This window comes from Onychomys torridus, chromosome 23, assembly GCF_903995425.1.
Source record: "Onychomys torridus chromosome 23, mOncTor1.1, whole genome shotgun sequence".
Taxonomy (NCBI): domain Eukaryota; kingdom Metazoa; phylum Chordata; class Mammalia; order Rodentia; family Cricetidae; genus Onychomys; species Onychomys torridus.
This window is the reverse complement of record NC_050465.1, coordinates 43,684,843-43,750,697: the sequence shown is the minus strand read 5'-3', so window position 1 is coordinate 43,750,697 and position 65,855 is coordinate 43,684,843. Positions and strand designations below refer to the sequence as shown.

Genomic DNA, 65,855 nt, shown 5'->3' with positions numbered 1-65,855 from the left:
ATATCACTTCCTGTCTCCACCTCCCTAGTGCTGGGGTTAAAGGTGTGTGCCACTACTGCCTGGCCTCTATGATTAACCAGTGGCTAGCTCTGCCCTCTGATCTCTAGATAAGCTTTATTTGTTAGAACACAAACAAAATATCACCACAAGGCTGTGGATTCATTTAAGTTTAAAGAGGATCAGGTTTGATCAGGTAATATCCCGTGGCTACAGACATAAAGAAATAAACTTAGAAAAACTACAAAACATGTAACATTTATTTTACCTGCTCAAACATAAAACAAACCAAAAAAAAATCATCTTTGGCTAACTTGTGTACAGTGTACAGGCCATACTTCTGTTAATGCAGATATGTATGTTACCTTTGAAAGTTTATGTGTTTTCAGAGCAAGGGGACTGGATACCAATGAAAACGAATGGCCCAGGTGACCCAGCCTCTCAGAGTGCCTCTGTTGTCATTTCCTTGGAGTTCTGCATCCAGAACAAATTAAAGGTTGCTGGCTGAGATGGTCCAGCCTCAAAGGCTACTCCAGCCAGGACTACAGATAAGCCTTGCCCTTTCCCACTGCATAGAGACTGGACAGCAAATGTTATGGCTGGTGTTTCCAAGACTTACCATTATCTCAATTTTCCCAGCGACCCCTAGAGATGCCATTGCCCCCTGCCCCAGACAACAGGAAGCCGTCTAGAGAACATGACACCCTCATTCCAAGAGGTGGAGTAGGTGATTTTTGGTCATCCAGGGGGTTTTGGATATTTGTCATCATTTAAGGGGATTGGTTACAAATTGTTACTGGTCATGGTCAGGGAAAAAGCTAAACAAAGGGGATTAGATTCAGGGATCTCTTTATGAAGGGAAAGTTTATGAAAGGGGGGATATAGTATAGAAATAATGGGATAAAAGGGTGGATTGTTGATTCTACTTTTGAACAACCACTAGTCTCAAATATTTTTACATTGGTATGGAATTTTGTATATTAATTTAAGATTATTTTTATTAGAACATACTGTACATATGTTTCTACTCTTGTTACCTCTGAGGCTCATTTAACAATGTACTATAAATTTCTAGTCCTTGAGAGTTATTATTACAAACTATTTAGGATAATAGAGAAATGCAGGTTGGCGGTCACCCCTTGTTGAGCAGACTCAAGCCCAATTAGAGAGTTGTTGGTTACCACCAAGGCATGTGTACCACTGCTGCACCTTTAGGGTTATTGTGTCCTGCTGGTTGTTGTAATTCATGTGCATCATAGCTGAGTAGGCATTTCCCCAGGCACTACCTCAGACTGTTAGATAAACTACTTACATTGTGCTTGTGGGTTCAAAGCTGTATGTCCACCTGGCAAATGAGCTGGGATGTGGCTATAAGTACAACCAGCCTGTGTGGTATAGCAGCATGTTCTGAACCACTTTTAGTCCAGGCTGCTGCCCAGTTCTAGAATTATGAATAAATCCAATTAAGACCTGAAAGAAAATAAGCTAAGACATTTATTTTTTCCATAGCTTGTCACTGCCTCAATAACAGAAAAATTTGTGTGTTTAAATTGACTATACATTTGTTTTTGTTACTTATTAAGTGAAATACAGCATTGACCTTTTCATGCATGGGGATTTTCATCACTTTGATACTCAACTACTTGTGTGTGAGTATTTTGTTGTTGTTTTGTTTTGGGTTTTGAGACAGGGTTTCTTTGTGTAGCTTTGGGGCCTTTCCTAGAACTCACTCTATAGCCCAGGCTGGCCTCAAACTCACATAGATCCACCTGGCTCTTCCTCCCAAATGCTGGTCTTAAAGGCATGCACCACCACCACCTGGCTTTGTGTGAGTATTTTTATTGTGTGTGGTGTATGAGGTGGGTGCCAGGTCCCACCTGACTTTCAAACAGTCCTTGAATGGAGGAATGAGGATTAAGAGACAATGGATATGAAAAATAGAGATGTAGATGATGTAAAAGAAAAAAGACATGGGCTGGAGAGATGGCTCAGCAGTTAAGAGCACTGGCTGCTCTTCCAGAGGTCCGGAGTTCAATTCCCAGCAACCACATGTGGCTCACAACCATCTGTAATGAGATCTGGCGCCCCCTTCTGGCCTGCAGGGATGCATGCAGGCAGAATACTGTGTACACAATAAATAAATCTTTAAAAAAAGAAAGAAAAGAAAAGAAAGAAAAAGACAGAGACACAATAGCATCGGAGGACTCTGGGTCAATTCCACAGTTGCCCCGAGTTTGGTCCTCATGGGCTTTTTATACACCAGCAAGGGGAGACGCAAAAGACTTCCCTCTCTCAAGGACACAATGGTTCAAGGTATCAAAGTACAGACAAGCGTAAACACTTCTTTAATTCCCAAAACATCTAGTAGCCATGGCTTACAGTAAAACATTCTGTCCTTAGGCCTTGAACTATAAGATACCTGGTAACCACGCCTTAGGCCAAAACATCCTATTATGCAGCCTTGCAGGGCAAAACAAGCTCTCTGACCTTGAGTGAGGATGGAATAAGGCCACACTATGGAGTCTCTGTGGACCCCCACAGGTGGGGGTGCACACACCTGTGCTTGCACACAGAAGCCAAGGAAGATGTCCCATGTTTCCTTTTATCACTCTGACTGTTCCTTTGAGGTAGGGTTTTCCCTGAACCTGGAGCTTGGGTTTTCTGAACTAGGCTGGCAGGCAGAAAGCCCCAGAAATTCCCCTATCTCTGTGCTGTTGGAGCTGAGATTGTAGTCATAGATAGGATGCCAGGTTGTGATGTAGATCCTGGGATCAGAGTCTCACACTTGCACAGCAAATACTCTTCACCCCTAAGCCATCACTGTTAGAATTCCTAGCCTCTCCTCCCCCAGCTACATGACCACGCATGCGCTGTCCAGTAGCCAGGCAAGATGCTTAGCCACCCCAGGGCCTTATGTCCTACATAATCTATGCACTGCGTGATCATGTAATTTGCGTGATCATGTAATCTATGTGCCTGCATGGCGTAGCTACATAAGCCCATATGCGCATGTGCAGGCTGAACCTATAAAAGTGGGTTCCACTGATCCCTCTGCCCTTTGTCCTGCACGACCATTTCCATGGGCCTATACATGTTCTTTCTGTTCCCATCCCTTAATAAACTCTTACAGTGGGTCTGGTTGTAACTCGTGGCTTTTCTCCCATGGTAAACAGCGCTGCTTAATGAATAACATTGTGTCGCTTAATAAATAACATTGTGTCGCTTAGTGAATGACATTGGTTCGGAGAGAAACAGGCCCTCTTAACGCTCTGCACCTGGGACTCTATACTGAGGTGTACTCTATTTGTGACTGACCCTATACTGAGGTGTACTCTATTTGTGACTGACCCTATACTGAGGTGTACTCTATTTGTGACTGACCCTATACTGAGGTGTACTCTATTTGTGACTGACCCTGTACTGAGGTGTACTCTATTTGTGACTGACCCTGTACTGAGGTGTACTCTATTTGTGACTGACCCTGTACTGAGGTGTACTCTATTTGTGACTGACCCTGTACTGAGGTGTACTCTATTTGTGACTGACCCTGTACTGAGGTGTACTCTATTTGTGACTGACCCTGTACTGAGGTGTTCTCTATTTGTGACTGACCCTGTACTGAGGTGTACTCTATTTGTGACAGCCGGCTTTTCCATTTCCCCGGCCGCTGGAAGGCTTTGCACAACACCAGCTGCTTCGATTGGTGAGTTTTCCCTTTCCAGCCAGTGTAAACAGTCCCCTGGACCCATGGGAAGGATCATCGATCATCCAGCATCCTTCTGGTGTCCCCAGGATTGGGGGAACCTCGTCCACCGCCTTCATTGGCTACGGCCAGCCCCTATCACAGGCTTAAATCTCTAGCCATTTCCCACCGCTGCGGTCTGAGATATCATTCTTGCTGTTGGGCCCTGTCCTCTGCTGCCTGCTCCGGCTGTGTACACCCCACCCTCATTCTCTGGCTTGATGAAGCACTGAATGACTTGTGCCAATAGTCGATCCTTATTTGATCTCTGGGATGCCTGAGATTGCAGTCTTGGCTCACGTTTGGTTTTTTGTTTTGGTTTTTTTTCTCTCTCTGCCGCAGCCATGGGAAATTAGGCTTCCACCCTATTAGTCCCACCTCACCACTGAGAAATGGCCTAAATACCCCTTAGATAACAATAGAAAATGGCCATCTAGCCGGGCGGTGGTGATGCACGCCTTTAATCCCAGCACTCAGGAGGCAGAGGCAGGCGGGTCTCTGTGAGTTCGAGGCCAGCCTGGTCTACAGAGTGAGATCTAGGAAAGGTGCAAAGCTACACAGAGAAAGCCTGTCTCAAAAAAACAAAAAACAAACAAACAAACAAACAAACAAACAAAAGCCATCAATGGCTTATTGGATCCCAATATTTTGTGGGAATTATCTAATTTCTGCCAGTGAACAGACAAATGGAAAGAGTTACCATATCCCAGAGCTTTTTTCACCTCAGCTCCAAACCCTGCCTTCTTGATTCCTCTCTCCTGCCCACATGCTCTGATATTTCCTAATAACCTACTTCCTGAGGAGTGCAGACAAGTTTGGGAGCAGGCTAGGACACATGCAGATGAGGTTCATCAAATTATGCTGCCCATCCACCCGGGGCTGAGGTGGTTCCCGGTAAGGGCCCACATTGGCATTATAATACCTGAGTGGCTCTCTGGCTATTGATCAGTTTATAACTTGCCTCCTGGCAGGTCTTCATAAGGCTGCTCCCAAACTGGTAAACTATGAAAAGCTAAAAAACGTAATTCAAGATAAGGAAGAAAATCTGTCTCATTTTTTAGAACGGCTTACAAAGGCTCTCTTACAATAAACTAGCCTAGATCCTGAGAGCCCAGAGGGCAGACAGCTCCTTATGACCCACTTTGTCTCACCGACCTTCTCCGACATCAGGGCTAAACTTAAGCATCTGCAGAGAGGTCCCCTGACCCCACAGGCAGAAGTCTTAACACTGGCATTTAAGGTACCATGGGAGAAATGAGAAAGCCCATAAACAGAACTGCCAAATGCTGGCACACACTATCTGACCAGCCTCCCGGAGGCCTCCAGGTCTGCGTTTTAAGTGTGGGAGAAAAGGCCACTGGGCTCATGCCTGCCCTGCCCCATGTGGGACACCATCTGGGCCTTGTCCAAAGTTTCACCAAGGGACACTGGTCAGCTGACTGCCCCTGTACAACTTGTGGTGTGGGGACATCAAACAAAGACCAGCCTCCAGCTGATCTCCTAGGCCTGGTGATGGACAATTGAAGGTGCCATCTGTCACAGGGAGCCCAGAGAGCCATTACAGTATCGGGGTAATCCATTTCCTTCCTTTTGGACACTAGAGCCACTTACTCAGTCCTCTCCTTGTCTCCCTATTGTCGGGGTAGGGAGATAGCCTTACCTACGTCACCAGACCCCACCACTTAACTGTATTTTCAGGGGTACCCCTCTCACCCACACATTTCAGTTGTGCCAACCTGCCCTGTACTCCTAATGGGAAGAGATTTTCTAGCTAAGGTAGGAGCTTTTATTTTGCTTGCTCCCCCTATGTGCCTCACCCCAGATTCATCAGCAGCCCCTCTCCTCCTCCTCCTAGCCACCCAGTCTACTAACTCTAACATTTTATTTCCCTTGCCAGCCTCTCAGGTGGACCCCGAAGTCTGGGACACCCAGAACCCTTTTATTGCTAGGCACCATCCCCCTATTATTATCCAGTTGTAGGACCCTACCAGGTACATTACCCAATCTCAGTACCCTCTCTCACTCCAGAGTCTTAGAGGACTTAAGTCTATCATTTATGACCTTCTCAGGAAAAAGCTGCTCCACCCAACCTCTTCGCCTTTTAACACCCCCAAACTCAAAAGAGTCTGGACTCTGCAAAAAACAGACTTTAATATAACAATCTATTACTGTTAAATGTTCCCAGCAATTGATCACCTGTGTCTCCCGGATGCTAAACTAATAAAGAAAACAGGTGTCTTGAGGTTTGTCTCAGATAAGGCTTAACTCAGGTGAAAATTAAAAGCGTGTTCCAGTTCCCTTCCCTTTCTCTCTCTCTCTCTCTCTCTCTCTCTCTCTCTCTCTCCCTCTCCCTCTCCCTCTCCCTCTCCCCCCTCCCCCCTCCCCCTCCCCCTTCCCCCTCCCTCCCTCTCCCTTTCCCTTCCCCCCTCCCTCCCTCTCCCCTTCCTCTCCCTCTCTCCCTCTCTCCCCTCTCCCTCACTAACCAATAAAATTCTGATAACAGAGTACTAAACATTACAATATCATAGCTACCAGCTCAAGATTTTAAATTCCCTGTGGGCTGCTTCTTAGTATGTTTAAAATTTTTTCCAAGCTCCAGAGCCAGCTTGAATCCTCCTGGACAGGTCAGATACACTTCAGATAAGTATAATTCAAACTTTCCTGGTCCCAGGACCCCCCTCCCTCATCCTGAGACCCCTTGGGAACCCCCCCCCAGGTAAAATTTTTTCTAAACTCCCTCTTCTACCTCACCAGCACCTTGTCAGACCCAAACAGTCACAGAGCCCAAAGCAGTGAAAGGTGATGGACAATTTCCAAAGCAGTGGAGGACAATCCACTACCTCAGGATGTATAGCTATCCCAAAAGCCCCCTTCCCTACCCCCAAAAGTTAACCATTGCCCACTGAGTCAGCTGGAAGCAGTTTTGGGAGACACAGCATCCCCATTCCTATTCACCTGCCATTTTTATAGTAAATAAAGACTCTGGAATGTTAGAATTCCTAGCCACTCCCCCAGCTACATGACTGTACATGTACTGTCCAGTAGCCATGCAAGATGCTTAGTCATCCCAGGGCCTTACATCCTACATAATCCATGTGCTGCATGAACACTTAATCTATGTGCATGTGTGGTGTAGCTATGTAAGCCCATATGCGCATGTGCAGGTGGAACTTATAAAAGCGGGTTCCACTTATCCCTCTGCCCTTTTTCCTGCATGACCATTCCCATAGGCCTAAGCACACCTCTTCTGTTCCCATCCCTTAATAAACTCTCTTTTTGTTTGTTAGGGTTTTTTTGTTTTGTTTTGGTTTGGTTTTTGGTTTTTGTTTTGTTTTGTTTTGTTTCCAAGACAAGGTTTCTCTGTGTAGATAAGGTTGGCCTGGAACTCATAGAGATCCACCTGGCTCTGCCTCTGGAGTGCTGGGATTAAAGGCATGTGCCACAACCACCCGGCTTAATAAACTCTTATAGTGAGTTTTGTCGAACCTCTTGGCTTTTCTCGCACGGTAAACAGCGCCGCTTAATGAAAACCATTGCACCGCTTAATAAATAACAATCACTCCAGTCCCCATTTCATCATTTCATCCGTCTTATCGTGCTGTAGAATATTATTTCAAGCCAGGCAGTAGTGGCGCCACGCCTGTAATCCCAGCACTCGGGAGGCAGAGGCAGGCGGATCTCTGTGAGTTCGAGGCCAGCCTGGGCTACCAAGTGAGCTCCAGGAAAGGCGCAAAGCTACACAGAGAAACCCTGTCTGGAAAAACTAAAACAACAACAACAACAACAACAAAAAGAATATTATTTCAAGGTGTATTATATTTGTTTATGCTCTGGGACATGTTTAATGATGCAAAGATGTGTTTGATTAAGTAAAATTCACCTGTGGTCAGCAGGCTGCGTCAGCAACTGGCTGACAGGAAGTGATAGGGAGGAGCCAGGTGGAGAAAGGGCTTTAAGGAGGGGCGAGGGGTGAGGAGAAACCTGAGGCCAGCACGAAGAGGAGGTGAGCTACTTTCTATTCAGCCTCTGAAGAGCAAAATTCCACCTTAACCTTTGACTCTTGAGTTCTTTGGAGGGACAGAGGCTTAGTTAAGTTCCCTTTGTAGCTTTGTGAGAGTTGGAGCCTGAGGGAACAGATTTCCCCCGAGCAAAGGCCCTTGCGGCCTGGTAGCGGCAGAGTTGCAGTTGCTGATTCGGACAGCTGTGGCTTAAAAGGCAGCAACCATTAAATAAAGGACAACACTTGGGTAGGAATATGTAATGAAATCTACCCCCTTGGATATTTAAGGTATATGTTACAGTATTGTCAATTATTGGTCCAATGGTGCACAGTGTATATGTGGAGCACGTTCATCTTGCTAAGTGGAAACTTAATAACCACCTATTAATAACCCTTTGCCCCTCTTCCCAGACCCTGACATTATCGTGGAAACTCTTCAAGGCTATGAAGTTGAGGCTAGGGTATGTCTCAGGAGGTGAGTTCTTGCCAAGCCTATACTAGGCCATGATTTTGACAGCATTGAATTCGAAGGAATTTTCAGAAACACTTAGATCATGAAAACTCTGACCTAAGGAACAGACTAGCCCATTGATTGACTCATACATCATGGCATTTTTGGGAACGGTGAAAAGAAGTGTCATCCGCGGGCACGTTCTTACCCTGATGTTGTGTGACAAAACTTTTCCTAGGAGACGCCACACAGGTCTGCTCACCCCAGATAGGAAACTGATGATAAACTAAAGTGCAGACACCTCCAAAGTCCAATGAGTTTTATTGGGGTTACTTTCAGGAATATAGGGGATGGCTTACTTACATGAGCAGAAAGGACTCAGACAGCAGCATTACCAAAGCCCAAAGCATGGGTGACAGTTCACAAAACTGGGGACCTGGAGCTCACTGCACAGCCTGCAGGCCGCTCAACAGGTTGGAGAGTGCCCTTTCCAGATGGCTCCGTGGGTCTACACCTCTTCCAGGCAGCTCGGCTGGTTTCTGCTTCTTCCAAGTGGCTGATCTATCTGGTATGAGTCTTCTCTGCCGCTTGACTCTGGGAGTGTCCTTTTCTACCCTTACATGGAGCCTTTTGGGTTTTTGTTGTTGTTGTTTCCTTTGAGTTAACCGAACCCTGCTTGAGTTGTGAGGTGAGTGAACATACATCGCGCTTGGTTGTGTCTCCAGTGGTTTTCCAAATCGGCAAAAACACTCAGGGGTTAGCATTGCATCACTGTATCACAAAACCTCCCCAGAAACAGGCAGGGCAGAGCGACACCCTGAACCACCATCCCATAATAAATATGACCTTGGTGAAGCGCCCCCTAAGTCCTCTGTCATCTTTTCTGAGCAAATGTCGGGTGACTCCAGAAGTTCACAACTAAAGAAGGTACAGAAGCAAAACACAAGCGATGTCTGGACAGTCCACAGTGGGAAGGTTCCGGCCGTTTCTATCACCGGCTTCCTCCACAGATCAAAGTTGCGCACAAAGCATGATGGGAGGTGCTAGTTCTCTGTAATCCTCAGCCCTTCTCTCCAAGTGATTCTGTTTACACATCCTGGAGCTCTTCCACAGAGCCTCCCTACATTTCTCCACACCTGATAAACTCCGTGGGCCAGACTTAATCTTCTCCGATCTAAAGCCAAAGAGGAAGATGGTCTTGCTCTCCCTGCAGAACCTGCTGGCTGCCTGGGTCAGACAGGTCCTGGGTGGCACTGTGGATGAAACTTTAGCGGTCTCCTGCTCACTCACAACTCCTATGTACTAAGAACAGCATTCCAGTGTCAGGAGTGTCCGTGAGCTACTGCAAGATCACTCAGTTGGCCAGGCGTGGTGGTGCATGGAAGTAGGTGGATCTCTGTGAGTTTGATGCCAGCCTGCTCTACATGGCAAGTTCAAGGCCAGCCAGGGCTATGTAATGAGGCCCTATCTGCAAACAAGCAAACAAAAACTGCAAAACCCCACAAGACCACCTATTTGTAGGCGTCTCCCCTGTCAGAAAGAAAGGGGGCACTAAACAGGGGAACTGAAAGGGGCCTCATGTCCCTCCAACGGGCTCTGAGAATCGAGGTTCGCTGATACGGCAAAGAAGAACCAGGTTTCATGAGTTCCTCTGTTTATCAACAGGCGGGTGCTGCACCAGGCGCCTCTTAAGGACACCAAGACACCGGAAGCTTTCTTTGCAGGCTTGCTGAAGTCGGAGCTCCCCAGTATCTTGACAACAGAGGCTAGGGGTCCCCACAGGTGCCTCACCAGAGGGAATGCGCTTGCTCTGAAAAATGCAAAAACAGCTGAAGGAAACAGGATGTGTAGTTACAGGCAAATGCAAATGAGCCCAATGTCCAAGAGATCCAGGGACAGGGGAAGACAGAAAAGGGAGGTTCCTCCTCCTCCTCCTCCTCCTCCTCCTCCTCCTCCTCCTCCTCCTCCTCCTCTGCTTCTTCTGCTTCTTCTGCTTCGTTTGTTTTTGTTTTTGTATTTTGAGACAGAGTTTCTCTGTGTAGTTTCGGTTCCTATCCTGGATCTCACGCTGTAGACCAGGCTGGCCTCGAACTCACAGAGATCCACCTGCTTCTGCCTCCCGAGTGCTGGGATTACAGGCGTGCGCCACCACCGCCCAGCCCTTCCTTTTTTGTGAGCTAGGATCTGCTATTGTCGCTGAACTTGGGGGTCACATCCTGTGCCCCGAGCCAGGTGGGGCTAGCTATCCATAATAAAACAACTGAAAGAGACAAGTGAATATTGGAAAGCAGAAAAATGTGATTTCCTCCTTGTGGGCACATTGGGAAGAAGGACCAAGAGATGCAGAGGCTCCCCCAAGTCCATCTTCTGAGGTCCTGAAGTGAAGCTGAAGTCTAAATAGAGGGTCAAGCATCTGCACATGTGAGCAGCCCAGGCTATGCCCACCGCAGACCCACCCTTGACCTGGCTTCTGGCTCATCATGGAAGGTGGTCTGACCAGCTCTAATTTCTCTTGGGATGGCACCTTTTACTTCTCTCCAGTGAGACTCCAAGAGAAATTCCCATTTCTCTGGGGTCCCTTGTTTAATAATCTGATAGTCTGAGAGACACAAGTGTCTCTTTGGAATGTCTTTGTTTCTGCGAGGCCGGTTTTACTATGTAACCCACACCAGCCTGGCACTTGCTGTGTAGACCAAGCTGGCTTCAATGTGGTAGCCATCCTCTGGCTATGATCTTCTTGGCAGGAAGGAAGCTATCTATCTAAAAAGCCCCTGTGTCCTTCTGTTGATCAGTCCATTGAAATAACGGTCCTGGCTCACAAGATGGCTCAGCCTGTAAAGAAGCTTGCCGGCAAGCCTGATGACTAGAATTTGATCCCTGCTGCCCATGTGACAGAAGAGAACTGATTCCTGTAAGTTCCATGTGACTTCTGGGTACTTAACACACACACACACACACACACACACACACACACACACACACAATTAATTAATTAAAATAACAAATTTTTGGTTGGTTGGTTGGTTGGTTTTTCGAGACAGGGTTTCTCTGTGTAGTTTTGGTGCCTGTCCTGGAACTCACTCTGTGGACCAGGCTGGCCTCGAACTCACAGAGATCCACCTGCCTCTGCCTCCCAAGTGCTGGGATTAAAGGCGTGCGCCACCGCCGCCCGGCCTCACACACTTCTGCCAACTTGTCAGACCACTAGCAGGATGAGACTCTGTCCAGTCAACAAAGGGCCAGCGGTGGGCGGGGCCGCGGCTTAACCAGAACTGCTTAGTCTTAGTTATTTTTTTTTTTGTTACTGTGCTAAAACACTATGACCAAAGGCAACTGGTAATAGGAAGAGTTTATTTGGCTTACAGTTCCAGAGAGAAAAGGACCCAGCCTGGCAGAGAAGCATGCCCAAGGCCGGAGCAGGCGTGGTGGCAACAGCAGCAGAAAGCTGAGAGCTCACATCTTCCAATGCGCAAGGCAGAAAGAATCGACTAGAAATGATGTGAGGCTTTTAACCCCAAAGCCTACCCGCAACAATACACTTCCTCCTGCAAGGCTGCACCCCCTAAACCTCCCCAAACAGCACCAACCAACTGGGAACCAAGTTTCCAGTACACGAGCCTATAGGGAACATTCTTATTAAAACTACTACAGCGTCTCTCCTTCAAGGTTTTGTTTTGTTCTGTGTTCTGTTTGTTTATCTTCCTACAGCCTCTCCCTGGTGTTTCCAGAGTTTCTACTAAGGTTGTTTGATGAGATTCCAAAATACCTCTCCCCCTGGATCTCCTTCTACCTACATCATACCCGACAGCCAGGCTATGTGAGGTCAGCGCACAAAGCGGGCTCCTAAGCATCAATGGCAGAAATAAAGACTTCTGCTATCATCTCAAATCTCCAGCCTCGCTGTGTGTCTTCCAGCAAAAATAAAGCCAGAAGATGCAGAACCACTCACCGATGTGCAAGGCAACACTTACCAGCCAGATCTCCTGGGAGGAGGTGGGGGGGAGAAGTATGCCCTTGGGAAAGGAAGTGAAACCACTGATTTACAGAGGAAACAGAGGAAATGGAAAGACAGGGCTTGCCCGGTCCGAGGCTGGGGCAGAAGGACAAGGCCTGTATTCTTTGACTCATAGTCAGGAAGTCAATTCACTGTGATATACATTAGGATGTGTGTCTATGCAGTATTTATTTTCAAACAAATTTTACATTTGAAAGTCCATATTGGTTCAATCTTCTGATTTTTTTTTCAGTTCAAGACATCTGTAAATGTTACAAAAACTGAACAGAGCTTTGCATCTGCTTTTCCTTTGAATTTCACCCCAACCCTCTGTCCTGATTCTGTCTTTCAAAGACTCCCCTGAGCCCATTTCCACTGGGCAATCGCCTTCTGGCCTGCGTGTCATGTTGCCTTGCTGCCCTCTGGTGGAATTATTAGGCATTAGTCACAAATAGCATGAAATTCACAACTAGAAAAACCACAGACAGATGTGAAACATCCATGACTCTGCCAAAGATGTGGATCTGGGTGTAAGTAGCCAGGAATTTGCTACAATGGAAAAATGTAAATAAAATCTTCTAGACATTTTCAAACTAAAAAAAAAAACACTTGTAAATAGTTCATAGGTCAAACCAAAACAACATGAAGAAATGAAGTTGTCATTTACAGGGTCCCTCACTGAACGTGATGCTCACTATTTCAGCTAGGCTGGCTTGTCATAAAGCTCCAGTGATCCACCTGTCTCTGCCCCCCAATGCCAGCGTTACAGACACGTGCAGTCATGCCCTGATTGACATGGGTTCTAGGGAATTTGAATTCAGGTACCCCTGTTTGCCCAGCAAGTCTTCTCATCCTTGGAGCCATTTCCTCAGTTTTGATTGGTGAGATTATAAGGTATCTCCAGAAATGCCTTGAGTAGAATTAGAATCTGGTAAGGTTAAACCAGGAACCACAAGAGTTGCCCAAGGGGTTCAGTACCTTTTCCTATAACTGGGTTATATATTCTAATGAGAGACCCAGAAAATTATAGGTTTATGGCTGGGATGGGGAAAGGAATTAATAACGGAAGCGGTTATTAATTGGGCTGGAATTCTTGATTCTTTGCGGGCACAAAGTTTCAACTGGATGCCAAGGTGAGGGGCTCCCTCCCTGCTTTCCTCTCCCATCTCAACTTGACACTGTGGGATGAGCTTGGCCTTTAGTCCCAGACAGATCTGAATTCAAATCCTGGCTTTCTGCCTCTCACTAAGAACTCAGGCGCCTTCCTTTGCTTCACTGAGACCCAGGAATCTCATGTGCAAATGAGTACTTAACCCAGGTAAGCGGCAGATGTGATGTTTGCATAGTGTTTTACTCCGAGCAGGTGCTCTAGAGACGATAATTCCTTCTCCTCTGGTTTTCTCTGGGACAAGAAAGGGAGGCAGGAAGTTTGGCTTGTAACCAGGCATCAGACCAGTCCAGACACACTGTGGACAACAGCTCAAGGCATGTGAGTCACCCTCCTCCAAACCTTTGCCCAAGCCACTGACACTTCCAGTGGCGAATGACCTCCTTGCCCCCAGCCTCCTGGGACGCTCGGTCACACACTGTTTCTTGTTGCCTGACTCAGGGCTTTGTCATTTATTATTTTATTGTTTGAAAAATACCATTCATACTGATAACTTCTGCACTTGAGAGTTATGAAAATCAACTGAGTTGATACATGTGGAATACTTAAAACAGGAATATTCAGGGTAACGCAAGTGTAGACAAACGTACACACACACACACACACACACACACACACACACGCATGCATTATATATAATAACGTTTGTCTACAAAATCAGGGTCAGCTTACTTTCTCCTTTCAATATGCTGCTTCTTCACTTCGAAGTCACTCTTTCCTCTTGTTTTGTGACAGGGCAGCTAGCAGGTGTGGCCAAGCTTTTCACATTGTAGCACAACATTGTCACTTACAAAGTTCATGCTTAAAACTCACTCAATCAAGTTACAAAAAGAAAAAAAAAAAGAACCCTCAAATATATACAATGTTTTCAGTCCGTTTATGATTTCTTCACTATCCCAGGGCCCTGACTGCCCTTTGCCATCCGGCACAATTTTAAGGTCTATCTGTAGAGGGCGCTGAAAGGACCGTGCAACGCTTGGCCGAGCCCTGCTCCTGTGGTAGGCTGGTCAGAGCATGCAGGCAACCCTGCGGGGCTCACTAGTAGAAGTGTGTGGCAGCATCTGTGTGGGCAGCCCCCTGCTCCCAGCTCCGCTTTGCTGGCCATGCCCTCGGTCAACTCCTCTCTCACGATAAAGCTGCATGTTCATTCAGTTCTGTGCCCGGCACTGGTGCGCTCGGACACAAGTTTTCTTCCTGTTCTCCTCCCTCCTTGAGTACCTCCCTGAGCCCTACAGACCACAATGGCTATCCCAGCGTTCTTCAGAGGGCCCTTTCGCCTTTACTTGTTGCCTTAGACTTTCTATAATAATAATAATAATAATAATAATAATAATAATAATAATAATAAAAAAACTTCAACATAATAAAAGCTACTTGCAACAAACTGATAGCCAACATCATCCTGAATGGGGGAAAGTGAACACATGCCCTCCAAGATCAATAGCAAGGCAAGGGTATCCTTTCTGTCCATCTTTATTAATACCCCATACATTACTCTCAATCTCAGCTAAAGCAATAAGACAAGAAAAAGAAGAACTGGAGAGATGGCTCAGAGGTTAAGAGCACTGGCTGCTCTTCCAGAGGTCCTGAGTTCAATTCCGAGCCACGACATGGTGATTCAGCACCATCTATAATGAGATTTGGTGCTCTCTTCTGGAACTCACTCTGTAGACAGGCTGGCATCTGCCTGGTTCTGCCTCCTGAGTGCTGGAATTAAAGGCATGCACCACCACCGCCCGGCTATATATTTTAAATTAAAATACAGTTATAGCATTTATTCCTTTGCCTTTCCTCCCCCAATCCCTCCCATGATCCCTCCTGCTTACTCCCTCTCAAATTCATGACCTCTTCAATCATTACTGCTACATACATACAAACACATAAATATGTAGCGACAATCCATTGAGTTGGCTTGGTGTTACTCGTATGTACTTAATTTCAGGGCTGACTTGGCATTGGGTGGCCTGAAGTTCTTTGTCTAGGGTTGGGGCCCTGTGAGATTCCCCCTTTCCATGTGAGCATATCTCCCGGTGTTGTCATTTGGGGGTCTTGTTTGGGCAGCCATGTTTTTACAGTATCACGGCTGCAGCCTCCGTGTCCTGTCTAGGAAACAGAATCTCCGAGCAGACTTTCAAGGCCTCTGGCTCTTGTAATCTTTCCGCTTCCTTCCCAGTGATGCTTTCTGAGCTGTGGGTGCAGAGACCCACAGAGGGCAGAGCTTCTCGAGTAGGACTCTGGTAGCTTGGAAAATACTAGCAAGATTTTTTTTTTTTTTCAGTAGTGTTTAATCAGATTAAAAGCCTTCTGCACAGCAAATGAAGGGCAGAGAGAAGAGACCATGTATTATGGGGGAAAAAACCTGTGCCAGCTACTCATCCAAGAGGGCATTAGTAGCCAAAATATAAAATGAATTCAAAAGTTAGTAAGAACAAATCCTCTGATCATTTCATAGGCACTTTTCAACTGAAGATGGGCAAATGATCAATGAATACATGAAAACACGTTCAACATCTTTAGCCATCAAGGAAGTGTCAGTCAATCAAAACTGCTGAGATTCTCTCTCATCTTAGAATAGCTCTCATAGGGAAACAAAACCCTTAAACAAGATTGATGCTAACGGACATCAGTATGGAGTGAGTCCCCTCAAAAAACAAAACAAAACAGAAACTAGGGACTGAAGAGTGGCTAAGAGCACTGGCCGCTCTTCCCGAGGACCCAGCTCCAATTGGAAGCCCTCACATGATGGCTCACAACCACCTATAAGTCCCTGCGAATCTCAACACCATCTTTCAGCCTCGAAGGGCACCAAGTATGCATGGAATGCATTGACATACATGGAGACGAAAGAGCCTTACACAAAACATTTTTTTTTAAGGTTTATTTATTTATTATGTATACAGTGAGTGTTCAGCTTGCAGGCCAGAAGAGGGCACCAGATCTCTCATTGTAAGCCAACGTGTGGTTGCTGGGAATTGAACTGAGGACCTCTGGAAGAACAGCCAGTGCTCTTAACCTCTGAGCTATCTCTCCAGCCCCATAAAACATTTTTAAGATTGAAAATAGAATTACTACTCGGCGGTGGCACACGCCTTTTATCCCAGTGTTTGGGAGGCAGAGACAGGCAGATCTCTGCATTCGAGGCCAGCCTAGTCTACAAAGTATGTTCTAGGACTACCCAGAGAAATCCTGTCTTGAAAAACCAAAAAGAAGGAGGAGGAGGAGGAGGAGGAAAAGAAAGAGAGAGAAAGAAAGAAAGGAAGGAAGACTATAGAAATCTCTCCACATCCACGTTCACCTGGGCACTATCCACAATACCCAAGCTAGGGACTCAGCCGTGGTCCCCACCCGTAGATAAATGAGTAAACAAGGTATTCTATAATGATGGTTTATTTTAGACATAAAGAATAAAACTATGCTATTTACAGTGAAATGGATGGAATTAGAAATCATCGTGTTAATCAAAATAAGCCAGACTCAAAAAGCCCAGCTCATCATGTTTTCTCTTATATGTGAAATCTGGGATCGGGCAGGGAAGAGGGAAGCTATTAGAGATCTGGGATCGGGCAGGGAAGAAGGAAGCTATTCGAGATCTGGGCAGAGAGCAGGAGGAATATTCGGGTGGGTCCCGTGGGATGGAGACATTATACACATCTATAGAAGTGTCACCAGGAAAGTAATACTTGGCACAGTAAATAGAAGCTAATAAGAATAGATTTTTAGGAAAGAATGATCAAGGCTGAAGATGAGCTCACGTGGTGGTGCAAGCTGTAATCATGACACACAGGAAGTGGAGGCAGCAGAGTCAGAAAAAAATGAACAACAACAACAACAACAAAAATAAAAAACCGAAAACTCAAAAGAGAACTGCTCTGTGAAGCTTGCTTGACCCACGAGGTTCATTGAGGCAAATGTAAACATTATACACAGAAAGTTTCACAGAGTTCAAATATCCTCGGTCCTGTGATTAAAGAAAAACAATAGATAGATAGATAGATAGATAGATAGATAGATAGATAGATAGACAGGAGAGAGAGCACGCACTTTTTAAAAAATTTTATTTTTAGATGCATTGGTGTTTGGCCTGCATGTCATGTGAGGCAGTCGGATCCACTGGAACTTGAATTATACACAGTTGTGAGCCGCCATGTGGATGCTGGGAATTGAACCAGGGTCCTCTGGAAGAGCAGCCATGCTCTTAACCACTGAGCCATCTCTCCAGTTTCTTTTTTTTTAATATTTTTTTTTATCATCCCAACCACAGTTTCCCTTCTCTCCTCTCCTCCCATTCCCTTCCCCACTTACCCTCCACCCACCCCTCCATCCTCTCCTCCTCCATTTCTCTACAGAAAATGGCAGGCCTCTCAGGAGAATCAACAAAGCATGGCATATCAAGTTGCAGTAAGATTAAGCACCTCCCCTGGTATTAAGGCTGGGCAAGGCAACCCAGTATAGGTTTTTATTTTGTTTTGTTTTGTTTATCCCTCTGCTTAAATAGTGAAAAACTGTGAATGGCCTTAGTATCATCTAAAAACATACAGATATGGCCCTATAAATGAGGAGAAGACAAAAAGATATTATGTCATACATGTGCTCAGTTGATAAATATAAAAGACATCAGACCTTTTTTTTTTTTTTTTTTTTAAAGTTGTTGTTTTTTTTATGTGATTTAGAGATTCATTAAAATGAAAACAGTGTGGTAATGCCTGGAATCCCAGCACTCAGGAAGCAGAGACAGAATATCATAAATCCCAGATCTGAACTACATGGTAAGACCCTGTAAAAGAAAAACGATCCCCCACAAAACAAAAAAACATATTATAGTCAAAACCTCCCATCCCCCCAGCATGGTGTACATCAAGACTTAGTATAAAGCCGCAGCAATCAAGACAGTATGGTACTGAAATAAGACATCAATGAATAAATAGAACACAAATAAGTCTACAAACAGAACCTGCAAATAAAATCAACTGACCTTTGAAAAGGACCAAAGCAATTCAATAAGAAAATTCTTTTTCAGTACATAGTACAGAATGAGCCAGTAAGCATGAAAACAATCGGTGAACCAATCTTACACCTTTTACAGAATCAATTCAAAATTTATCACAGAGGCACAAAATGCAAAATATTACAATTTCTAGACAATAACATAGGAAAAAATGACCTTTAGCTTGCTTGTATTTTCTGTGTTTTTCACTTTAGCCTTAGTTAGACTCTTCAGACAAGGGCAAAAAGCAGCCACATTCTTCACTAAAATATCACAAGAACAATCTATAGATAACACACTAAAATTCTTCTCTGAAACCTCTTGATCCAGCCCTGTACAGTACAGATCACCCTCAGCAACGCTGTCTTCCATGCTCCTACCAGTATGGCCCATCAAGCAGTGCTTAAAGCATTTCACTGCTTTCCTAACCCAAAGTCCAAATTCCTCCTAACAAAAACATGGGCAGGACTATCACAGTGATACTCCAGTCTCAGGGACCAACTTGTCTTAGTTAGGGTTTCCATTGCTGGGAAGAGACACCATGACCTTGGCAAGTCTTAGAAAGGGAAACACTTCATTGGGGTGGCTGGCTTCCAGTTCAGAAGTTCAGTCCATTATCATCACGGCAGGGAGCGTGGTGGTGTGCAGACAGACACAGTGCTGGCTACATCTTGATCAGAAGGCAACAAGAAGTGGACTGAGTGTCACACTGAGGGAAACTTGAGCAAAAGAGACCTCAAGGCCTGCCCCCACAGTGACGCACTTCCTCCAACAAGGCCGCAGCTCCTAATAGTGCCACTCCCTGTGAGAGCTATTTTCTTTCACACCACCACAGACAGATGCTGATGAACATTTAGAAAACAGAAACAAGAGACGTCATCTGTCACAGTCCTGCTATTCCTGTTCCATTTTAGAAGGCTTCTTTCTGACCTATGTTTCTGGTTTTACCCAGAAGAGAGTTACTGTTAACATACTAGACAAACTATTTCATGTTTTAAATGCCTCTTGCATGGAATATTAGCAATGAGCCCTTGTTATATGAACACTGTTCGGGTAACAACACTCTCTGTAGAGCCCATGTGTCACGGGGCCGTGACATGACTCTCTTTACTGCTTAAGCTCATACCCTAGTGTGGGGTGATTCTAGGCAAGCTGCTGATATTACTGTGCCTCATCATCCTCATCTATAAAATGGGAAGAAATAACAATGAAGACAATAACTACTCTATTACTTCCCTTTTTGACTGCTGTGATAAAACACCAGGACTGGGCTGGAGAGATGGCTCAGAAGGTAAGAGCACTGGCTGCTCTCCCAGAGGTCCCAAGTTCAATTCCCAGCAACCACATGGTGGTTTACAACCATCTGTAATGAGATCTGGCGCCCTTTTCTGGCCTGCAGGCATACATATAGGCAGGATACTGGACATAATAAATAAATAAGTAAACCTTTTTTAAAGAATACTCCTATACACAGTCAGGACATTTTATTTCAGCTGGGTGTTCATTGTCTTCTATACACCATTACCTTTTAGTATGTCTAAAATATTTCAGTGGGAACCACACTCAGTGAAAAACTGTGGTGGTATTGTGTTCCCCCCAAAATTGTGCATGCTAATAAACTTATCTGGGGTCAGAGAACAGAACAACCACAATATTAAGCATAGAGGATAGGCAGTGGTAGCACACACCTTTAATCCTAGCATTCCAGAGGCAGAAATCCATCTGGATCTCTGTGTGTTCAAGGATACAGCCAAGCATGGTGACTCATGCCTTTAATTCCAAGGAGTGATGGCACAAAGCAGAAAGGTATATAAGGCATGAGGACCAGAAACTAGAAGCATTTGGCTGGTTAAGCTTTTAGACTTTTAGCAGCAGTTCAGCTGAGATTCATTTGGATGAGGACACAGAGGCTTCCAGTCTGAGGAAACAGAATCAGCTGAGGAACTGGCGAGGTGAGGTAGCTGTGGCTTGTTCTGCTTCTCTGATCTTCCAGCATTCACCCCAATAACTGGCCTCAGGTTTGATTTTATTAATAAGACCATTTAAGATTCATGCTACAAAACAAAACAAAACAAAAACAAAAACAAAAAAAAACAAGAAACCTAATGTTGTGTACAAAAGTGACACAGAAGGAATCAAAGATCCCATTATTAAATAATGGAAAATATCTTACATGACAATTAGCTAAAAGGAAAAGCTGGGGCCTTCAAGACTCTCCACACTTGGACCATTTCCCCCTCCTAGCCACCACCCATTGCTACTTACATCTGCTCCAGCTAAAAGTTATACCCAAGGTTTCTAAGCATACTTCCCCCCTGTTCCTTCTCTTGGTTTATTTCCTCTTCTCTGTCTCAACCTGCCAAACCCCACCAACGTTTCAAAGTTTGATTCAGTCCTTCCAAAGCAGGCCCTTCCACAGTGCAGCCGTGTGGCATCATCAATGTTAAAGAGCACAGCTCAGAAACGGTGGTAAAGAACCTCACACTTCATCCCCGTGAGGCACTATTTCCCTCCCTCATCTTCCCAGACCCCTCTACGTCCCGACCCACTCAACTTCTCTCCTTCTCTCTCTCAAAAAAAAAAAGACAGACAGGAAGGAAGGAAGGAAGGAAGGAAGGAAGGAAGGAAGGAAGGAAGGAAGGAAGGAAGGAAGGAAAGAAGGAAGAAAACCAGTAAAAAGAAGGAAAAAAAAAAGCAAACACATAAAAATGGAATCTATTTTGTGTTGACCTATACCCTTTCTCTGTGCTGGGGCTTTGTGCTGTTTGAATCTGTAGATCTTGTGCCTGCAGCCACAGTCTCTGAGAGCTCATGTGCATCAGTGTTGTTGTGCCTGGAAGATGCAGGGGGAGGGGTGATTACTAGTGATTACTAACCATTCTCTGTCTCTGTCTCTGTCTCTCTGTCTCTCTGTCTCTCTGTCTCTCTGTCTCTCTCTCTCTCTCTGTGTGTGTGTGTGTGTGTGTGTGTGTGTGTGTGTGTGTGTGTGTGTGTGTGTTTGGTTTTTGGATTTTCAAGACAGGGTTTCTCTGTGTAGTCTTGGCTGTCCTGGATCTCACTCTGTAGACCAGGCTGGCCTTGAACTCAGAGATCCGCCTGCCTCTGCCCCCTAGGTGCTGGGATTAAAAGTATATGCTACCATGGCCTGCTTGATTACTAATCTTAAATTAGATTATGGCCTCAATTGGATTATTAGCTCTCTGAACACATTTTATAGCAGCTTAAAAACAAAACAAAACAAAACTAGACTGTGTTATAATTTGTCTCCTCTCCACTGCCACCCCTCCCCCCACACACACACACCACAGTTACCACATAGCCAGACTGGGATGGGAATTTGTGATCCTCCGGCCTCATTCGGCCTAGTCCTGGTACTACAGGACTTTTTCTACAATTCCAAGCTTGTTTCAAAGGTGTTCAATAAATAAACAGATTTACTCCACTTTTTGTCATAAACAAGTTAACTATACGAAATTATAGTCAAGCTAAATCATTACTGTGGTAACCATTTTTCTATCTACGTGTGTTCCAGAGCCTCAGGTTATAGATTTTTAAACAGACATAATAAAATCTGTTTTTTGAAAAAAATAACCTACATGTGAAGCTAGCTCACAAAAACTCAAGATAAATGTGCAAGTTCAAGAGCGGTGACGCCAGACAACCCCTGGTTCACGAAGCAATGGATACTTCTAATAACTTAAGTAGCTAATAAATTAATAAATGACTAGATGCAGACACTCCAGACATAGAAACAATTTACCCGATCGGATGATGAACTCAGGTAATTCTCCTCCTTAAGTTACGTTCAAGTGTCAGAGTTCAGATCTTGAACCATAGACTATCACCCTTACAATAACTTAGCATATCTCGGTAGATAAACCCAAGAAGCAATGGGGTTATATCTTACCACTCCACACTGTGCCAAAACATCTGACACAGGAACTTAAGGAGGAGAGGTTTACTTTGCATCGTGGTGGGGAGGCATGGTGGCGGTAGAGGCGTGGTCCACAACAGCAGGGGTTATGGCTGCTGCCCGTTTACAGGAGAATGGGGAACCAGGGCTTGCCCTAGAACCAGACAGAGCAAAGGTGACCTTCCCAAGCAGTCAAGAGGTTTGTCAGCTCCAAGCCACCTTGGCCTACACACACCCCAAGAACCCAGAAGGCTTCTGGCTGTCATGTAGAAGACAAAATGAGTTTCTTTCGCAGAGTGTGCTGCAGGCTCAGATAATATTTCTCCTTCGAAGAGACTCTGCTGTTCCAGGCATAGACTTTGTCCATGAGTTCAACATGGAGATCCACGAGTGGGCGTTTCCTGCGGGAAAAGAGAAAAGTCAATCTGAATGCCATGCAAATGCCAAAGAGAAGACAGACTGTCACTGGGGTGAGAGGAGCCAGCGGATATGAGCCTTCTTTGAAACCCAGCCTTTTTAAATGCTCTGTAAGTTGCTTAGCAAACAATCCAAACAAGTTGGCAGCACTCTGGCCCCAGAGTCCCCTTCCACAGACACAGCTGAATTTTACTGAGAACACACCAGCTAGGTGATAAGCCACCTGGATCACATATGCAAAGACAGGAAGGCTGTAAAAGGCCAATGCCACCCCTGGTCCCTGGAGCATCTCCTTTGGATTGCTGCATTGCTCCCAGCATGCACACCCTAAGCTGAGCCACCACTAAGGAGACTGGGGAGAAAGCTGGAGAGGCACCTGAGGTCCTCAGAATACAAGCATTTGAGTGGTGGCTCAGAACCCTTATTACCAATTAATTAGGGGGCAAATAAAAAAGGCCAATTAATCTTAAACTTGAACAGCATCGTGACTTCATTCAATTAACTAGAAGCCAGGATAGTAATGGACCCTTTAGAGAAATACTCCTCCTAATAAACATCAAAAATATTTACGGTCGTGCCTTTATCTGTGGAAGCCAAGACCCTCAGTTGAAGCATGTCTGAAAGCAGGCCAGCATTGAACCCTACACTGTGTTTTTCTATAGTACACATCTATGGTAAAGCTTAAGTCATGTTAGAGTATAAGAAATACATCCAGCCGAGCCATGGTGGCTCATGCCTTTAATCCCAGCACTCGGGAAGCAGAGACAGGTGGATCTCTGTGAGTTTGAGGCCAGTCTGGTCTACAGAGCGAGTTCCAGGACAGCTAGAGCTGTTACACAGAGAAACCCTGTCTTGAAAAACCAAAAAAAGAAAAAAGAAATACATTCAAACTTCAAGCAGAATAATGCTAAGTATTGATAAGCTGTGCTGAGTCTATATCACATCCCTAAGCAACCCTAGTGGGGGAAGGGACAGTCTCTTTCCTGCGGAAGGCCAGCAGACAGAGCATGGTGGTCATCTCCGTTTTGGCAGCAGGGCGATATAAACACATGGTCAAGGATCAAGGTGGAACTCACCGACTGTAGAGCTTACCTTTTTTGCTTTAGCTGCTGGGAGAGGTTCCACAGGTACATGGAGGAGGAGCTAGAGGGCTGCTCCAGCTGGGACACATCTGCGGTGCACAGGCTCCAGAAGATGTCAGCTTCCCTGTGAGTCAGGCAGGAGCCAGGATGCAGGGCCTTGGAGTCCAAGTCTTTTATTGCTGGCCCGTCGACCTCCAGGCTGCTGTCTTCCGACTGGCCGCCTAACACCTCATAGTTCTGAATAAAGAAGAGCTTTGGTTTCCCTACTAGAGAAGGGCACAAGTCCCCCATGAACATCCTCTTGACACAATCCAAGGAGAACCCTGAGTGAGTCCGGTCCACGCCCATCATGCTCTGGGAGCCTCCTCGGCTCACCAGAACACATACGAAGCTGTCATGGTCTCTGTGTTGGGGTAGAAGGGCAAATCGGTGGAGAATCTGGCTTATATCATCCGCACTGGGAAACAAGAAAGCCTGGACATGATAGCCCAGGGAAGTGAAGGTCTCTTGTAGATATTCTGGAGAGAACAAACAGAAAAACACCACTGAAGGGAGAGGAGCCTGGAGACGCTGGATATGACTCCCAGCACGGGCTAATCTCCACATGCCTCTTGTGTCTGTGTGATGATACTCTGAGGCCTCCCAACTCAGAAATAAGGAAACATGAAATGTGTGACTTTCGTGTCCCAAGCTTCTCTCAAAGGCACATACCCTGCTACCTCACTGACTCTGCCCACAGCCAACAGCAGATTTGACAGGACCCAGACACAACCCACCCAAGGCAATCAAACCAAGAAAGAACAGAACTGGTGTCTTGTCAACCAAAACAAATGGAAGGTTCTTCAAAAAGGTCAAGTCTTCAGTTGGCCTCAGCTGACTCTAGGCACCTCATCAGAGACACTAAGCCAGAACAGCCTACCTACGCTGTTCCTAAAGTCCCAACCACAGAAACTGAGAAATATAATCAAATGAATAGTTTGCTTAAGCCACTTAGAGAGTGATTTGTACATATTATTAAACAATAATTCACCAAGTAAGTCTTTTGCCCTTTCCTATTAGTAAGGAGATAATCATCTTTATTAACTGTAGTTAGATTCTACTTTTTTTTTTTTTTTTGAGCTGAGGATGGAACCCAGGGCCTTGTGCTTGCTAAGCAAGCACTCTACCACTGAGCTAAATCTCCAGCCCCTTAGTTTTTCAAGACAGGGTTTATCCGTACCGTTTTGGATCTCATGATGCAGACCAGGCTGGCCTTGAACTCACAGAGATCCGCCTGGCTCTGCCTCCCGAGTGCTGGGATTAAAGGCGTGCGCCACTGCCATCTGGCACTATTCTACATACTTTTATCCTCTCCAAAAAATGAATTATAGTCTCCAACACTGAAGAGATATAAAGTGCAGACATCATTAAGTTCACGATCAGCAAGCATCTTATTAAGGAAATGGGGATATGATGGATCCACAGGTTGCTGATAACTTATTGGGTATCCCTCTTCACCTTGTAAGATCTGGGTGATAGACTAAGGGAGCCACACTGACCCACCCTAGCCACATCCCTGGGGTGTAAGCAAGGTTTAAAGCCCAGAACTAAACCCAGGTGGGGTCCAGGACAGGAAAACAAGAGCAGCTCGCGTTAGAACTGTAACCACCTGGCAGGAATGAAGACATCCTGGAGACATATGTGCCCCTCGCCTTGACAGACTGTTGAAATTAGAATTACCCCGGAACCTTGTGCTGGGAGAAGGAAAAGGTTGCAGTTTAGTGACCGACCAGATTGATCTGCAGGAGAAACTGGAGCGGAGCCACGAGGGTGGGCGGGACCAGACCTTGACCAGGGCAGCTTAGTTACGCATACCTCCTGCCTTCTTATTTAAACCTAAACTTCATGTCAGGATCCTGAAGATAGATTAGAGGGTCACCGAACCTCTTCTTCCCAATGTGGCCACATTGAATAAACATCCTTTTCCCGCTTTTCACTAGTAATTGTGTTTTTAACTGGTGAGCGGACGCAGCTCGTCAGCGCTGCCAGGGCTGGCATCTCCCGGGTAACAGGGCGGCGGCACAGTCGCATCAAAAGGCTCCTTTCTCTTGCTATGGCCTAGTCTCTCCTCTAGAGGGCAGAAGTAAACAGGGAAATGCAGGTTCCAAAACTCTCCTGCTCACTTGTCATGTACTGGCTGGCTCTAAGTCTCTTCACCTATAAAGTCTCTGCTCTTTAAAGCCTCGACAGCTCGGCGGGGCTTCCTTTCCAAGCTGGTGTGCACGAACAGGGCAAAGGCTTCTCTGTGCCTTCCGGCGCCTTCACCCTCCTGAGGTTCGGCGGCGGCGTCCTGTCACCCTGCAGTCGCAGGCAGCAGCATGGTGCAGGACGAAAACACACCACAAGATCTGAGTTTCAGTCCGGACTCCCTACCTCCTTAGGGTCTCAGCCTCCTCAAAGGGGCGAAGAGTAGGACAGACACCTAAGATCTAAAGCAGAAAATCCTTCCCCAACACGAGAAGGGAAAGGCAAAGGTCCCAAATGCCACAGACACCACCAGGAAGACCCCCCAAATCTGTATGGGGCCCGGAATGAAACAGAGCAGCCCTCTGATATGCTCCTGGCAAGGAGAAGTCGCCCAGCAGATGCAGCCTGAGGTCATCACAGCAGGGATGGGTAAGGTGGGTAAGGATGCCAGCTAGAGTGGCACACACACCAACATTCCTTTCCTTCTTGGGTCAGCAAGCACAAGCATGTAGCCCAGTCTGATTTGCAGGCTCTCAGGGGTGAGGACCATCCAACTTAGAGTAAACCAGGGCCTCCATGTACGCATCTATGAAGTAGGATTCATATGAACGCCTAAACAAGAAGGTGGGACCCAGCAGGGTTTCTGTGAAGATGCTTACAAACCGCACTTATTCAAGTGGAGATGATTAACTTTAAAGGAGACGACAGCAGTCACATTAACCCCCATAGCAGGGACCCTTCCATGCATCTCTTCCTAAGTGCCACATCTTATGACCCGATGGCGGTCTCTCTACTCTAAACTAAAACAGTCTTGGGGCACACAGACTCTGTGTCCCACGGATGATTTAGCTGCTGTCCTGGCTGGTTTTTGTGTGCCAATTTGACACAAGTTAGAGTCATCAGAGGAAGGAGCCTCAGTGGAGGAAATGCCTCAGTGAGATCCAGCTGTAAGGCATTTTCTCAATTATTGATCAATCGTGGAGGGCCCAGCCCTTGGTGGGTGGGGCCATCCCCGGGCTGATGGTCCTAGGTTCTATAAGAAAGCAGGCTGAGCAAGCCATGAGGAACAAGTCAGTCAGCAGCACCCCTCCATGGCCTCTGCCTCAGCTCCTGCCTCCAGGTTCCTGCCCTGCTTGAGTTCCTGTCCTGACTTCCTCCAACGAAGGACTATGATCTGGAAGTGTAAGCCAAATAAACCCTTTCCTCCCCAACTTGCTTTTGGTCATGGTGTTTCATCGCAGCAGTAGTGACCCTAACTAACACAGCTGCCATACCCTAACTTACAAATAGAGGAAGAAACAGTCGGGTGCCAGGTTTGGAAAATAAAACCTGAACAAAATGCAGAAGCTCCGCTTCTCCTTCTCCCCACCCTGGAAACCCCACTTTCCACCCAGCCACAGCTTGGTAAGTTACAACTGCTTCTTAGAAAACACTTCTGGAAGCCACGAAATGTCCCCTGGCCTTTCAGTTAGCGCCAGTAACGACCCGTAGGGCGAGGGACCCTAAAACTAACTCAGTAAAACACCAGAACTTTGTTCATTTAAAATGCATTTGAGGGGCTGGAGAGATGGCTCAGTAGTTAAGAGCACTGGGTGCTCCTCTAGAGGGCCCGGGTTCAATTCCCAGCACCCACATGGTGGCTCACAACTGTCTGTAAGTCCAGTTTCAGGAGCTCATGGCACCAGGCACACACGTGGTGCACATGTACATGCATGCAGGCAAAATACCCACACACATAAAATAAAATAAATAAATCTCTTTTAAAAAAGAACTCATTTGAGCTAAATAAGCAGACTCATCTTGATGCTTTCTAGATAAATATATGGAATAATTAAGGAGAGACCCTTCACCGCTCTATTTACAATCAGTTACAGAGTGCCTTCCATAAGCCAAGACGAGGTGAGCAGGACACCCTGGGAGGAAAAGGGAGTTCTCCATCAAACTGTAAAGGAGAGGCAGGGTAAAGATGGATTCCTGAGTGTGTGCATATGGAGGCCACAGGTCAGCCTTGGGTGCCAGCCTTCCATCTCGTCTGAGAAGCTCTCTCTGCTGCTCTGTCACTGTGTATATCAGGCTAGCCGGCCCTGGAGCTTCCAGAAAATCTCTCATGGATTACAGCCACTTGCCCTACATGTTGACATTTGTTTGGGATCTAGGGATTCGAACTCAGGCCTTCACATTTGTTAAGCAACACCCTTATCTGTGGGCATTCTAATCCTAAAATTGCTTTTTTTTTTTTTTTTTTGGCTTGAGGACAATTTTTATTAGAGCTTAAAAAAGAAGTTATAAAACTCAGCAGGCAGCTACCAGGAGGAAGGGAGAATTGGGAAGAGGAGAAATGTCATGCCATTTGAGCTAACATGGAGGGCAGACATGTGGCAGACGAGCAGCCACGTGGTTTTAAGCAGGCTTCTGTATAGGAAGCTACGTGTAACCCTTCACTGGGCGGGGAAGTCACTGCCTCCCCGAACTTCTGGTTTACTCAGTTCCCCTTCTTACCCTTCCAGAAGCTATGACATGGGACACGGGTCAAGCACACGACTCAGTCTCTGTCTTTCAAGGACTGTACGACCTTGTTGGAGAAGTAAGATAAGTGTGGGTATTCCAGGCAAGTCAAGACAAAGGGCAGTGTGGTCTCAGGTCCTGGAGCAGGCATTGTGGGAAAAGGTGTCATTTAAGCCAGAGCCTGGAAAACCAAGGCAAGAGACAGGAAAGTCCCTTTACCCATGCCCCTGACAAGGTGACAAGGCACAGTTAGGGGCCACAGGTGAGTGGGAGCAGGGCCATGTGGCACATTGCATTTGCTCACCTGGGCTAAGGCTTCACTGCTCGAGGCTATAAACTACCTTTTAAGACTGTTTAGTAAGCAAAGGTGGCTACTGGCAATTCTTTCCAGACTCCCTTGTATCAGGAGACAATAATCTCAATGCTACACAAGCCAGAACAGGTGTCTGGGGTACCCAACTGAGAGTACTCTGCTGTTCACACCTGTAACTCCTCATCCATAATTCCAGCACTTCAAACATGCAAAGACCTTACATTCCTTTCTGCCAACCCATTTTCTGGTAAGGCCTTTTACCAGCTGAAAAGGCCTACCCCGTATCATGTGACTATCAAGTGAAATGTTAACATACTTATCAAAGGGGCTACCCTGAACCCCGGTACATACAACACATTCTTTTTAAACTCTAAAATACGGGGCCTTCAGCAAGGGCCTATAGACCTATACTTTTTAAGTACATCCTGGACTTAGAGACTTAAAGGGAAATTCCATTAATAATATTTAGCTTCTATGCAAATATCTGCTTGGGCCCAGAGGATAGAAATGCCCAGAAGACACAAAATCCCTCATCACACACTTCTGTTCTGAGAAAGACATCATCCACAGTGCACTGATCTCCTGAGACCAGGAGGGGCTGAAAGGGCTTGTCTACCGCTCCTCTGAACAAAATGTCCCTCTACCATTTTGGATGTCACTTGCCCCTTGTCCCCATGAGCAGAGTGCTCCACTTCCCCTTGCAGGAATGTCCCTATTATATAAATGTCACTACAAGAAAATGATGTCCATTCAAGGTCTGCCAGTTCCATTGAAAGAAACACACACACACACACACACACACACACACACACACACACACACACACACGGAGGCATGGAGCAGCCCCTAGGCTGCCACTGCCAGGATGGGAAGTTTCTTCACAGGACACCACAGTCGAAACTGCAGTGTCTGCTCAAAAACGTGTCTGAGTCAGTTAAAGCATGACAAAAATATCAGAAGCAGCAGAGAGGAAACTATTTCCTCTTCAGAATCTGCAAATGCTGCATTTATACAGGAACCCCCAAGATAGTCAGGGCTTAAACCAGGCCCTGTGTTCACCTGCCAGTGATTTGAGACAGAGGCTCCACACACCTAGGAAGATCAAGGTTAGCACACAGCTCGCCGACCAAGACCCAACCTTTGCTAGGTTACTGGCATGGTTGCCTGGAGACCACAGACATGTGCTTGAATTCTACCAATGACATAATGAGGCTGAAACCCTTCAGCACTGCTATCCACTGCAAGAAGAGGTCATGGACTATAAGGATCCTTTTCCAAAATAATTTACCAAAAAGTAACCTTGTCTCTTCTCACTGGCCCTGAGACCAGACTCCACCTCAAATGTGCTCCGTGCAGGGCCAAGCATGTGCTCTGTTTGTAAGACATCTTTAATAAGCATTTACCAGACAAAGAAAATAATATGCCTATAAATATTTAGGGGATTTGCATAGTCTTTAAAGTCTGATTTTTGGGGGGAGGGGTAGGCAAAAAGGAGGAAAAAAGTCCATGAGACTCTATTAAACTTAAACATTAAAAGACTGGTTTCAAAACACATGTTACAAGGAGAGCCTACTCCATCACCCCTTCAGGAACTACTCCATCATCCCTCCAGGAACTACTCTATCACCAGTGTCCCTCCAGAAACTACTCTATCACTCCTCCAGGAACTACTCCATCACCCCTTCAGGAACTACTCCATCATCCCTTCAGGAACCACTCCATCACCCCTTCAGGAACTACTCCATCATCCCTTCAGGAACCACTCCATCATCCCTTCAGGAACTACTCCATCACCCCTCCAGAAACTACTCCATCACCAGTGTCCCTCCAGGAACTACTCTATCACCACTCCAGGAACTACTCCATCACCCCTTCAGGAACTACTCCATCATCCCTTCAGGAACCACTCCATCATCCCTTCAGGAACTACTCCATCACCCCTTCAGGAACTACTCCATCATCCCTTCAGGAACTACTCCATCACCCCTTCAGGAACTACTCCATCACCAGTGTCCCTCCAGGAACTACTCCATCACCCCTTCAGGAACTACTCCATCACCCCTCCAGGAACTACTCCATCACTCCTTCAGGAACTGCTCCATCACCCCTTCAGGAACTACTCCATCACCCCTTCAGGAACTACTCCATCACCCCTTCAGGAACTACTCCATCACCCCTTCAGGAACTACTCTACCCCTGGCATCCCTTCAGTAAATATTTACTGAGCACCTGAGTGCCTGGCACTTGTTCAGCTGCTGGTGCCACACAGTAAACACACAGACAAGCTCTCCACCTCCCCTTGTAGAACTTCCCCCAGTGCAAGTGGCCAGAAGCAAGGGCTTTGGAGACACGTTTCAGAATCCCAGTTCTACAGTTTATGACCACCCGTGCAAAGCAATTAGCAAAGTACCCGCCACACAGTAGATTCTATTAAATGACGCCCTCTGACCATCGGCCCATCCATGACTGCTGGTTTCTTTCAGAGCCTTTATTTCAGCTGGCAACTATCTTGTCTGCTTGCTTGTTATCTAACCCCTGCACATTGGCCAAATGTTAAACATTAACCAGTTGGCAACAATTAACTAGACAGAGGAGATCCCACAGAACAACTCCAGACGAAGGGCTGGAGAGATGAAAAGAAGCCGGGAAGAGTCTTTGCATGAAGCAGGATCCCAGAGTCCTCAGGGAAAAGTCCCAGAAGGAGAGTGTGAGCATAGAGCTGGAGGTGCAGAGCTGGGTGTGGGCGAAGTACTGTCCTTACTGTCCTTCCACAAGATGAGGAATGCCCTCCTGCTGCTCCGAGCCTCACAAAGGGATCTGGGACCTCTGGCAAGGCTAGATCATCTTGTTTCTTACCCGCTGGTTGGCCAGCTGAGCTGGGAGGTTTCATAAGTGACCTCCAGACCAGTGATTTGTTTTATTCTCAGAGGCAAAGAGCGCATGAGTCAGAAGAACCCTGATTCTCCTGGGGGGAAAGAGGGATTGGAAGGGGAGAGGTGCATAGTGATGAACAGTTAAATCGCCCTTTAAGGTAGGGCCAGGCCCGCTCCAGTCCCACACTCCACCTTCAAGACATTGACCTTGGAAGGATGACACTGAGGATTTGCTGCCTGGAGCTCCATTCTGTGTGCGCAAGCGTGCATGAGAGTGAGCGTGTGTGTGTGTGTGTGTGTGTGTGTGTGTGTGATCATATGTGTGACCCTGTACACATGTGTACATGTGTTGAGGCCAGGGGTCAACATCAGGTGTCTCCACCTTACTTTTTGATTTTTTTTTTAACTTGAAATTTGTCCCCTCTAAAGTAAGTGCCTCCATCCACTGCGGCACCGCATGTGGGGACACGCCCCACTTAGCCTGGCACCCAGTGTAGTCCTCAGGCCCTCCATTGCCCTTACTCATCTGAGAGCAGACTCAACATCCTAAGCGCCAAGCCATGGCGTGTTACGGCTTAGTAGTTTTCCACTACAGTTAAACAATAAGAAGAATGTTAGCTGGCACTTTGTTCTGGGCACTGCCTTACACCCTTTAGGAGTATAATCTCACTCATTCTCCTAACCATCCCGTGAAGGAAGTTCTGTTATTGACCCACATTACAGCAGAGACACTGAGCCCAAGGTCACAAGCTAAGATACGGCAAAGCCCTGATTAAAATCTGGGCAATCATACCGGGGCCCAACTCCTATACTTGGAGAAACACAGGTTTGCATTTAGCCCCTGCCCACAACTCAGCAACAGAATCCAGCACGGGCGCTGGGAGTTAGTCACGAAGAACTGAGAGTTTTGCTTCACAGAAGGTCTGATCTTGTGGGTCCCTTAATGTAAACAGAGGTACAACACAGGAAGCCGAGGGTTTCAGGTATTTCCTGACGACAAATGAAACAAGACCAATTACACTCAAAAGTCAAAGGACAATTCCACGACGTCCTTTAGAACGGTAAGTGACTCATTAAGAAGCTATTATTTCCTCTTTCGTCTGTGGGTGCCAATAGCTAAAATGGTGCCTGAGTTTGGGCTACTGTGACAAAGCACTGTGACCACGGCAGCTCTTGGAAAGGAAGCATTTGATTGGAGGCTTGCTTAATGTTTCAGAAGGTTGGTCCATGACCATCCTGGCAGGAGGCAGAGAGGCACGGCACTAGCGCAGTAGCGGAGACCTTCACATCCTGATCCACAGGCAGAAGGCTGAGAGACACCAGCCGGGTGCGAGCTTTTAAAACATCAAAACCCACCCCAGTGACACACCTCCTCCAACAAGGCCACACCTCCTCCAACAAGGACACACCTCCTCCAACAAGGACACACCTCCTCCAACAAGGACACACCTCCTCCAACAAGGACACACCTCCTCCAACAAGGACACACCTCCTCCAACAAGGACACACCTCCTCCAACAAGGCCACACCTCCTCCAACAAGGCCACACCTCCTCCAACAAGGCCACACCTCCTCCAACAAGGACACACCTCCTCCAACAAGGCCACACCTCCTCCAACAAGGACACACCTCCTCCAACAAGGCCACACCTCCTCCAACAAGGACACACCTCCTCCAACAAGGACACACCTCCTTCAACAAGGCCACACCTCCTCCAACAAGGCCACACCTACTAATTCTTCCCAGTTTATCAACAGAGGACTAAACAGTCAACTATATGAGCCTATGGGGGCCATTTTCATTCACGCCAATACAAAAGGAAAGGACACTTCTCTACAGCTAAAGCGACACATTTCTCACAGCTACCAAAAATAGGACACGAGAAAGTGGGATCGTAGCTGAAGTCCTGGGAAATAGAGTTTCATATTTGCTAACTTGACCTTCTCGTAGACTCTCTTTTCACGAATCTCCCCGCGGTAATAGTTCGAGCGAGTCATCTCTGACTCATGCTAAGGAATGCTAAGAGGCACGAAAGCCATGAACCGCCGAGATCCCTCCTCTAAAGGGAGGGAGCGATGATTAAATGGTATGTTATTCTCGGCATTTGGCTCTCCTTGTTCTCTCCTGATGCATCACCAGTGATTCAGCGAGCGTCAAACATCCAACAACTGAGCAAAACAATTCAGACCCAAATGGTGACAGCTCACAGGTAGATCAAAGGGACACGTGGTCCCAACACTATTCACATCCCTCCAAGTAAACACAGATTTAACACGTTTTTAATGGCCCCAAGGAAGGCTTTCACAGTCCATCTAGGCGAAAAGATGAAACACCTGGTAATATTAGAAACCGGAATGCCTTTCATTATAAAGGTCCCTTGCAGACCAGGACCACCCTGAGCTATATCACCCAGGATGCACAGGTAAGACTAAAAACACCCGCCAATTACCACAGTTCTAACTTGTGTTCCCCAAGTTCATCTCATGTTCCTCCTAACACATCGACAAATTTATCTACGCCCATTGTAGTCAGCTTGAGGCCCTTAAGTTCTGACCAATAGAATGTGGGCAGAGCTGAGGCACATCACTCTCAGGCCTGGTCTCTGGAATCTGTCAGGAGAATCTCTACACAGTCTCTATCCCCTCACCTGTCAGTCACATAGAGGACCCTATAGAAGACTCCAAGGCCCCAAAAGATGAGGGGACCACTGACTGACCGACCACATGGAGTAAAGAGCGAGCATCATAATAGGGTGTGCTTTTCTACTGTGGCGAGTATTTACCATGCTGACAAATCCACCTTGCCTGGTCGTGACCATGCCGCAGGGAATCAGTTGGTCTGTGGCTTCTACACCTACCTGTGTCATTGCCGATGCAATCGATGATCAAGCAGATCCCTAGGGGCTTGCTCTGCATCCTGTAACTCTCCTCGTGTATGGGCTAGGAAGAAAGGCAGGCACAGTTAGGGAGGCTGGATACCTCTCCGTCCCCTTAAGGTCTCACTCCTGTGCCACTTCTTTTGGGCTGTCTTAAACATCCCTTTGGCAGGTGACTCACTCCCCAGACCTGACATGTCCCATTACTGCCAAATTTTTTCTCTGTTCCACCAATGTGCTCAAGACAAACAGCTGCTTCATTTCTCCCCCAGTTGCCGTGAGAATCATCATCTCTTCACATGTGTCTTAGCTTTGCAGAATAAAGATAATTTGGAAGAGAGAAGAAAGATGGGCCATGTGCCTTCATAGATGCCTGAAGTAGCAACAAGAGATATTTTTCTAAGCCAGTACAAACGACAGCCTTCCACCGCCTCCTCTAAGAGGAGCTTGTCAACCCAGACAAAAGCCAGGGTACAACACAATTCAGCTCAGCATCACTGCCCACTTGTATGTCCAGTAGTTACCCGGCTGCAACATGAGCTGCCCCTTGGAATTCCCCTGCATTCCAAAGTTCATTCATGCCCATCTACTTGAACAATTTTTTTTTCTCTGCTATATTCAAGGTTCCTGGCCAATGAGTTCTCAGGAGAATTATGCACAGGCACCCAGTTGTTACAAAGAATTTTTCAAAACGGTGTTTTGGCTTTTTTGTTTGTTTGTTTGTTTTAAGATGTCAGTGTTCTAGTAGATACTTGTGCATACAATACCAAGTCAGAGAATTTATTCTTTACCGAAGACCAGAAAGCTCCTGATTCTTGAATGGACGTCTTCATTGGTTTTCCTGGGGGATAAAAGGGAGAGAATCATTACAAAGCAGAACTTAGCCATGCACAAGCTGGCTGAGTTCTTTCCACCATGACTGGTGTTTTGGTTTGTCTTGCTTTGCTTCTCAACTACCTATTCTTTCTCCAGCTAGACTCAGCCCAAAGTTCCATCCTCACATGGAAGAGCCTTCCAGGACTGTGTAGAAAAACCATGATATCCTAGTGCAAGCAGGCTCTCCCTTACCCTCCTCCAGGTGATGACCAGGGGGCTGGTGAGTTTTTAACCTGATAAGGAGAATTCAAAAATCTCACTATATTGATAGCTTTCCTACATGGGCCAAAACTACGGACTCCATCTAAGGGGAACAGCTTGAGCGTGCAGGAACGGGAAGCTTATGTATGAGTGCTATGTACAGAACAGATGGCCAATGTTTTCATAGTTCAGTGATGCTGGGAGATGATAAAATAAAATGTCAGCACCAAGACAGTGCACAGCAAGCCTGGAAAGTGGAGAGCCCACAGCAAACTCTGCTCCACAACAATGACTCAATTAGCCTGCGAGCGAGCGTGCGTGCGTGCGTGGGGGAAGCACTGGGCTCTGACTGCTCGAAAGGGCTGGCTCACACCTTAGTGCTGAGGAGTTCTCATCCTGTCTCCTCATTCCATCTCTAGGCCAAGACTGCGGCAAAGTGAGAAATGATGTCTAAAGATAGGGCAAAGAAAACAACCACCTCACCAGAATCTGTGAGATCTGGGGGAAATGAACTGGGGGTTTTGTTTGTTTGTTTGTTTTCGGGCGTTGTTTTGTTTTGAGTGTGTTTTGTTTCAGAGGTAGGCTCTTGATATGTTGCCCAGGCTGAGTCTGCCTCAAACGTGTGCTTGTCCTGCTTCAGCTCGTGAGTGCTGGGATTTCAGTCCTGTGCTACCACACCCAGCTTTGAACCAGTATCTGGGTGCGTGTGTGAATATGCATGTATGTGTGTGCAGGTGCAAGCACCCCTGTTTTCACATGTTGATGTCAGGCGTCTTTCTTAATCACTTTTCACTTTATTTTTTAATTATAGAATCTCTCATTGAACCCAAAACTTATCAGTTCACACAGGCAGGCTGGCCAGCAAGTCACGGGCATCCTCCTGTCTCTGTCTCCCCAGTGCTGGGATTACAGGCATGCACCAGGACATTCAGTTTTTGTTTTTATGGGGGTACCGGAGATTGAACTTGGGTCCTCATGCTTGTGTGGAAAGCACTTCACCAATTGAACCCTCTCCCTGGCTCCTGAGCAACTGAAGGGCAACTCACAATAAACATCCTTTCAGCTAAATTGTGCATTTAGAAGTTTTACAGAGATAATAAACCATGAATAAAAAAAGTATATCAAAGACATCTACTGACTGACTGCTTACCGTGGCCAAGGCTAGGAAAAACCTAAAAGTCACAACCATGAAACTGATTAAGTCAACTATGATACATGTGATTGCACACTTTGCAATGTGTAAAAGGCTAATAGAAATTGTTATACCTTTGATGTATCTACACAACATATTCATATTAAAATGGATGATTCAGTAACATGTACTTAATACGAACTAACATGGACAGACATTTTTCTTGTCACTGTTCCCTATGGAGTAAAGTATAAGAACTATAGCATTTCCATTGTACTAAGCATTGCAAGTAATATAGGCCTGGTTTAGGTGTAAGAGTGGATATGAATAGGGTATATGAGAATGTCACATCCTGCTGTGTAAGAGACTTGAGCATCTGCAGATTGTAGTACCCACAGGGCATCCTGGGGCAAATCACCTACAGATACTGAGAGACAAGTATGTATATGTCTAGATAAAAACCAAGAGGTTTAAATCCACCCCTGGGGGTTGTAGCTCACTGGGAGAGCACTTGACCGGCACTCAAGAAGTCCTAGGTTCAATCTCCAACAGTATTTAAAAAAATAAAATAAAATAAAGATCAATCATCAGCTGGGTGTGGTAGTCCATGCTTGCAATTCCAGCACATTAGAGGACAATGGCTGGGTTAGCTTGAGACTGGCCTGAGCTGTGTAACAAGACCCTTCCAATAAGAATTGACGATAGAATAAACCAAGTGTTAACTACAGCTATCACTGGCATATGAAATGAGGAGGGAATTTTGCTTGGTTCTCTTCTGTTATAACAAGCAGTTTCTTTTAACAGAACAACAACTCCATTAGTTAGGTTACAGACAGTACTCTGCTTACTGCCCAGCCTGCTGTCCCCTTGGCCCTGTGTACTCCAACTATTCTTCCTTAGAAGATCTGTGTGCCACACCTCTATCTCAGTGGCATGCCCATCTTGGCTGAAGATTTAGACAGAGCCTGATTGTAAGTGGCAGTCACCACCACCATCAAGATCTTTCAGTAGGAACCATGTCCAACTCCAAACTGACCTGAACACATGGCTTGATTATCTTAAACTTCTTAGTTTAAGGCTTTTCCTTTTATTAGTGAGCCCAAGCCAGGCCAAAAGCAGAAAGCCGGCTCCCCTTAACAGTGAGACCAGGAGCCTCAAGGAGTGACCTGACCAAGACCAATCTACGCTAGGCTCACAGTGGAAAGAACACGTTTGTTTTGCATTCCTAACCAGGCATGCCAGGTCTCCTTTTTCCACTTTAAACGGCACTCAGCGTGCTAGCTAGCTCCTCCACCAGTGTTTTAAGAAACAGCCTGTCACTTCAGGAATCCATTCCGTTCTCAACAGTTTTCACTGGAGAGGAGAACGTTAGGGAGGGAGCGGCAGGCGTGAGCGGCACCATCTGGCTAGCCCGGGTTCTCAGTTTCCAGGAGCACACGCAGCCTGCCGGTTACAGGAGCTGCCTGGACGAGGCTCCATCAGGGCGGCCGCCGGACTCACGTTGGTGCTCCTCTACTGCGCACACGCAACAGATCCAAAGGCCCTTGGGTAGCCCTGCAGCTGCCCAATGTGGCAAAGAGGCCTGCTCATGCTGGCCTGAAGCACAGGCTACCTCACTAGTATAAGGCTGAGTCCTGACTCTCTCTTTAGAAAGGCCTCCGTGCTGCAAAGAAATGCTTTTTTTGGGGGGGGGGGGGGGGGAGTCTCGAGACAGGGTTTCTCTGAGCAGCTTTGGTGCCTGTCCTGGATCTTACTCTGTAGATCAGACTGGCCTCGAACTCAGAGATGCCTCTGCCTCCCGAGTGCTGGGATTAAAGGCGTGTGCCACGACCGCCCGGCTAAGCACTGGTGTTTTAAGAAAGAAGAGAACATACCGGTTGAAATGAACCATTTTTCAATTGCATTTTTCTTTTTTATGGAAGAGACTGTCTTCTCTAGAGTGTCCAGTTAACCTTTCTTCTTCCTGCTCCTAGACACTGGGTTTCCCGTGGCTCACTATCATGGCTGGATTGATGTTTAACATCAATGGTTATGGCTCCACTTCAGAGGTACAAATGCCACACATCTTACAAACACAGCCAAGGTTATGAGCCTGATGGAGCGGGTGTTATCCAGGTTTAGATGAGCTAAGTCAGAGAGGAATTACAAGTATCAGTGGGCCCATCTGTGTTTACTGCCCTTTGAGAGCTTAATCAAAATTTGTGGATAAAAGAAATCACCAGCTCTAAAATGGAACTTTTCCTTTTTTTCCCCTTCCTTTTTCTCTTTTTTAGATGACAGGGTCTCACCACATTGCTAACGAGGCTGGTCTTGAACACCTGGGCACAAGAGATCCTCCTACTTCAACCTCTCCAGCAGCTAGGTCAATAAGCAGGGACCACCAGACACAGCACTGTGATTTTTTTTTTCCAGTAATGGAGATCAAACCCAGGGCCTCATTCACACTAGTCAAGCACTCTACCACCGAGCTATACCTCAGCCCTTTGTACTGAAGTTATGAAAATTTTATAAAGAATAGATAGAAGAGATTGATGGTCTTACTTTGAATGCCAAGGTGCTCCACAAATCTTTGTTCTTTACTTCTCCCGTTCTGGAGCTTCAAACATAAAAAAGAAGGTCACACTGTTAGTTTTTAGAAGCTCACTATGTTACACCTCTTTAAATAGCTCAATATTTTTACACGGGGAGGGGGGAATAAAAATATCACCTTCGCGGTTACCTAAAAATGAACTGCGGGGACTGTTAACCCGCTAAGTTCCGAGATCAAATCAGCTCTCTCGGTGAGACATGAAAACACTATGAAGGGGGAGCTACACTAAACTCACATACTAGACTGCTTCCAAACAGCTCTGATCCAGCTGTCACGGTGCAGCTTGGGCACTAGGGCAGTCCCAGTGCAGGGCACGCTGGGATGGAGACTGACATTCAGTCTAGTCCTTTAACGCCAGGACAAAGCACAGCACGGCTACCAGTGTGCGTTTCGGGCCATGCACTTCTGACTGTGAATCCTGACTCTGCCTGTCATTTTATCCTTCTACCTGCTTCCCCATCTGCACACGTGAGGATCAGAACAGAATAATGATACCTGCTATCCATACATGGTAGGGCAGGGTTTTTTGTTTTGTTTTGTTTTGTTTTTTGTTTTTTTTAATGTATGTGAGTGTTTTTGCATGCATGGCTATGCCTGGTGTCCATGGAGATGAGAAGAAGGCACTGGATCTTCCAGAACAGGAGTTCCGGACAGTTATGAGCCATCTCACTAGCCTTAGCCCCAAAGGGTGCTTCTGGTGTTTCAATACTCACAAACAGCCAGCAAAGTATAGCATGCATGGAAGCTCTTAATAAATGTCTCTACCCAAAGCCCTAGGTACAATCTGCAGCACTCCTACGTAAATAAACAAATGATGTCCAATTGTGGCTTTTTAGAAAATGATTTCTGAGCTACAAGGTAAGTGATATGTGGGCATGATTCTTGACGGTGAAGAATTCTGCATGAACCACTCCTGAAAAACTAAACTGACCTCTTCTCTCAGATGATAGGACCCGTGTAAGATGACATCATTGCCTATCACCATCTGACCACACATAGTTTAACAACAGCTTACCTCTTTAGCTATCCTAACCAAAGAAAGAAGTACATTATCCATTAAGCTGCATCTGAGGGTACATCTGTGTGTAAACTTACGAAATCTGCAGGAATAATCCTGACTCAGTCAAAGCCTGGTTATTGCTGTCCCCCCAAAACAGTACGTTCACTTTTACAGGCCATTGACAAGGGGTCAAATCAAAGCTAGGCGTTCAAAGCATGACAGTGCAGTCCTGCAACTCTGTGATTGCAAACTACCTCAGATGCAGGTAACGCCATTGTAATTTCCGAAGCACTTTTGTAGCCTTACATGAGTCAAAACATAACCATGCAGTTCCTGAATCTTGTGAGAAAGTGACCAGGCTCCTAATGTCCTGGTGCCTGCTTACTACATGAGACATCGAGTCATGTGTTAGAGACAGCAAGAGGAAAGAGAAATGAAGCCCAAAAGCATGCTGGACTCCAAGCAGGCCACACAGACGACCGTGAAGATGCTGAGTTGCGTTTGCAGAACAGGAACACAGCAGCGAAGACACGGAAGGATTTTAAGTAAGACGGGTAGTGTAAGTTATAACAAACAGTTGGTGAGAGGAAAAGCTCAGGAAATCCTGCATCTGGGTCGTCTGCGACTTAGTATCAGAGACTAGAAGGGTAAATTAAAAGCTGTACCTAAGCAAGGAGATGACTGTAGTTTACAGATATACCAGGAGACAGTGGGACGAGCAGAGGCCGGGCCTGGCCAGGCCTGCGGGAGGTATATGTACATAGTCACCGTGCTTTCGACATACATGTCCTTATTTTGTTCAGTGAGTGGGTGGGACAGGACAATCCTAACAGCCACTTAGCTTTGTAAGTCTGTGGCTCAGTGGTACCTCCTATTATTGCTAGTGTTCTCCAGGAAACGGCTTACAAAATAGGAGGAATGTTTTCATGATGCACATTATAGAAGTCTTTACAATTCAAGCACAAAGCTGACCTCTCCTAAGTGTCCATTTCAAAGTCCACATAACTTCAAGCGGAGTTCGGTTCATATTATACGGAGGTTCTTCTCACGATAAAAGATTAACCAGGGAACAAGCACAAGATGGTCTGTGCTCAGAACACAAGTGCAAATGACCATGTGATACTTATGATCATTAACTGGAAAAAGAAATCTTTTGTTCCATCACTCAATTTAAAAAAACGTTTACAAATTGTTAAATTATTAAGATACAGCTGGGCGGTGGTGGCACACGCCTTTCAGCACTCGGGAGGCAGAGGCAGATGGATCTCTATGAGTTCGTGGCCAGCCTGGTTTACAGAGTGAGTTCCAGGACAGCCAGAGCTACACAGTGAAACCCTGTCTTGAAAAACAAAAATTATTAAGACACGCTCAGTGAAAAAGCAAAGGGAAGACTGGAGAGATGGCTCACAGGTTAAGAGGACTGACTGCTCTTTCAGAGGACCTGGGTTCAATTCCCATAACCCACATGGTAGCTCACAACTGCCTGGAACTCTAGTTGTAGGGGGTCCGATGTCCTCTTTTGACCTCAGTGGGCTCCTGAACACACATGGTGAAAAACTCATACAGGCACACATGCATACACATAAATAAACATAAAATATTCTAAAATTATTTTTTAAAAAAGAAAAGGCACAAAGAGGTAAGAATCAGGGTATTTATTTTGCAACATTGTTTCTAGTAACAAAAGAACAGAGGCAATCCATACATCAGCAAGAAAGAACTAAATACATTTTGGTGTATGTAGAAAATGGAAGCCAGGAGCCCTCCTGGCTGGACATGTCCATAATGTCAGCACTCAGGAGGCTGAAGCAAGAGGAGGGTCATTATAAATTCAAGGTCAGCCTGGCCTACATACTAGACTCCAGTCCAGGCTGGGTTACAGGGTGAGATCTCATATGGACCATATGGTACAATGCCTAAGAATTCTCTGTTCAGAAGAGCGACGTGGTATGCTACCCCTCACACACTGTATCTATGTAGACTATCTCTGCATGGTCAAGAAACTGGACAAGAATAGTCACCTTAACAGAAAGGAACTGGGGTATGAGTATTATGGGGCAGAGAGAAAACACAATTTTAAAATCTCTTTGGGGACATTTAAGTTTTTCTTTCTACACATACATCCTCTCTCTCTTTTTATTTTAAAAGTGAATCTTCAAAGAAACAAAGAATGAAAAAAATAACCAGTGGTATAAATAGAACATTTGCAAATGCACATAGGAAAGAAACTAAAAGAAAGCATCCTAAAATATTAATAGTAGTCATACCTAGGTAACAGACACATGACACATTAATTATTAAACATTTTTTTTGAGACAGGGTTTCTCTGTGTAGCTCTGCCTGTCCTGAAACTCACTCTGTAGACCAGGCTGGCCTCAAACTCAGAGAGAGTCACCTGCCTCTGCCTCCCAAGTGCTGGGAATAAAGGTGTGCACCACCACTGCCCACTAGCTGAGCATTTTTAAGGTGTATAATCATAAGAAGTTGCTGGGCTGGAGAGATGGCTCAGTGGTTAAGACCCACATGTCTGAAGACTGTCTGAAACTCCAGGATCCAACACCCTCACACATGCAGGCAAAACACTAATACACATGAAATAAAAATAAATAAATTATTTTTAAAGAGTTGCACACATTTTTAATGAGATACATGTCTATTATAGTTTGTTCAGCTATTACAACACAGGAAATGAGATGCACACTTTGATAACATCTCTAAAACTGGTTCACGCTGATACTCCGTACACCGGCTCCAGACTCACCCTTGAAGTATATGAAGGCTCCTTGATACTCAAGTTTGGGAGAGAAGCCTGGAGAGAATTCATATAATTTGATCCTGCTCCTTGGCCTAGAAAGACAGAGAGAGAGGCTAAGATTCATAAATTATCAAATGAGTCTTCAACTATGCTTCCATACCAGTGACTTGTCATCTTTCAAAATACCTAAAACCTGAACCATCTGAATTCAAAGCATCAGTGCAGACAGATAACTTCTGCCCATCAATAAGAATAACTAAAAGGGCCGGGCAGCAGTGACACACACCCAGAACTCTGGAGGCAGAGCCAGGCAGATCTCTGTGAGTTCGAGGCCAGCCTGGTCTACAGAGCGAGCTCCAGGACAGGCACAAAAACTACACAGAGAAACCCTGTCTCAAAAACCAACAAAGAAAAAAATTTTTAAAAAAAATGACTAAAAGGGAGGCTGAGTTGACTCAGTGGATAAAAGCACTTGCCACTGACTCTAACAACCTAATTTCAATCCCCAGGACCCACATAGTGGAAGGAAAGAAATGACTCCTACATGGTACACACACACACACACACACACACACACACACACACAAAATAAGTTAAAAAGACAATTAAGTGACATTCTTACTTCTGATTGTCATTCAGAATGAGGACAGATTGTCCTATAGATAAGCAAGTCTCAATCAACGACCTTTATGCTGTGATCCTGTGGTGCTGGTGTAAGGGAGAAGGACGACCCCCTTTTATTTAAAAAAAAAGAAAGAAAAAGAAAGAAAGAAAGAAAGAAAGAAAGAAAGAAAGAAAGAAAGAAAGAAAAGTGACCTTTCTCATGGGGTTAAGTGAAATACAACACACACGTAGGGCAGCAATCGGACCCAGTGACACCACAGAGTTGGATGGTGGTTACCAAGTCCAACAGGGAGCCAGGCAACAGGGTTCAACCTACAATCAAAGTCCTGAATGTTCACAGTCTCTCTGCCCTTTAAAAACAGAGATATGGACTTCTTTAAAGATCAGGATGTTAAGATCTGGCTGGTGGCAAGTTTCAGAAGGAGGAAATTGGGCAGTAGGGTTGGGATATTGGGATATGAAGGCAATAAAAGAATATGATCTCTTGACATAGGCTGGAGGGGCTGGGCGCTTGGGTTCTGACTCAACCATGTATCCAACCAACGACTCCTCACCAGCCATTCCCACTGCACACAGAGTAAGGCACCGGAGATCACTGAGAAGCCAAAATTCCTTACCAGACTGCGTGTACTTCTGGATTTTTGTCTTCAGATCTATTCTGTGGATGTTCTTCAGGCATTTTTCTAATAAGTTCAACTGATCTGAAGCAATCAGATTCAGTTTCTCCAATTCAATCACCAGATCCAAGAAACTCTAAGAGTTCAACAAGAAACATGTATAAGTGGAGCTAACAAGTCCCCAGTGCAAACTCTAGGTCATCTGGTCATAAGATGACCTAGATGAGACCTTCTGGTGACCCTTGGTGATCCCAATCCAGACAGTTCTGCCCAGAACAAATCACTCTCCTGAATTTGATTCACAGAGATGGGGGCCTAGGGCTGTAGCTCAGGTGGTAGGGTGCTTGACTAGCATGCGTGACATCCTGGACTTGATCCCCAACACCACACACCATAAGGGCTTCCCAGCGTGTGTGGGGGGGGGTGTGGCCGGGGGGGTTACAGCTGAGGAAAAGATTAATACAGGAAATCCTCATAACACCATTTGAAAGTTCTTCCTTAAACTGTTTTCAGCAATGCTGGACATTCCAGATCATTCTGACTCAAGAGATGATGACCAGAAAGGGTTGGGCTCTCCTACTCACTCAACCTGAAACACCAGGATCCTTAAAGAACCATATTTCAGAAGCAAGCATCGCTTTGCATTTTATTTTGCTCACGGTTAACACTTGGTTACTTAACTGTTAATCATTAATTTGCAAAGACAATAAGCAAAATTAATTACATATAAATGGAAGAAGTTGATTAGGGAAATCCCCCCAAAACAGTCTTCATTTTCTTCCTCATTCCACATTTGATGTGGAAACAAGCTGTGTTCCTATAGTCCCAAAACCAAGGAGCCTGAGGAAATTCTGAGAGGCAGGGTAGCCACTTGGAAGACTTATGGTCACCCCCAGAGATAAAGACTTTTCTTGGCTCATCCTTATGTTAACCACACCAGGAGTTCCAACATTCTTCCAGGAACCCCAGCAACTCTAAGATGGTCACCACATTTCTATCCTAATCTCCACATTAGTCACTTCCCAGAGATGAGTCAGAAGGCCCACCACTTACCCCTACCCACCCCAAACTACCTCCACAGAGTACTGAAGGAAGTAAACTAGAAGAGGGCCAGCCAATGGGAGTGGACCAGCACGCCCTCAGGTCTACTCCACACAAGCAGGCAGGATGCCCTCACCTGGAAGAGAGCTGTCAAATCAGAGAACTGATGTAGAAGCCAGGCCTGTGCCATTACAGAAATCAGGACCAAATCTAAACATGAACGAAACACCCAAGGCCACAGGAGAAGATAGTACCAGCCTATTTTCTTCCCAATTAAAAACCCACTCTCGGGCTGGAGAGATGGCTCAGAGGTTAAGAGCACTGGTTGTTCTTCCAAAGGTCCTGAGTTCAATTCCCAGCACCCACATGATGGCTCACAACCATCTGTAATGAGATCTAATGCCCTCTTCTGGCCTGCAGGCAGAACACTGTATACATAATAACTAAATAAATCTTTAAAAAAAAAAAAAAAAAAAACCACTCTCTTGCTACCAGTGTTAGAGAGAAGCCATCTGAGATGCCCAGCTCCTGGGACCACAGCAGCATGCTGCCCAGCCCCCCTCTCTCCAAACCACAAGGAGCAGACCCAACTTCTGACACCCAGGAAAGACAACTCACCTTGTCCTTGGTCACCTTGCCTCGGCCTGTATAATCTCTTGTAAGGAAAACTAACGAGGACACATCAGATTTATCCAAATTCTCACCAATCTCCATCATCAGCACCCTGTAAATCCCAAAAGTTTCTTTAGTAAAGCCAGACAAGAATCCAAGAGCCCATGCCTCACTGAGGCCAACAACTAGACTAATTCTTGTCCCGTGGAATGTGCCCCCACTCTATAAAACAGGAGGTCTTGACAGTCCCCCAAGAAACTATAAGAAAATTCAAAAAGAAAACTCTTCCTCCTCCTCCTCTGTTTGTTTGGTTTGGTGTTTAGAGACAGGCTTAGACTGAGCAGCCCTGACTACGTTAGCACTCACTGTGTAGACAGACTAGCCTCAGACTGCCCCATCCTCCTGCCTCTGCCTCCCAGGTGCTGGAATTACAACTTGCAGGCAGGCAGGCATGACCATACCTGGCCTTTCCTTTGTTTGCAGCAGGACACAGCACTTCCCTTTCTAACTAACGGCTCTGAAAACAACCGGGGAAATAAGACTTCCCTGAAAAAACCCCTAGATCCCCAAAACTAATAGTGAAATGAAACAATTGAGTAACAGGAAAGACAGGATTCAGAGTGGCCTTGTCCTCTCTGTTTGACAAGCTGCAGGTGACACTGGTTTAAGAATCATACTTTGAGTCTCAGGATCCCAGAGCATCCCAGAAACATCCCCAACATCTTGACCCACATTTGATTTTGAAAAGTAAAAGACGTAGGCCATGGGGCTTCTGACCACAAATGTTTAGTCTGGAAAGCCCCTCCTGATGTGGTCACCTCTGCTCTGGCTGGTCACCACACTTGGTCAGGACTCCTGTGTAGAAGGAGGCATTCCTGGGTAGACTCCGAATTCTTAGGGATTCTTTTGTGCCCTGAGCTTAGGAAGGCAATGGACCCGTGCTGATGTGAAGCCTGCTGAGCAGATGGGTGAATGGATCAACCGTATCACCTCAACTATACCTGACCTGAACCTAGTCCCTGAGACCCCGTGAGATCACTGACATCAGGTGATAGCTGGACAAGTGGAAAATGACCAAGAGTAACAACAATCCCAAGCATCTCCTCCTTGTGATGCTCAGTCATTGTCTGTGGTGCTGAGATTAAACCTAGAACTTATACACCCTAAGCAAGTGCCTACCAATGAGCTCTAGCTCCACACATGCCCCCTCTGCCTTTTCAGACAGGGTTCTACTAACTTACACAGGCTGGCTTTGAACTCACAATCTTCCTGCCTCATTCTCCTGAGTAGCTGGGACGGCAGGTCTTCGGCACCAGGCACAGCTAGCTGAACTATACATCATTCTCTACTTTGTAAAGTTCGGAACTGGCTCAGCCTGTGTGGGCTGCAACTGGTCTGTCTGAGGTTTAACACAGCCCTTCCAACCCCAACTCTGGACACTCTCCAAAGCCCATGCTGCCTTCAGCTCTTTTCATAATAGGCATCATCCCCAAATACATATTACACAACCCACAGAACTAGCGGCCTGGAGGAACAGGAAGCCATTTAAAGGAACAAGGTCTCTTTCTTGCCTCAGAAAACTCAGTCCTTCCAGGGGTTCCAGCAGACAGGGTAAGGGGGGAAGGTAGACATACAGCTCAGAGGCTCTGGACTTGAGGGACTCCCAGGTCGGTCCAGCTTCAACCAGAAGGGGGCTAAAAGGTAGCTCATGGACCTGGGCTCCGTGGAGCCAGGAAGGCAGGACTAACGGAAGGGAACCCACCCTGCTGCACTTCCTTGGCTGCCTGGTGGGGGGTGGGGTGGGGAAGGACAGAGGAAGATTTACAAAGGGCCACAGATCTATGGAGGTAGGAAGGTTACTCACACTTGCTATTGCCTCTCTCAGTACCAGAATTTTCTAAAGCAGCGCAGCTCCCACGCCATCAGGGACTGGCAAGAAACAGGGCTCTATGTTGTTTCTTCTTTCTTCCTTTCTTATCAGTCTGTCCTTCCGGCACGCACAGACTATCTGTCCTTTCCACTTCCATTATGATCTTTTACCCAGTGGCTGACCCGGTGTGCAACCCGGGTTTTTTTGGAATTCAAACACAAGCTGTGATTCCCACACCTGAGGCAGGGGGATTGCAATGGGTTGGAGGTCCAGCCTGGCCTACACAGTAAGTTCCAAGCTAACCTGAGCTATAATGGGCTTCCGAAATATACAAAACAAACAAACAGAGAATCCAGAGAGTTCCACGCCATACAGTGGTATCGCAGGCAGTCTGCTCAGAAGGAGGCAGAGGTGACGAGGCTCTTCTTACTACCCTCACTGTCTAGACCATCCAGCGCCCTCCCCGCAGTGCAGCCTGGGTCAGAGGTCATGAGTTACCTATAATCAGAAACAAGGTGAGGGTTTCTGCCCAGGTGGGCCTCCACGGCTGCTTTGTCCGTCTTCAGCACCCTCTTGAGCAGGTCAAAGCGTCTCACTCTGTAGAGCAGTTCGGCCAAGGTAGCAACAGAGAGCTGGCCTCTCTCACTTAAGCCGTCCAGGAGGTCCCTGATATTAGGGGGAGCCAGGTTCTCGGCTACGTCCCTACATAAGAAAAGCATCATTTCCTTCTCCTCTTCGTCCAGCGACTCCTCCACCTGGTGGATGACCTCGGCAGACACGGGGCACATCGCCATGGTCCGGGAGCCAGCAGCCAGGCTCTCATCCAGCTTCCAGCCACTCAGCAGGGCTCCGTGCTCCATGAGACGTCCACTTCATTTCGGAGGGCTTTCTTCATCGCTTTCAGGGTTCTTGCAGTAGAGGCGCTCTGGGGTGAGAGAACACTTTTAATCCTCTTATCTGAAGAACCCTGTCGCCCAAGACTGGAAGGCCAGGCTCTGCCTCTCTTCTTGGTCTCTGTAAGCAAGTGGGTTCAATTCACCCTTTCAAGTCAACACAAAGAGCTCCTCAGTGGCAGAGCCCAAGACTGAGCCAAAAGCCAAAAGACACAGCGGAGTCACGCAGACATTCAAGAAAATGAAATCAAAATCAAAATTACCTCCAAAAAATCCCACATGGTTTAATGAGAATGAGGGGGAAATCACAGCCGGGGAGCCAATGAGCAAGTTACCACGAGAGAACTCGGGGGCAGAGGAAAAGTCCAGTGACTAAGCAGCTGACTCGAGACACTTGTCATAGCAGTTACCACTCACACCCACTCCTTAGCTCCACCCAGAACAAAGCAGGTTTTGGCCAAGGGGCGCTCGCCTCTCTGCTGGGGCCTCACGAACAGGGGTTCTGTCCTTTCCTCTCTTCCCCTCCCCCACTGCTCTCCCACTGTCTCCCCACCCCCACCCACAGCCGTTGGCACTGCTGCAGCCCACACCCCCATTGCTCACAACTTCATCACGAATGCCCACAGGACCCTCCAGAGGGGCTGGACAAAGAGCTTTGTGAGTTTTGACCAGGTCCTCGTATCTTAGCCCCAGGACCCTCAATACACGGCTCCATGGCAGCCAGCAATGGCCATCAAGATTCTCAATGGCATAGTGGAAATGGACGGAAGACTTGGGAGGGTCACAGTTCTGAGTGAGATCTGGCTCAAGACCAGACTGTGTACTGTCAATTTCTTCCACCAGAACTGAGCAGTTTTCAAGTTTAGGCTATAAATAATAATCACTGTCTATTCTTTTGGTCTTAACTTAAAAAACACATTTATTTATTATGTATGCAGGGAAGGGATTTGTGGGCATTCCCCCATGGGGGTCAGAAGACAACTTTCAGGAGTCAGTTCTCGCCTATTATGTGGGTCCAGGGATCCAATTCAGATCATCACACTTGGCAGCAAGCGCCTTTACCCACTGAGCCATCTTGCCAGCCCTTAGTCATGAGACCTTGTCTCTGAGCAAAAACAAAACAAAAAGCCCTCTGATCTCAAAGGCAAAAATGGAAACACGATCCAACTCTTAGATATGTATAATGATATTTAAGTATTTATCTAAGATTGGTTTGGCTATGCCAATCGTAACACCCATTTATCCAAATAACCTCAATAGGACTATTTATAACGGAAGGAGTGGAATTTGCTAAAACCATCAATCAACGCAGAAAAAGCAGGTGCTCGGAATACTTCCCTTAAAGTCCCAGTGACTAATTGTATAAGTCTCAGATGTCAAAAGCCTGCATGCCATCCACACCTTGACTACCAGTTCCTTTTTCTGCTCTAGTCACTAGAAGCTGTATTGTGCTTAGTAGATGCTATTGTATGTTAACCTCTAAAACAGTTATGTGCACAACAAGAAGCAAAATAAGAGATCATCAAACATCAGAGCAGGAAAAATCCAAATTCTCCAGACCCACTTGACGAAGAACTGAACAAAACCAGCAGAAAGGAACAGTTTGACTCAGCTGCGAGGCAGTCACCTCACTTGTGTGGTTCACAGCCAATGAAACAACTCAGCTGGCGTTATCACAGAGCGGTATCGGCTCAGGCCCACGGTGCCTTCTGCTGGTCAGGAACACTCACAAGAGCTGTGCTGTCTCCCTCTGTGGGGGGTGGGCGGGAGTTGGCAGCCAAATCCCAGTTACTCAGGGGGAGCAGCTGGTAGGGTGAGAAAATGTCGGAAGGAAAATACAGATTCCCAGGTAGAGCTAGGCCACTGAGATGCGGCAAACCTCCATGCCCAGAAGCTGGGGTGCAGCTCCGGCAGTTCTTACGGCTGCGGGTTATTGGGCATTGACAGAGAATAGCACAGAAATAAGAGGTTGAACTATTATCTAAATAATCACTACTTTATTGGGTTATCTGTTAAGCCCAGGCCAAGAAATTATCATAAAAAATTCCCCAAGACTAGGGAAATCAGCAAGGCCTTCAGAAGCAAATGCAAAACCCCCACAGAAGATCCCCTTTCCCGTATGAGAGGATTTCTTTCTTCTTTTGTAAGCTAGACAGCACAGGCTAGCCTGAGACTCACTATAAAAGCTCAGGCTAGCCTCAAACTCATGCCAATCCTCCTGTCTCAGCCCCTGGAGTACTGAGATTATAGATCTGCACCATCATACCCAGCTAGAGAAGAAATGATCTTCTGCTGAAGGGAAACTCTCGTCTCAGTTAGCATGAGCAAAAATGATAAACATGGGCTGCAGAGATGGCTCCACAGTAAAGACCACTTGCTCCACTTGCAGAAGCCTGGGGGCTTGGCTCCCAGCCCTCACAAGGCAATTTACAGCCTTCCATAACTCCAGTTCCCAAGGAATCTAGTGCCCTCTCCTGGCTTCCTTGGGAACTGCATGCATGTGGTGCGCATAACACAACTTGAATGGCAAAACATCATACACATGAAATAGAAATAAATAAATCTTTTAAAAATTAAAATCACCACAGCCATAGACAAAACAAACAGAATTCAAATCCTCGGGGCCTGCATCTGGAAGTTTATGTGAGTGTAAGGACATAAGGGGCCTTTTTGCAGTTCCATAGACCAGGCCAATAGCTCTTACGCACAGCAAATTTGCTCCCCAAGGGTCCTTTGATGATGTCTGGTTTTGGTCATCATCCCCCGGTGGTAGCTCTGGGATCTGACGGACAGAGGCTAGGATGCTATTCAACATTCCACAATCTCCCATCTCCCTGAGATCAAGAATGACGCAACCTCCCATGACCACAGTACTGTGTCCAAGAAACCTCCTCAGATTTCAGTTTCCAAACTCCCTCAGTCGTTTTGTGACTTATTAGTGTTTTCAAACTTAATTGCACCACCGCCAGAGACTGGGAGGTGAGGTATACAACCTCCCTGCTCTGAGGCTTTGTCTTCTGTGGTACTGCACACTTGCAATCCCAGTGCCAAGGACACAAGAGATAGGGGGGTGCCTGGGCTCACTCGCCAACCATGAGAGTTCCAGGACAGTGAGAGACTGTCCACGTCTCAACAAAAACAAGGTGCTGGTTAATCTGAAACACACACACACACACACACACACACACACACACACACACACCTCTAGCTACAGTGTACACAGAGAAGCAGATTGTGACAGAAATAACCTGCTCAGATACACAGCTGATGTGAGAAATTCAGATGGAAACTTCAGTGTTAATCATTTGAAGTTTACCATATGTTATCACATCACACAGATAACATGGAGGAATGACCCAAGCTATGCAAGACCTTAATGGAAGAAAACATGAATTATTAAAAAGGCATATTACTAAAGACCCAGATAAATGGAGAGCCATACTTTATTCATGAGTAGGGAGATTCAGTATAATAAAAATATTAGCTCCTGGGGCTGGAGAGATGGCTCCAAAGTTAAGAGCACTGTCTGCCCTTCCAAAGGACCTGGAGAAACTTAGCTCCCAACATTTAGAATGCTCTCAGAACTTCCTCTGTGTATACATAGACGGCTAGGCCTTAGAACAAGAATGCCTAGAGCCTTCCCAAAGTTATCCAAAAGGACAGATTTTACTGGTACAAATGATATAGAGGGCTTTGGGGTAGCTGTAGGAGTCTTTTGTTTTATTTCTTTTGAAACAAGAGCCTTATGTAGCCCAGGCTGGCCTTGAACATGCTATTTTGTAAAGGATGTCTTTGAACCTCCCAAGTACTGGCTTACAGGATCATACCAATACACCTGGTTTTGGTTTGTTTGTTTGTTTGTTTGTTTTGGTGGGGGTTGTTGTTGTTTGTTTTGAGACAGGATCTCACCTATAGTTCGGTCCTAGATCTCACTCTGTAGACCAGGCTGTCCTTGAACGCACAGAGATCTGCCTGCCTCTCCCTCCCAAGTGTTGGCATTAAAGGCGTGCGCCACTAGGTCCAGCACCAAGCCTGGTTTTAAGCAGTGCTGGAGACTGACCCCAGGGCTTCATGCATGCTAGACAAGCTCTCTCCCAATGGAGCCACATTCCAGACCAAAGTCTTTTTAAGCTCAGTAAAAAGACTCAAGTCACAGCCACCAGCAGCCAAGCCTCCTTTGGGGACTCCATCCAGCACTCTATTTACCTCCCCCACAGAGTCTCTTTCTCCTCACTCCCAAGAGAGGCACAGGGCTATCCAAGCTCCCATCCTTCCTGCTTTTCAAATACCCAATCCTGACTGATCAACATCCCATCAATGAACCCTGCCCTTGTTTCAAACCATAGAGCTTTCGTGGCCAGACAGAACTGGCAACAGGGTCTTTCCTGGATTCTAAAAGGAATTCCCCTTTTCTTCAGATGAAACTCTCCCCTTCTTTTCCACACCCACATAGTTTCCCCGTTTGCTACACACTGTCTCTAACCTTGGCAACCAGAGGACTGAAAACCTAAACCCAGCCTCAGTTTCATTTCTGGAGGAAGGCATGAGACCATCACACTAACTGCTTAGAACAGCCACATGAGCTCAGAAAAGGAGCCGGGGCCTGAGACAGCATTGCTCCCGACACGTCAGTGGGAAAACAACGTCAGTATTTCCAAAACTGCTGGAAGGGTTGAAGAAAGAAGCTTGAGGATGAGCTTCTAGCAGAACAGCCTGGGGCTCCGTGGGCCACCTCGCCTAGTCTGGGGCAGAAGCAGACTCGTGGTCCAACACTGTTTAGACATCAGTGTCTGACTCAGAGCCAGCACTCAGTATGTAAGGGATGAATTAATGGCTTACATATGACAGTTCTGAGAAATGATCTCACTTCCTTTTCTCTGTACTGGGCCTGCCCAAATTCTTTGACCAGAATCTTAATTAAGTTCCTTCACCTTCTGCCTCCTGACATCATCCCTGTGACATCTCACGTAGGCACGCCCAGAACTTTCCTGTTTTTGTACCAAAAGTCCTGTATCACAGGAAATAGTCTGTTCTGGGCTAACTGGAATGGCTGGTCACCCTGAACCCCATTTTCAGATCCCAAGTTTCTCACACTCACATCTAGAATAGCAGACAGCCGAAGGGGAAGAGAGAGGATTAACCAAAACTATGGATTCAACCTACTATTTTGTAAGCTAATTAAAATACACAATTTTTAAAGCATTTGAACAGACAGCATAGGTGAATAATTCTTCTCTTAGAAGCCAGAATTCAAATGTACTTGTTAACACACACACACACACACACACACACACACACACACACACACACACACACGAGTGCTCAGTGGGTAAAGGTGCCTGCCACCAAGCTTGAGAAAAGAAAGAACCGAACCGACCCTCTGGGTTTTCCTGAGCTCTACAAATGCACCTTAGTACACGTGTACAAGCACACACCCTAAACAAACAAACAAACAAATGGATAAACAAATAAACAAGTAAATAAGCATTCCAGCAGGAAGCTGATGAAGGAGGGTCACTCAGCACTGAGTGGGCAGCACCACTTCCTGTGTTAGGCATCTTGAGGCAGCGTGTTTACAGGATTCTGGTTAGCATCTTTTCACACCCCCAGAGAAGGCTCCCGCCTTCACAGTTGGTCCTCCACCTCCATGTTCCCGGGGCAGTGCTCGCTCCTCAGCTCATACACACGGCCAAAGCTCTTCAGTCTTAAACAGTTAACCATCCCAAAGACCCTGAGCCTGAGTCCCCTAGACCCCTCCACTTCATCCCTTTCACACAGAGCTAAGACCCTGTGAAGGAACAGCCTGCACTCAGGGTCAGTTTCTTCCACTTTGACCCACTCCTTGACATGACTCTACCTGGACCCTCATCCCCAAGACGCCGCTTAGCGCGCCTCACACTGGCATCTACATCAGAAGGAAAAGTCAATGATGCGGAAGCTGTTTTTTATTAGGCAAAATTCTAATAGTTTTCTTATCATAGACTTGGGTATTTCTGTTGACTTTTTTAATGTTGCCCTGAATATTATTTATCCTGATTGCTGAATTTTTGAGTAAATGGTGTGGGAAAGTGAATAGCTACATTTGCCTCACCCTGCTCTGTCTTGACGATACTGCTCTTGCCCAGGCCTCTGTGAACTCTAGCTGTCCCATCCAAGAGCTCTTGGGAGTTCCCGTCCACACTCAGCAGTCCCTCTTCTGAGTATGGACCCAAAGGAAGTGAACTTCACACCTCCTAAGGATATGAGCACTGGGTTGGAGAGCTGGTTCCATGGTTGGGGGCACTCACAGCTCTTCCAGAGGTCCTGGGCTGGGTTCCCAGCACCTACACGGAGGCTCACAACCATCTGTAACTCCCGTCCCACCCTCTCCTGGCTTCCTGGGGCACAAGGCACCCATGTGGTACACAGAGACACCTGCAGGCAAAACACTCATATACATAAACTTTAAAAAAAATTTTAGAAGATACCAGCCCCCTTCCCCCATTGCACTGCATCCATATTTTAAACAAGATATAAAAACAGCTTAGGTGTCAAAGGATGAGAAGATAAACTTATAATATCTCATAGCATACATATGTGTGTGTATATATACCAACAAATATAACATACATATGTGTGTATGCATACCAAAGAATATAACATACATATATCTGTGTATATATACCATTGGATATAACATACATGTATGTGTGTATATATAGTATTAATATAACATACATATGTGTGTGCATATATACTGTTGAATATTATTCAGGCTCAAAAGGAGAGGTGGCAATTCGGCCACATGAGAAGTGAAATAAGAAAACACAGGAATTTGGCCTCATTTATATGCAACATGTATATTTTTTTAAGTCACATATATGGCGGTGGAGAATAAACAGTGGTTACCAGGGTTGAGGGAGAGACAGGTAGCAGGGAGATATTAGGTCAAAGGATATAAAGTCACAAATAGGCATGCAAAGGCTGAATTACATCTGAGAACTATAGTTAGTCCATTGGTCTCAGTATTTTTTGCTCAAAGTGTTTTGTGCTGGAAATTTTTGCTAAAAGTCTATTGTATTTAGGACTTCTGCTAAAGAGTAGATTTAGAACTACTGTAGGCACAGAGGGGGAGATGGGCAGCTAGGTAAGACATGGATCCGTCCTTCTATCCCACTAGACAAGTATTTTACTGTATAACTATCTTAATAGGTTATGTATTTTTTTTTTTTTTGAGCTGAGGATCGAACCCAGGGCCTTGTGCTTGCTAGGCAAGCGCTCTACCACTGAGCTAAATCCCCAACCCTATGTATTTTAAATATATACCAGAACATTTAAATAAAAAGAAGTCGCTGGGTGGTGGTGGCGCATGCCTTTAATCCCAGCACTCCGGAGGCAGAGCCAGATAGATCTCTGTGAGTTTGAGGCCAGCCTGGGCTACAGAGTGAGATCCAGGACGGGCTCCAAAGCTACACAGAGAAAAACTCTTCTTAACTTGCAGGCCCAGCTGAAACTCCACCTCCTGTGTAAGGCTTTCCTGGAAGGGCCCACAGAGGCATGGTCAGCGACTCCTTTGTATTGTCCTCCACTGCAGACAAGTTTCCAGCCAATACTTAACACATACCTCTGACATCTAGCACTAGCCAGAAAAGGTAACACTAAAGTGTGGTAACTTCGGTCAGACTTCTCATACCGTTTCACGGAATGTGAACTGCCTCCCAACCATCTCGTGTCCAAAATACAAAATGTTCCGTCAGCCACACAAGCAACCAGTATGATGGCTTAGCTTCCTTAGGACATATTTAATCTGTCATTTGCTCTGTCTTACGCCTGAAGCAAGGAGAGGGTATAGTAACAACAGCAAAGTCACCTCCGTGGAGGCACAGTGTGAAAACAAATATAATATCTAGGCAACTTGGGCAGTCACATGGTGAGCCTATCTTGCTGGGGGCATAAAGTGTGCCAACTCTGTACCCAAGAAGCTATAGTGAGATAAGAACGTGAAGTACTTGAGAACGGAGGAGTTGCAAGATTCTGAACGAAAGACAATGTGGCCGTCTCACAGAGCCCTGTGCACTTACCCTGAACGTCACAGAACCCATCTTTCCCCTCGGTTTGTGCCCAGGACCCATACATGGCAACCAGTAGAATAGCTAATAGGGTAAACCTACCTCCCCTCCCCCAGCTGTGGACATTTTAAATACAAGGTTTACCACAAATGCCACCCCTTCTCAAGTTAGTCAGAGGAGGATGTGCATTCATCATCTCGTGGCTCCAGGTTTGTGGCGCTGCGGACATGCATTAGAACACAGTCTAGCAGACCACTGGCTGGGGTAAAATCATAAATACGTGCTAATTTGGATGTTACTAGTCATGATTGTTATTTTATACAGTTCTTTGATGAAACTCCTCTGCTTTGCATGTGTCCCTTCCAAACTCCCCATGTTGCCAAGGTAAAAGAAGGAACAATGGGGGGCTTTAAAGCCATGCTTGGTGACACGGACCTCCAATCCCAGCTACTCGGGAAGTTGAGGCAGAGGAACTGAAGGCCCCAGACTTGACTGGACTCAGTGAGTTCAAAGCCAGCCTAGGTAACTTGGTGAGACCATCTCAAAAAGTAGAAACAGAGCTAGGGATGTGGCTCCAGGGCAGAGCACTTGCTTAGCATGTGTACCACAAACAAACAAACAACAACAACAACAAAATTAAGTGGCGACTTCAAGAAGTGATGTTGTGGAGTAATCTTTTTGTATGCCGTGAAGATCTGTCACTCAGATTGGCTTTTGGCTTTAAAAAAAAAAAACAAACCTGAATGGCCAATAGCTAGACAGGATTTTCAAGGCAGAGAGAATGCTGGGAAGAAGGGTGGAGACACTGACAGTCGCCAGCCAGACGCAGAGGAAGCAGGATGCAGAGGAAGCGAGTCACACAGAGGTAACAAGCCATGAGGCTCGGGGCAGCATATAAATTAATAGAAACAGGTTAATTTAAGTTATAAGAGCTAGTTAGAAACAAGCCTAAGCTACCGGCTGAGCTTTTGTAATTAATAAGAAGTTTCTGTGTGGTTATTGGGGAGCTGTCTGGCAGAACAGAAAAGTCCACCCACAAAGTGATTAGAGCCAGGCACAGCAGCACAAACCTATAATCCCAGTACTTGGAAACGGGCGGGAACATCTTCTAGCTGGATCCTGAAACATGAATAGAATCACCAGGAGCAATAAAACTGAATCCAGTTGATGGGAGTGGCCTGCTCCATCTTAAACAAAGTTCAGTCTTTGCTGGGACAAGCTTTTCATACATAGCCCAAGCACTAAGTGTATCTTCCTATTTCTGTGCATTACACATAATCCAACTCCAAAGACCTCTGTGTTCCCCAACATTTTTTTCTACTTCTATGTAGTTGCCTCCACTCAGAAAGCTTCCTAGCCTTTCTCAGTATTGTGCTGAAAGTCTGTATCTTTCAGGCTCTCTTCCACAGCTTGTCCTGGTCCCCAAACTGGATCTTGTCCTGCTTCACAGCAGTCTTTAAACCATCTTTGGGCATTTACTCTATGCAATGCAGGAGTTAGTCCATGATGACAGATAGGCTCTCACCTTCCATGAGTTGTGTGGTAGGTCCTAGGCAGGCATCAGAGCTCTTGAGCAGCGGACACATGACTACACAGTTGTAGCAGATAGGCACACATTGATGAATTATTAATGTCCATTTGTCCCTTTGCAACCTACACTGAAGCAAGATGGAATTGGTAGCATGATAGGCTATCATACTTGGAACCTGGAGATAGAGCTTGTGACTATTCCACACTGGATGAAATAACCATAGGGTGGTTTGAGGGGGTCTTACAATATGACTATAAGAGGCTGGACATGATCCTAGGCAGAACTTCCTGTAAGCTGGTAAGACCTCAGCTTAAATAGAAGACAGCGTCCGCAGCCAAGCTCACCAAATATCCTCTAGCCTTTCAGTAAAAGGGTCAACGAATTCTCAGTACATTTCAGTAAAAATGTACCCTCTGTATTGACTCTGCATACGCTGTCATTTCTAAAACTCTTAAAATTTGGGTGCCGTAATCTTCGTTTGTTCAATCTCAAACCCAGTTACATGTGAGATCGTTCCAGGATAGATTCAAGAGTGCCTAAAAAAAAAAAAATTGTTGTTTTTGTTGGAGACAGAGTCTCTCTACATAGCCCTGGCTGTCCTGGAACTCACTCTGTTGACCAAAGTGGCCTCAAACTCACAGATCTGCCTGCTTCTGCCTCCCAAGTGCTAGGATTAAAAGCATGTGCCACCACACCCAGCAAAAGTGTATGAAATTTAAAGTAATTTTTTCCCAAATAGGACAGCAGTCTAATATCTTCAGAACTACTACTACCTTGTATGTGATGGTGTCAACTAAAAAACGCAATCACCCATGAATGGTTGCAGTATTCACTCATTTTGTTGGGGAAAACCACAGGGCAAGGGTTTGCTCCATTCAGAAATTACAAAGCTTCAATTTCCTTGGCAGAGAAAACAAAACAAGCCAAACTGCTTGGTTTAGGCAAGATTTCAAACTTTAATGCTTTGGTAAAAACTGAGTTCAGAGACCACATCTCATTTTTAAGTTCTATAAAGGAAGAGGTGGCTGGGCCTTGTATGTAGTTGTTGATTTAGGTATCTAAAACATCTGTTGTGGAGTTAGAGGAACTGGGTGTTATGTTTTCATGAAACAGCAGTCAGGAGGAACCATACTCTTTCTCAAGGTCTGGTAATATACACTTGTAAATCCTGCAATTGCCAGGCTGGGGCAGAAGAACAGCCAAGTTCAAGGCCAGCCGGGCTAGGCTATTAACTGACACTGTCTTTAAAAAATAAAAATAAAACAAACAAACAAAGGTAAGCTAAGAAACAATCAACCGTAAATGCCTGAGAGAATAGCTCGATATTTAGTAGATCTGAAGCTTGGCTTGGTTTGGATTGAAATTCCAGCCAGGCAAATACTTTTTTTGTTTTGTTTTGTTTTGTTTTCGAGACAGGGTTTCTCTGTGTAGCTTTGGAGCCTTTCCTGGATCTCGATTTGGAGACCAGGCTGGCCTCGAACTCAAGAGATCCACCTGCCTCTGCCTCCTGAGTGCTGGGATTACAGGCGTATGCCACCACCGCCCGGCCTCAGGCAAATACATTTGATCAGTTAAATGACAGATCCTCTCTATTTGGCCCTCAGCACACAGATCAGTTTGAAAACTTAAGTCATACATATAAGGGGGATAGAAAGCTTCTGAAATTCCTTTCAATACAGATTTTTTTTTCCTAATTATGAAAAGTTCTCTTTGTTATAAGAGACTCTGAAATGAACAAAATAATAGAGAAAAATAAAAATGAAGACTGCCCATCTGCTTCACCTGGCCATCCTCGATACTCTTCCCTGCCCTGATTTCTCACCTGTCTGGTTCTTTAAGATTCTTTGACGTTCCTGAAAACAACCAAGTTAAAGGGAGAGGCTTACTCTCCATTTTGGCTGGGTGGTGGCCAGCTTGTTTATGGTGTGCCTAGGCAGAGAAGAATTGCATCACTTCTCCAGAGTACAGCTTTGCACTATATATACAACTCCCCTGTTCCCACCACAACATTTTAATAGGTTCCCCAGGCCTTACGCACATACAGCTTTGGCTGTCTGATTAAAATAGCATGGCCTTGGGGTTAGAGCAGAGCCTAAGTCAGGCAGAAAGCTTCTGTTAAGATTTTAGTAGTCAACTCAGTCAGGGTCTTGCGGGCAACTTCTTACTACTCTGGGTTTTCCTAATCAGGAAGGGAGTTGAGTCAGCAGAGGGAGATGTAAATACCCACGTTGTTCTGAGTTCTGCAAGGAAGCTGTGGTGACCAGGGCAGGGTCTTTGGTGGGCTCCCCTAAGACCTAGAGGTGTTTGAACGAGAAGTCTGTCGAGAACCTATCCTTTAAAACAAAGGTCTGAGTGACTTTAAAAACTGCTTTTCAGCACGGTAGTACACACCTGCAATTATAGCAGTAGAGAGCTGGAGGCAGGAAGATCAGGAGTTCAAGGATGACCCAGGCTCCAGGAGACTCGGTTGCAAACAAAAACAAAGACTGCTTTTGAAGGCTTCAAGAAAAACAGTTTTGTTTTTTCAAAGACCACAGACATATAAAGGCAAAGGAAGTTTAAAAAAAAAAAAAAAAGCAGGAGCATTTCACAGGCAGATGAAGCTCTGGTTCCCACTTATGAAATCAGGTAATTAAAGGAAGTCATTTACTCCAAAGCCTTGGAAGAAGTCACTAGGACAGCAATGAAAAATTGGCGTGTTTGCTGCAGATCAAAAACACTGACGGACCGGGCTTAGTGGCTCAGGACAGTAATCTTAGCACGTGGGAAGCTGCGGCAGGAGGATTTGGAGAATTCAAGGCCAACCTGCGCTACATGGTGACTTGCAGGCCAGCCTGGGCTACAGTGCAATGCCTCCTCAAAAAGAAAAGAAAAAAAGATACTACATTCTTCACCTGAGGCGCTCACTGCAGAAGACACACACACTCCTGAGTACGTGGTGAATCTGATATCAAGTGGGTGGAACTTAATTCTCTTAATTCTTCCAATGGACACAAGCAGTGAAAACCAGAAAGAGGAAAATAACAAAACTTAAGTGGTTTTTTTTTTTTTGTTTTTGTTTTGTTTTTTGGTTTTGGTTTTGTTTTGTTTTGTTTTGTTTTTCCTGTTGTGCTGTTTTCTGGCATTAAATGGCCAAATAAAGAAAAGGTGGATGTGAGAGCCTATCATCAAAGGACCATAAATACAGAATAAGGTACAAAGAGCATAAGGGTGCAAGGTTACCTGGAAAGATAAATGATTCAAGAACACACACACACACACACACACACACACACACACACACACACACCCCAAAGTCTTTTTCTTTCAAGCATGACACAAAATTAGAAAGAATTCCCAGTGCTAAGAACTGAAGAGGAAGGGGGAAAAATCAGGGCAAATGAAACAATTTGTAGAGGCCCCCATTCTCAAGTGACCATTGCCCGAAGATGAGAAAGGGGGGATAGTGGGGTGGGAAACGCAGAAATAACGATGCCACCAACATCAGTTCTGAAAGACAGTTTAAGAAAGAACATCATACAAAAGTACGTGGGGAGGGTTGGGGGGGGAGACAAAATGCACCTTTTTTAAAAAAAAGCCAACAGACTGCAGTTGAGCACACCAATGTGTAAAAGACTGGAAAACCTGCAACTTTTGGCTCTCTAGGGAATGGACTCATGGGACAGGGATGACAGTGGAGGGGTCCAGTCTCTGTTTACTTTGCAAGCACTAAACCCAGGAACTTGCCTGAAAGGTTTTGGATATTAAAATGCAAAGTACAAAGTGAAATCCTGTGCTAAGGGGCAAGACAGCTACCCCAGCTTGGTAAAGGGGGGGGACGCTCCTGAGGGTGGGGTGTCAAGTCTCAGGGGTGAAGGTCAGCGAGGGCATTACAACAGTGCCAATGCTTCTTGCTTCAGAGATTTAAGAAAAACTAAAATGCTTTGAGTATGGGGAGGCCCCTGGGCCAAGCGCTTACTACCTTAGGCTTGTAGGGCGGGCTTCTTCCCAGGGCACGCTGTCCTGGGGCTCTGTCCAGTCAGCCTCTACACTGAGGTTACAGGAGAAAAAACAAGTACCATGTCCAGAACTATCCTCCACCCAGAGCAGCTCACTGGATTAACAAGCAGGCATTTGAGTCCAGTAACGACTTCAATTTAATCAGTCTTTGGCCCCTCTCCAAGAAAGAACCAGATCTGAATTTAAAGATGCCACAAGTCTGGAGGTGCTGTAAGTGGGTCAGAAGGGACCAAGGGTGGGCCAGGAAACGAACCCTTTCCTGCATTCACCAGGGGACAGCTCCAGCAATGCCCCAAGTCCCTGGGGGAGCAGACAGAATAGGAGGGAATGCCAGGGTCTCAGTGTACTCACACCGGGCGGTTGCCGGCTCATCCCACTCAACAGTAGCCCAGAATATCGCCTGTCCTCGCCGGAGACCTCCAGAAAACTGGACGGGACGAGACACTGGAAAGAACACAGACATCAGGAAGCGGCCTCTCTGGCAGGAGTTCTGGAAAGTCTGCCTGCAGAGCTGGCCCCCGCTGCTAGCCAGCAAGTCCAACCGGTTCACGAACCCTGGCACCCGCCCAACAACACAAAGGCCAGCGTCCACTTCCAGGGACCAGAGAGAAGGGCTCCGAAGAGATGCGCACGGCCCCCAGACCACAGAGACTAAGCAAAGGCCATGCTGCATCCCAAGACCCTAACAGAAAGCCCGTGAAAAGTGAAGGAAATCCACAAAACCAAACCAACTTCCGCCTTGGCTAGCAAAACGGACCACCCCCCCACGACCCCCCCACACCCAGTGCCACGCCTACGCCTACTTCCCTGGAGGAAGGAACACACACACCACACACACACACACACACACACCCCGCCTGGGAAACTGGTTTAGGTTAGCAAGTGATGACGTGCCCAAGAACCTCAAATGTCACCAAAAACAAAGTACAATATAAAACCTCTAGAAACAGCCATTTCAGCTGAGTGTGGTGGCGCTCGCCCAGCTTTTTAATTTTTTAATATTGTTGTTGTTGATGTTGTTGGGGGATTGCTGAGGAGGGAAGTGCACCAATTGGGGGCCATCCTGAACTACATCGTAAGACCCGGTCAAAAAAGAAAGGCCCATTTTTACCAGGTCGTTACACACAAAAGCTACAAGTAAAAAGAACTGTTGACCAAAAGGAAAGTTCAGGTAAGGAAAACATTCAGAATCCACTCACAGCTGGGCGGGGGTGGTAAGACAGGGCAAGCTAGTACAGAGGTGCCTCCAACCCCAATTCTTGCCGAGGCCATTTCAAATTTAACTGGAATTTGGACTCTTGGATGGAGAATCCCACGGAAAATTGCCCTACTCTATTCCGGGAGCCCAAGTTCACGGTGCCCCAGCTAGCTTAGCTTTCTGTTAAACTGCCTGCTTGTGCAAACCTCCCCTTCCAGCTAACTGCTTATCTTAGCTTCTGTCAAATTACTTGCTTAAGCAAAGCGCCAATTCCCACCCCTACTCGCCAAGCCCCGCCCCCAGCTGCCCAGTGAGCTGCTAGGACTTCTCTGCCTTCAAATACCCAGTGCTGGGGACATTAGGAGCTACACTTGCTGTCCTGAGTACCTCAGTGTAGTCCCAGGTGGCTGGAATAAAGACTTTCAATCGGCTATAAACTATGACTAAGTGATCTCCCAGGAACAGTCACCAAGAGTGGCACACACCTTTAGTCCTAGCAATGCAATCAGGAAGTAGAGGCAGGTGGATGGATCCCTGTGAGTTCTAGGCCAGCCTGGTCTACATAGTGAGTTCAAGGACGGCCAGAGCTACATAGAGAGCCTTGTCTCAGCAAACCAAAACATAAAAATAAATAATATTGTGCTCACAAACCAAGGTTGTTTGTGATACGGGAGAGCTGAACCTTTTGTTTTGTTCAGAACCTTCTTCAAACTGTGTGTGTGTGGGGGAAGGGGAAGACCTGGGGGGAGTCGTCCTGTATAAAATATCTAGAGAGATCATCCCTGTTGGTCAAGGTCTGCCTTATGTGACCCCCCCTCCTGACCCCACCCCTCTTAGAGTAAGAACAAATTTCAAAGGTTAACTAACCTGAAAGGATTTATTGAGCCCTTGAGTTCACTTCCAGCTCACCAGAACTTATTCTGAGTAACAGCGGCCTTTGTTTTACTGCATTCCTTTGTTAAGGTTCAAACGAACTTGCCCTCCCACGCAAATCCAGACCTGGTTAATAAGAGAAAACAGCTTGAAACCATCAGAATTCTGCCCGTCTGAAGTGAAGAAGAGTAGCAGGATCAGGCTTACTTTAAGGGGTGGGTAGGTAGGTAGGTAGGTAGATGACTGACAGACAGACAGATAGATATAAAATAGTATTGAATTCTCAATTCCCAGGGAAAGCGCTACTGGTCATTTGTCAACAATGCTAAAGTGCTCTGGCAAACAGCCAAGGCCCTTCACTACGCTCTTGAAAGGCAAACTTCCAAGCACTGAATAAAACAAACGCACCTAACAACTCAGAAAATCAACTTTTCAAAAACTGGTTGTTTGGACAGTTCGACTCCAGGAAATGAGTAACTCTCAAGATGTTTGCGCAAGACTATTGTGGCTTGCCCAGCACAGTGAATCTTCGGGGGTGCTCTCTCTACAGTTCCGGAGTGCACCAGGGTCCTTTCGGGGGCTACTTCCCCTCGGGCCGGGGGCTGTCACCACCTGCGGCCGCCCTGCTGGGAACCGCACCGTAGGAGGGGCGAAGCCACCCGGGACTGCGCTCGGAGCCGGGGAGGTGGGGATCCGGGCTGCGGGTGCCCCGTGCAGGCCGGTGCGGGCGAAGGAACTGCAGTCCTCCGAGCCCTGCCGGGCTCCGCCCGCCGTCCACTGGGCGCCAGCGCGCAGCTCCGGGGCCGAGCCGGGGTGCGCACCGCAGGAGGGCTGGGGGTGGAGGGGGGGAGGTAGTAGCGCGTGTGGCGCGCGGGTTCCACCGCGCAGGTCACGTACCCGTCTTGCCCCAAGTGGCGCCTGGGTGGCTCAGATCCCCGAGACTTCGCTCCGGTTGTCCGGTCTGCGCAGGCAAGATGGAGACACACGGAAACCGAAAGCTGGCTGCGAGCCGACGTGGCAGCAGGCGCGGCTTCCCTGATCTCCGGCCCGCAGCTTGGGGAGAAATTAGATTCTAAGCGGGGCGGTGGTGTGGCCCATGTCTTTAATCGCAGCACATGAGAGGCAGAGGCAGGTGGATTTCTGTGAGTTCAAGGCCAGCCTGGGCTACAAAGCGAGTTCCTGAGAAGCTGTTACACAGAGAAACTCTGTCTCGAAAAATCGAAAAAAAAAAAAAAAAAAAAAAAGAGGAAGGAAGGGAGGAAGAAGGAAGGAAGGAAGGAAGGAAGGAAGGAAGGAAGGAAGGAAGGAAGGAAGGCAAAAGAAAAGGAAAAGAAGAAATTAGATTCGATTGGACTGAGCCATCCTCTGTGTGTGTGTGTGTGTGTGTGTGTGTGTGTGTGTGTGTGTGTGTGCTGGGGACCGAACTTAGGTCCTCTGCTGGAGCAATAAGCACCG

The 65,855-nt window shown here is 46.2% G+C and overlaps 1 protein-coding gene across 6 annotated transcripts; it reads right to left on the bottom strand.

Annotated features, from left to right (window-relative positions):
* Nucleotides 1-21,419: 21,419 nt before the first annotated feature.
* Cflar (CASP8 and FADD like apoptosis regulator) lies at nt 21,420-65,516 on the bottom strand. 6 transcript variants are annotated; one of them, XM_036173579.1, is made up of 12 exons: nt 65,298-65,515; nt 64,395-64,526; nt 62,681-62,773; nt 48,357-48,783; nt 45,995-46,100; nt 44,336-44,471; nt 43,101-43,186; nt 39,291-39,345; nt 35,332-35,381; nt 34,523-34,604; nt 23,759-24,266; nt 21,420-22,650 (listed from the first exon to the last, which is right to left on the bottom strand). In XM_036173579.1, the coding sequence occupies exons 4-12, from the start codon at nt 48,716-48,718 to the stop codon at nt 22,512-22,514; spliced, it is 1,524 nt and encodes a 507-aa protein (XP_036029472.1). In that variant the 5' UTR covers nt 48,719-48,783; nt 62,681-62,773; nt 64,395-64,526; nt 65,298-65,515; the 3' UTR covers nt 21,420-22,511. The 6 variants fall into 6 exon arrangements, with proteins under 6 accessions (XP_036029472.1, XP_036029473.1, XP_036029474.1 ...); XM_036173580.1 differs by lacking the exon at nt 62,681-62,773; XM_036173581.1 differs by lacking the exon at nt 64,395-64,526.
* Nucleotides 65,517-65,855: the final 339 nt, after the last annotated feature.

Coding starts and splice junctions, on each gene's coding strand:
- Cflar (XM_036173579.1), bottom strand. CDS start 48,718: ATGGAGCACGGAGCCCTGCTGAGTGGCTGGAAGCTGGATGAGAGCCTG. Junction 34,605..35,331: donor CAGGAGCTTTCTGGTCTTCG/GTAAAGAATAAA, acceptor CTTTCTTCCTAG/CCCATACACGAGGAGAGTTA. Junction 24,267..34,522: donor TTGCATCGGCAATGACACAG/GTAGGTGTAGAA, acceptor TGTTCTCTCCAG/AATATCTACAAGAGACCTTC.